The following is a 72,089-nucleotide window of genomic DNA, read 5'->3' as shown; positions in this document are numbered from 1 at the left end:
TATTTCGACATAAGACAGGCTTAGAAATCTTGGTCGAGACTTTATTAAGGCTACCACAGAAAATGACAAGGAGTTGTTGGAGTTTTACTGTGAACGATTTATTTAGAAGAGGTCTACAGGGAGTCAGAGCTCCCTGCGGTCTAATTAACCTCGAGGTGTGCTGTCCTCACTATGACAACACACTGAACACTACAGCAACACCTTGCAGCATGAAGAAGAGTTTCCACTGAAATATTTTTTCTATATAAAAAGCAAATGTCAACAAAATAAAACATTACGCAGGCCCACAGACTCCTATATACAATCTGAACAAATAGTCAGGACCAGGGTGTACACAGGTTTGTATACTGTATAATTCCGAATGTATACATTTACATAAGAATTTAACAAAAAAAACCGTCATACCAGCCAATTCAAATCGTACAAAATCATACAAATCTCCAGCGCCACCCTCCTGTTCAAAAATGATCACCACCATGGCAGCAGCCAAGATGTACAACTGGTGGCTTCAAAAGGGCAGTCATCACATCAGTGGGTGATTTCAAGGTGACTTCATCCATTATTAATACAGTCTGTTGGGAGGACGTGAGAAAACCTAAGTTAGTGTAATGAAAGATGGGAAAGCACACAATGGCAGAAAGTTAAGCCTCAGACACGTGTGGAAGATGAGTGACAAGGTTTAACAGGAAACAATCAAATAAATGAACAAAAGGAACGAGACAAGTAATGCAGCACAGAGGACACCTGATCAGGTCACCCCAAGAGGTAAAAAAAAAACACAAACCTTTCAGGGGCTGAGGGAGTAAGGTGGCAAGAAATGTGACACCTTCCTTATTATATGTTCTACATTTTCTTTCGCTTCACACCTTCCACACCTGTCATTATTCCTTTTCCCCAGAATATACATTATGTCATTCAGTCCAGTATGGCCCACCATAAGTCTCATTATAACGATTTCCTCCTTCCTGTTCCTTTCTTTATAGTTCTTTCTATTTGTTATAACAGACTTTTGTATTTTATAGAAACCTCTTCCTTTCTGAACATACTCCTACTTTTTCTACCATATTTCCATTCCATTCTTTTGAATCTATGCTTTCCCTCTCCTTTACCGAGATATATTGGGATTGTAATATTCTTTTCCAGCGCCCCTTTTGCTAATTTGTCAGCAGTCTCACCCCCTCATGTGCTGGCACCCAACAGCATTGTACATCTATTCCACCTCTGTGCAGTCTGAACAAGCTGTGCTGAAGATCAATTAGTAAGTCTTTTCTGACTGTGTTTGTTGACTGTAGGCTTTCCAATACTGATAGTCAATCTGTGCACACCACCACCCGATCTGGTCTAACATCCTCCACCCACTGTAGACTGACAATGACTGCCACTATTTCTGCTGTATATACAGACAGTTGATCTGATAGTCTTTTTGAAATTTGTATCTGAAACTCTGGTATGTACACACCTATTCCCACACACCCCTTTGTGTTCTTAGAGTCGTCTGTAATAGTTACTCCTCAGGTATATGCTTGTTTTAACCCCCACTTCATTCATTCTCCATTCTCTTTTCCTTCTCAAGACACTCATGTCTTCCTTTACTTTAGGGTAAAGCCACGGAGGAACACTACTCACAGGAGTGGGCTGAGCAAACTCAATAGCATCCATTCTATACTTTTTAGCGAATTCAATCCCTGTCCACCCAAACCCTCGTCTCTGGAACCTGGAATATTCCCAACAGCTTTGTAGTGCCTTTGTAGCTGGATTTTCTTCCCCACTTCCTTTAAGCTTGACCCAATATGCCAATGCAAGTTTTTCTCTCCTTAGCTCCAGAGGTATCTGATCTGCATCTATTAAGAGTGCACTCACTGAGGTTGTCTTCATGGCTCCTGTGCATATGCGCAATGCTCTGTACTGTAATCTGTCCACTTTTTCTAATGTTGTTTTAGCTGCTGCTCCTTAAACTATACACCCATAATCTAAAGTTGATCTCATAAGTGCACTGTAGATGTCCGCTAAAGACTGTTTATCTGCCCCCCAGTCACATCCGGCCACAGCTCTTAGTAAATGTATAACTTTTTTACATTTTGTTTCCATGTGTTCAATGTGTATTTTCCATGTATATTTGCACCATCTCCATCGGCTGTCTGTACAATGTAAGCTCCTCTGTGTTTTCCTTACGTTTATTTGTGAACATCATGTAGCATGACTTGCTAGTTGACATTCATACGACCATTTTTCTACTTTAATTATGGCTTTCTTTATGATTTCTATCACATGTAACACATTTCTTCCCCTCATCCATATGGCCCCATCATCTGCATATAATGCAGATTTAATGCAACCGTCCAAATTTGTAAATATATCATTTCTCATAACATTGAACAACACTGGACTGATTGCACTCCCCTGTGGGATGTCATTTTCCACCCAAAAATATTTCAAAATATCTCTTCCAACCTTAACTCTTATTTTCCTATCAGTCAAAAAATCCATTATCCATCCATCCTCCCACGAACACCCATTTGCTATAGATTAATAAACAACCCCTCCCTCCACATTGAGTCATATGCCTTTTCAATGTCAGAAAGCACGATTGCCATTAACTCTTTCATTTTCAGTATCTTTTCAACCTCATTACTAACTCTGACTAGAGCACCCACTGTGGATCAACCTTTCCGAAATCCACACTGATAGTTGCTAACCATCCCTTTCTGTTCTAATATATATGTCAACCTGTTAACTATTATTTTCTCCATCCACTTTCACATGTGAGATGTCAGGGCTATGGGTCTACAATTATTAGGATTAGTCGGATCCTTCCCTGGCTTGTTGAATGGTAATATGATTGCTCTTTTCCAACAGCTTGGTATGACCCCCTCTCTCGAGATTTTAGTAAAGAGTTATAATATTTTGTTCAATGTTGCATCTGGGAGCTGCTGGAACATGGCATAACATAACTGATCCTCTCCTGTGGCTGTATATCCAGTACCTTTGAAAGCTATTTTAAATTCTTCCATTGTTAGCTCGGTATCTAGTGTTGATGTAAAGACTTTCCTCTTCTCCCTAACATCTACATTCTCTCTGAGAGCCCACTCCTTTTGCTGTCTATGAGGGATGTAGTGACTAGTCCTGTAGCCACTACTGGATGCTGATTGTTTTTGTTTTGACGTGTACTCGGGCAAGGCAATAAACCAACGAAAACTTCCTTGTGTTTGAAATGATAATCTTCCTTTAATTTCTTGATGAAGCCACATACGTATCGTTTGTCATATTAAAAATAAACCGAAAAAAATGCTCAAGCACAGTCGAAAACTGTTTGCTTCTCCCTATAATCAGCCTCACCTGTGCAACACTGATTAACCTGAAGTAACCTGCCTGACCCCCACCAACTTCCGGTTCAGGTCAGTACACAAAGGAAATACTGCCGTCTAGTGGCATGGCGGTATAATGTTTATGAATAAAACATGGCTCCTACACGCCAGCCCCTAATTGCATCTGGCAGAAGACAAAGCAATTAAAAAACATAAATGAAAGGAGCCGTACAAATATGAATCAACTTCAAAATATATGAACATGCATAAGAGCATAACCCAAGCTTTTACATAAACCACTGCACAGATAAATCAAACTGTGGCTTCACATAACATATTTTTGTTACAGGTCTTTCTATCACATTTGTTCTGGTTTGAAGATGAACCACACGTACCAAACCCTTCTTATCTGGAAAGGTTTTGAGTACTCTTCCAAGCACCCAAGACCCACTTGGTGCTGTGGAGTTCATCACCATGACATCTCCAGGCATTAAACTCCTTTTTTTCTTTGTCCATTTTTGACGCTCTTGCAGTAATGGTAAATACTCTCGGATCCACCGTTTCCAAAAGAGGTCGGAGATGTATTGAACCTGTTTCCACCTTCTCCTGGCGTACAGATCTGTCTTGTCAAAAAGTCCTGGTGGAAGAAGTGGTTTACCTTTCATCAGTAGTAAGTGGTTTGGTGTTCTCTGACAGTTTTGTGATGGGGCGATCATTGAGCATTGCCTCTGCTTCGCATAGCACAGTAAGAAATCCTTCATCATCTAATGTTTGTTGACGAAGCGCAGAACTCAGAACCTTTCTGATCATTCGTATGAGACGCTCCCAGGTGCCACCGTGATGTGATCCAGACGGTGGGTTAAAACTCCACTTGATTCCTCTCTGTGATAAAGCCTTTTCAATTTGGTTGTGATTTAAAGCAGCCAAGGCTTCTCGTAGCTCTCTCTCTGCTCCCACAAAATTGGTGCCATTATCCGATATCATGTGTGAAACTTGTCCTCTTCGAGAGATGAATTTTCTCAATGCGTTGATACGTGAGTCAGTATCTAGAGAGTAAGCCACTTCCAGGTGCACGGCCCTACTTGTCATACAAATGAACACAACTCCATTCCTTTTTACAGTGTTACGAGCTCTTTTCACATCCACTGGCCCAAAATAATCTACGCCGACGTTGGTGAATGGCGGTAGATCAGGAACCACTCTCTCCTCGGGTAAGTCAGCCATTTTTTGTTCACCCATCTTTCCTCCATAAAGCCTGCAGAACAGGCATCTTGCTATGACCTTCCTTGCTGCAGAAACACCACTCGTGATCCAGAACTCTCTCCTTGCAGTGGAAAGGACGTGATTTCTGCCTCCATGACCAAGCTGTAAATGGAAATGACGGAGAATAACGGGGGGGAATGTGCTGATCCTTTGATAGGATGAGGGGATGTCCTCAGGGATAGCTGCCTTGCTCAGCCGTCCCCCAACACGCAGAAGCCCATTTTCTAAGATAGGACAGCAACAACCTGTACCATAGCCGTTCTCACTAGCATCAGAGAAATGATGCAATTGAGCGCAAACTACCCTCCCAAATCCTTCGGCCTTGACACACCTGTAGACCTGAAATCTGCCACCTTTTCCAGATCTGTCAGCCACTTGTTCCACCTTTCTTGGAAAGCTGAAGGTATGGGATCGTCCCAATCACATTTCATCCTGCATAGGTCTTGTAACAGCAGTTTGGCAGGGAGTATGAGAGGTGCTAGGAATCCTAATGGATCATAGATGGAGCTGATCATGGACAACATACCTCGTTTGGTGGAAGGCTTCTCCTTGACTTTCAGCTTAAATTTGAAACTGTCTGTTTCAATACAACACTGCAAACCTAGAGCCCTGTCCACGGGCAGCTTATCTCTGTCTAGGGCCAGCTCACACAGGGTTTTGGATCTGAGCTCCTCTGGGATGCATTGAAGCACTTCTCGGCTGTTGCTGATCCACTGAGTTAGAGTGAACCCTCCTTTGCTACATGGCTATGAGGTCCTTGGCCATGGTGACAGCATCCTCTTCAGAGGGCAGACTCTTCAGGAGATCATCCATATAGAAATTCCTGTTGACTGTCTCGACCCCAGCTGGTGAAAAGCTGGCCTGGTTGTCTTCAGCAATCCTCCTAAGAGCAAAACAGGCGCAACTGGGAGAGGAAACCGTTCCAAATAAATGGACAGTCATACGGTATTCTACGAGATCTTGCTCCAGGTTACCTTGAGGCCACCACACAAAACGCAGGAAGTCCACATGTTCCTTTGCCACCTTTACTTGGTGGAACATGGCCTTTATGTCCATTAGTGCCACACGATCCTGCCGAAACCTCATCAGGACCCCTACCAAAGAGCTGGTCAGGTTTGGGCCTTGCAAAAGCTGACTGTTGAGCGAGACCCCTTTATATTCTGCTCCACAATCAAACACGACCCGTAGCTTATGTTTTCGTGGATGGTATACGCCGTGATGCGGTATATACCACACTTTACCCTTTGTCGCCTCCAGCTGGTGATGCGGCACTTGTTCAGCGTAACCATTGTTTATGACCTCAGTAATAAAGTTGGTATACTCCTCATGAAAGCTTGCATTTCTCTGAAGCTTTCTCCTCAGGCCGCGGACATGCTGCAAAGCAATGGTGAGGTTGTTTGGCATTGAGACGTCTTTCCTTCTGAAAGGTAGTTGGAATCTGTAGTGTCCGTCCTCAAGTCGAGCAGAGCCCTCCATTATTTCTACGAACTTCTTTTCCTCTCTTGACATTTCCTCTTGTTCTGTAAAGGACCTTTCAATGAAGTCGTATTTGTATTGGCTAGTCAAAAGTTCCTCTATTCTGTCAACTACAGTTCTGTTGGCATGAACTGAAGGGTAACCACTCTCACTATCACCATATCCATGTACTGAACCATTTATTACCCAGCCCAGTAAGGTTCTGACTGTTAACCACCTCCCACGGTTCCATCAGCTTGGATGCATTGGTGCCAATTAACAGATCTACATCAGAATTTATCTGAGGGATTTTAAAATCTTTCAGATAGGGCCATTTGGTCAGCTCCTCTTCAATGATGATGTTGTCTGTGGAGACAGGCAACTCCTTTTGAGTAAACACACTGGGAAACTGATAGAAATGTTTGCCAGATAAGTCTGAAAGCTCCAGGCTACACAACTTGTATTGGACCAAATGTAAAATCTAAAAGTAAATAAAAGGTAATAATGATCGTAGAGTTGAAGTTCATTGATAAAAAAAACAGTGTTCTGACACGTGTCTATCAGAACTTCTGTTGAATCGGACCACATGGTCCAGCCTTCACTCCACACGAGCATCAATGAACCTCGGCTGCCCATGACCCTGTCACCAGTTCACCTGTTTTTCTTCCTTGGACCACTTTTGGTCGGTACTGACCGCTGCAGACCGGGAACACCCCACAAGAGCTGCAGTTCTGGAGATGCTCTGACCCAGTCATCCAGCCATCACAACTTGGCTCTTATCAAAGTCGCTCACATTCTTACACTTGACCAATTTTTTTCCTGCTTTCAACACACCAATTTCGAGGACAAAATGTTCCCTTGCTGCCTAACATATCCCACCCACTGACAGGGGCCATTGTAACGAGATCATCAATGTTATTCACTTCACCTGTCAGTGGTCATAATGTTATGGCTGATTGGTGTATACGCTGTAGCGTGGCATCAGGATAGGCCTGATCCAGGCCTGACCTGGTCATTTGACCCCAGCAGGAAGAGAGCTAGACCACGAGCTCTGCTATTAATCAAGAGGACACTAATGGACTCAGAGGGGGGGTTTACAACCCTCTCCCTCATTTGTTTCAGTATTCCACAGAGTCAGGATGTAAACCTTGGGACACCTTCCAATAAACTGCAATGATTGTCGTTGTTTAAAAATGTGCATTTAGAATTGTATGTTGAGAATCAGTAACTAAATGCTTTGATCCAAGGACTGTGGACAACAGGGACGAGTCACACTTCGGATGCCAGACTGAAAGACTTTGTGGGTCACATATCTGCTTTCCCCCCTCTCCCTCACACAGAGAGGAGAAGGGAGGGGTGAAACAGAGCTAACTTAGGACAGAGAAAAGGTTGATTCATCACTGTGGCTCTTTTATTTGGTTTAATAGTCTGTAAACACACATATACATTCACATATACATGTGTGTTCACCATGATATGTTTATTACTGAATTAACTTACTTTCATGAACTGTTTGAACTCTTACTCTCTTCCCCTTTTCCACTCTTTAACCCTTTGCGTTCCTGCATCCTCTTTGACCTGACAGCTGACGAGCGCTACACCCTGCCTCCGGACTTTTAACCCTTTCTTTATCTTTTAAGTTTTGCCCCGCGTGAAGGCCCGGAGCCTGCGTGCGCCTTGCCGCGCTGAAGACCTCGCCAGTAGACATTGCTCCAAGTAAACTTTAAGCTGTTCTAGCCCTGTGTTCCAAGAACTGAAGACCACAGCTCTCTTTTTGCTCCAATCCTTGCGCTCTGACAAGCCTCGAACCCAGAGCCCAAAAGACGCACGCAGCCTCCATCCAGTACCAGTCACAACACGGAGTGACCTGCACATTGTCATCTAGAGAGACCGAACCGGCCGTGCGGCTGCACTGTGCTCCCTTAATAGGTTTCATTTGAAGCCAAGTTTTCCATCATATTCATCCTATTATTAATCATTTTCATGCTCATCACCATATTTCTTTATCTCATGTGTATTTAGTAGTTGAGTTAATTCTTAATTTAGAACTGATTACGTGCTTTGCATGTGTAAAGTACTAAGCCTCTGTACACCGCGAAACAAACTCAATTCTAGACTGTAGCAACCTTCAGATTATGAGATTGAATAAAATAACTAGGTAACTAATTATAAGCTTTCCCTGTTTTATTAAAATAGGGTGGTGCCACAATAAATACCTACAGTAGGTTAAATCTTTTAATTACAGTTAAACTTTAATTTCCAATAGTCAAAATAGAGTGCAGGCATTCTACGACTAATTAATAATTAAATAATTAATCAACCGAATTATACTACAATGAAATGACCCTTGGCTGCGTGATCTTGGAACTTTAGTCACGTATCAACTCTGCAGCAGCAACGAGATCGAGCTGAAAATATTTCTGACATCTGAACACTAACAACTCAACATGTGTGAAACATTGTCCATCAGCTTTGACTACATTTGAGCCCCATGTATAATTGATGCAAACACAGTTTACACCAGAGGAGGAGCCCTCAGACCACCAATGGTTTCAACATCAGGTTACTATTATAGCAGAAAGAAAAACTTTACACTTCTTCTGTTTCTGTTTTTATGTTGGAGCAGATCTTCTGGTGTCAAACAAGAGAAGAACTTGCTGCTTCAGTCTGGTGTGTGAGTGTGTGTTATTTGCCTTCTGAGTTGATGTTGATGGACTTAAGTTCAAGTTAGTGAATTTAAAACAGTGAAAGAAGAAACAAGTGGTATCTTAGTCAAATAGTTGTCACCCTCCTGTGAGGAGGAGTCAATGCAAACTGTGATGTCTTCCTCCTCTACTTATGTGACTGCAGAGAGGAGGACAGAGAACAGTGGACACACAGTTTAACATGATGGACTACAGGACAGGACTGCTGCTGTTAACTGTCTGCTGGGCAGGTGAAGATCATCACTATATTCATGTTACATAGCGTATATATCTGTCAGCAGCTGATTTCACTTGATGTTTTTATCCTCTCTCCAGGTGTTGATGCTCAGACTCTGACACAATCTGAACCAGTGGTTAAACGTCCTGGAGAATCCCACAGACTGACCTGTACAGGCTCTGGATTCACATTCGGCAGCTCCAGGATGGCCTGGGTCAGACAGGTTCCTGGAAAAGGACTGGAGTGGATCGCCTGGATCCAAACTGATAGTAGCAGCAAATACTACTCTCAGTCAGTTCAAGGCCGGTTCACCATCTCCAGAGACAACAGCAGACAGCAGGTGTATCTGCAGATGAACAGTCTGAAGACTGAAGACACTGCTGTGTATTACTGTGCCAGAGACCCACAGTGAGAGACAATAACAGGAGAGTCATACAAAAACCACTTCCTCTATTTACAACCATCACTGGTAACATTCACTTGTCTCAGCATCACTTTATTAAAAAGTCCTCTACAAACAATATTAGTCCAAATGTAAAATATAAAAAATTAACAAAAATGTAACAATGATTGCAGAGTTGAAGTAGATTGACAAAGGAAAAACAGATTGGATCATCAAACTGATGTAAAAGACTGACGGATAAAAACATTGATCTACATACACGGATCAGCCGTAATATTATGACCACCTGCCTGATATTGTGTAGGTCCCCCTTTTGCCACCACAGCCCTGACCCATCAAGGCATGGACTCCATGACACGTCTAAAGATGAGCTGAGGTATCTGGCACCAAGACGTTAGCAGCAGATCTTTTAAGTCCTCCACAGATCGGACTTGTTTGTCCTGCACATCCCACAGATGCTCGATTAAATTGAGATCTGGGTAATTTGGAGGCCAAGTCAACACCTTGAACTCGTTGTCTTGTTCCTCAAACCATACCTGAACCATGTTTGCAGTGTGGCAAGGCCCATTATACTACTGAAAGAGGCCTCTGCCATTAGGGAATACAGTTTCCATGAAGGGGTGGACTTGGTCTGAACAATGTTAAGGTAGGTGGTACGTGTCAAAGTAACATCCACATGAATGGCAGGACCCAAGGTTTCCCAGCAAAACATTACCCAAAGTATCACACTGCCTCCGCCGGCTCGCCTTCTTCCCATAGTGCATCCTAATGCCACGTCTTCCCCAGGTAAGCGACGCACAGGAACCTGGCCATCCACATGATGTAAAAGAAAACGTGATTCATCAGACCAGTCCGCCTTCTTCCATTGCTCCGTGGTCCAGTTCTGATGCTGGTGTGCCCATTGTAGGAGCTTTTGGCAGTGGACAGGAGTCGGCATGGGCACCCTGACCGGTCTGCGGCTAAGCAGCCCCATCCATGAAATACTGTGATGCTCTGTGTGTTCTGACATCTTTCTATCAGAACCAGCATCAACTTATTCAGCCCTTTGAGCTACAGGAGCTCTTCTGTTGGATCGGACCACACGGGCCAGCCTTATCTCCCCATGAGCATCAATGAGCCATGACCCTGTCAGCAGTACACCTGTTTTCCTTCCTTCACCACTTTTGGTTGGTACTGACCGCTGCAGACCGGGAACACCCCACAAGAGCTGCAGTTCTGGAGATGCTCTGACCCAGTCATCCAGCCATCACATTTTGGTCCTTGTCAAACTCGCTCACATTCTTACACTTGACCATGTTTTTCTGTTTCCATTACATCAACTTTGAGGACAAAATGTTCTCTGGCTGCCTAACATATCCCACCCACTGACAGGAGCCATTGTAACGAGGTAATTAATGTTATTCACTTCACCTGTCAGTGGTCATAATGTTTTGGCTGATTGGTGAATATTAAATGACCCTTGGCTGCTTGATCTCGAGGAACTTTAGTTACAGATCAAGTCTGTTCCAGCTGTACGTTCTGGTGAGGAGGAGTCAATGCAAAACTCAGATGTATCATATGTAAAGCAGAGGTGATTTACAGTCATGCTTTCATTTAGTCAGAGCAACACTGATGCTTCATATGTTTGACTCTATGCAAACTCAGTGAGCTTCCTTGTTACTCGGCTATAAAAGCTTCACATCAGGCTGTCAGTGGAGTTCACAGCACGTCACTTTAACATAAAGCATGTTTTCTGTAGCTCTGCTGCTGCTGTTGGCAGCTGGATGTGAGTCTCTCTGGATTTGTCAAAGTCAACAGTTCTTCTTTTGCACTTTAACTTGATCATTTCTTACAAAACATGTTCTTTATTTTAACAGGTGTGAAGTGTGAACAGTTGACACAGCCAGCCTCTGTGACTGTGCAGCCAGGTCAACGTCTGACCATCACCTGTCAGGTCTCTTATTCTGTTGGCAGCTACTGGACAGCCTGGATCAGACAGCCTGCAGGGAAAGCACTGGAGTGGATTGGAATAAAATACACTGGTGATTCTTACTACAAAGATTCACTGAAGAACAAGTTCAGTATCGACTTAGACTCTTTCAGCAACACAGCGACTCTAAACGGACAGAATGTGCAGCCTGAAGACACTGCTGTGTATTACTGTGCCAGAGAGCCACAGTGAGAGACAATAACAGGAGAGTCGTACAAAAACTACTTCCTCTGTTTACAACCATCACTGGGAACATTCAGTTCTCTCAGCATCACTTCATAAAAACTGAGTGTTATTATCTGTCAGTGATTAAAATGATGGTTATTGAATGTTTTTTCTTTTCTTTTATTTGTTGGAAGGTTTAATTCAGGTCCAACTTCACAAAAACAGTGAAATAATTTCAGTTTTTACTTGTAAGAAATGTTCACAGACACTTATGAAAGATTATGTCCTGTTTCAATGCTGATTAAATTCATTTTAATTAATGTGGTTGAACTGTGTCCATGTGTATTCAACATGTTAAAGCATGTTTATTATTACTGCAATATCTACAGTGGAGTGGGCATTTGTGATGGAAATTCTGAGGCTTCCGTTAAAATAAGCAAAATGAAACATAATTCTACACAAAGAAAGTCAAAAACAAACAGTAACCACCTCTTTACAGCGGTTTGAAGAGACATCCAAACATCTAAACACATTTTAAAGAGTGGGAAACTGAGTTTAATTTGATGTTCAGAGAAGAAGAAAGCTGTTAATCTTCAGTTTTCACATGAACTCTTTTAACATCAGTGTTTTTTGTGTTGATTTACTCATGGCTTTGCCCGACCATACTGCTGTTAAAACAGAGGAAAATATGATCAAATATGACTGGTCAATACAAAGAGATGTTCTCTCTGTGAGGAGGAGTCAATGCAAACTGTGATGTCTTCCTCCTCTACTTATGTGACTGCAGAGAGGAGGACAGAGAACAGTGGACACACAGTTTAACATGATGGACTACAGGACAGGACTGCTGCTGTTAACTGTCTGCTGGGCAGGTGAAGATCATCACTATATTCATGTTACATAGCGTATATATCTGTCAGCAGCTGATTTCACTTGATGTTTTTATCCTCTCTCCAGGTGTTGATGCTCAGACTCTGACACAATCTGGACCAGTGGTTAAACGTCCTGGAGAATCCCACAGACTGACCTGTACAGGCTCTGGATTCACATTCAGTGGCTCCTGGATGAACTGGGTCAGACAGGCTCCTGGAAAAGGACTGGAGTGGGTCGCTGCTATAGACACTGGTGGCAGCAGCAAACACTACTCTCAGTCAGTTCAAGGCCAGTTCACCGTCTCCAGAGACAACAGCAGACAGCAGCTGTATCTGCAGATGAACAGTCTGAAGACTGAAGACACTGCTGTGTATTACTGTGCCAGACACCCACAGTGAGAGACAATAACAGGAGAGTCGTACAAAAACTACTTCCTCTATTTATCACCAGCAGCAACATCATTACAATAATATCTATATATTTTTTTTACATTTGAAGGACATTAATATTAATCCAAATCAATCTCTAAATCTAATCTTGTTTTATTAACATGTTACATGATATTTTAATTGCAGGACTTCAGAGAGTTTTTCAGTGATCATCATCATTAAAGTGCTCAAACATACTTCCTGTTTCTCACTAAAGTTACTTTCTCTGTAGTTTCCTCGTGAGTGTGAAATCTAATCAAACCAGCATTACTGTGACTCACATTCATTCAATTATCTGGCAGTGATAGAAATTCCACTGATTGACTCAATGTTGGGATCTTTTTTCATCTCATTCAGCTGAATCTGAAATTCACATTCAACCTGAAAATCAACATTAATATAGAAAGTTGTTTTTTCTCTCATGAAGAAGAGAGCCAGAGAGTCACAATAACACAAACCATCAGCAGAGCTGAACAAAAACCCCTCAGTGCCTGAACACTTGTAACATGAAGCCACCAGAGGAGGAGCCCTCAGACCACTAATGATTATAACAACAGTCTCAGTGGGACAAACAGGCTTTAAATAGTGTATGTAACATTTATATAAAGAAGTAATGAAAACATGTGAATGGTTATGTCAGATAGAAAAATAAATGTGTTAGTGTATGAATACTTAAAACATGTTTAAATGTAAGAGACTTGTATGAAACTAAACTGACCAGCATCACTTTCATAAATGGAGGATGTATTTGTTATGACTGAGTCATATTATGAGTCCAGCTGTTGTATTGAGAGTAATGGTGTGGCTCTGCCTCCTTGCCTGGGGTGGGTGCTATTGTCTCTCGTTTTGTGTGTGTTTTCTCTCTCGGTGCTGTGTTGCAGGTGGCTGTTTGTGATTGGGGGAAAACTTGTGGCGCCTGTTTTAAAATCGAGCTGCAGAAGTAGACTTTGCCCCGCCTCCTTTCTTCACTCCCAACCCGAACGTAGTGTTGCAGCGTCTTTGAGACAAGTGGATGATCGCTTGAGCGAAATTCTGTAAATATTGTAAATAGAGTAAATATATATTTAAAGTCTGAAAAGCAGGGCCGCTGATTTAGCTCAGCTGGTAGAGCAGGCGTCCCATGTACAGAGGCTACAGCCCTTATTGCACTGATCGCAGGTTAGACTCCCGATCTGCCGATCATTTGGTGCGTGTCATCCCCCACCCTCTCCTCCCAATATTTCCTGTCTATCTTCAGCTGTCCAATCTAATAAAAAAAAGCCCAAAAAATAAATAAAAATCTGAAAAGCAGTCCTGGTAATAGTAGGGCAGAGGAGAAGTTACTTTTCACCCTTCTTTTGCTCCTGTTTTCTGTTAGGGAGTTAGGTAAGAACTTTGCATTTTCTTTATTGAGGTGAGAAAAATTGGTTTTGGGTAAGAGGTTCTGTTGGTTGTTTTGGCCTTGCTCTCCCTGAAGATTGTTTATGCTTTGTGTTGGATTAAATAAATCAGAGATTGTGGACTGCATATTGGTTTGACTGGTCTTCCTTGGGAGTGAGGAAAAGGAGGGGGTCACCTGTGTGCTTCAGTTTCCCCTGGGCCGGGCGTGACAGCACTTTTAATGCATGTGGATGTATTATGAAATAATTGAGCATGAACCTGTTACTTCAAACATCATTTCTCCTGTTTGATGAATGTTTTCAGTATTTATCAACAAGTATTTCCAAAATCTGTGAGAATGTGCAGCCTGAAGACACTGCTGTGTATTACTGTGTGCGTGTCAGCTCCACTGTGATACAAACCACCAACACACCTGCACAAAAACTCAGAGACTCAGCTACCTCACTAAATGTTAACTTTATAAAGACAATACTCTCTGATTAGTAGATAAGATAAATGTTTATGTAACTCACAGAATCAGAGAGTTCAATATTTCAAAGTATCAAAGCAGATCTAGTTTCACCTTTACTGCAGCCGACATCAGTACAGAAGAATCAGAGAGAAGCTTCATCTTGTGATACCTAGAAACAGTTTGTTTCTGTTTTTATGGGATGGGGCAGAAATTACCATCTGATAATGTAACTACATAAACATTATAGCTCCCCGTCTCACACAAACAGGAAACTATTTTCCCTTTTGGAAATCGTCAAGATAAAAACAGGCTCTAAACTGCTGAACCATGAGTTAAAGATCGTCAGTGAGGAGAGAAAGGTGTATTCTCCTTCTCAGCTGGTTCAGATATGAGTTGCCAGGACTCTGATATTTTACAGTTTGCTCTGCTGCTGTAGAGATACTCTACTTATGGAAATGTATCTGTGTCACATGTTCCCTTTCAAACCTGCAGAGGGAGGTCCATGCAAACTCTTCCTCTCTTATAAACACACCATCAGTAACCTGTGGCAGAACACCGGGACACTTTAGTTTATTCTGTAACACTGAGATCAGAGAGAACTAAACTACAGGATGGAAAAAACGATTATCTGGAGTTTAGTTTTTGTAGTTTCTATTCATGGTGAGAAAATCAATTCTGCTTCACTTTTTAATGTCCAACCTGTTCTTTACACGTTTGTTTGATAATGATCACTATTCATTTTTCTACAGGAGTTTGGAGTGAGATCAAACTGGAGCAGTCTCCCTCTGAGGTGAAAAGACCTGCAGAGACAGTGAAGATGTCATGTATCACATCAGGCTTTGACATGACGGGCAGCTATATGCACTGGATACGACAGAGGCCAGGGAGAGCTCTGGAGTGGATTGGTATGATGAATTCAGGCTATAACTCTGCTCGCTATGCCAGCTCCTTTCAAAGCCGTTTCATCATGACTGAAGATGTGCCCAGCAGCACTCAGTACCTCCAGGGGTCCGTTTCACAAAGCAGGTTCAACAAACTCTGAGTCTAACCCTGAACTCTGAGTCGATCTACTCTGAGATAGGAAACTCAGAGGTTTCGGTTCCAGAACAGCTGATCAGAGTTAGTTTGATCAACTCTGAGTTGGTTCAGCCAGAGTTAAGTGCGTGCACGCTGACTATCAAAAGCCAGCATTAATGGAGTCCCGATACCACGATTCACCATGGCAACGGTACACAAAAAGAGGTCCTCCTACGTCACACCAGTGGAGCTCGAAATCCTCACGCGGACGTTCAGCGAATACGAGCATGTTTTTAGAAAAATAAAGTAACACGGCTGCAGCTGCAAAAGAGAGAGAAGCGGCGTGGGAAGAAACTGCTGCTCGAGTAAATTTGCAAGTTTGAACTGGTCTGTTTATTTAATACTTAATCACGACCGGAAGCTAAAATTTATATTAATTTAGGAGCAATCCAGAGAAAAACATACATGGAAGCAGTTAAAAATAAAATACCAGAACATCATTCAAAGGTGCGGCTCAGGCAGAACAGGCTCATGGCTGAACCTCACTTCAGTCAGATTTTAAATATTAAACAGATTAAATATCATTCAGTGGCTGTTTTAATGTGCATCAGCTTTATCCCTAACATGATGCTGACTTCACATACATTATAATTTATGTTGATTAAACTGAATTGTGTTAGTTTAAAAACAAATCCAATAACTTATTAAACGTCTTATTTGAGCGCTCTCGGCAGTAGTGGTGGAAAAATCTAAAAGTTATGACTGACACAGATTTGTCTTTTGATTTTTTTTATCATAATTATAAAAGACCTTTTTAAAGGGGTCAGAGCAGCACAGAGACGGAACGTTTCTTTTTTTTAAATTTGTAACCGCTCAAACACGCGTGAGACGGGCTGAATAAATGAGGAAGTCGAATGAGGGTTTTTTGTATTCTAGAGGGAGGAGACGGAACGAAACTCTGAGTTTCCTGAAGAAAACCTGCTCCCGACCAGGTTTGGTTCATAGAGGCTGTTACTACGGTAACTGACCGAGAGCTTAAGTTACCTCTCTCTGTGAAACAGGCTAGAGTTACCCCTCTTTCTCTGGTTTGAGTTACCTCCCTTTGTGAAACGAAAAACTCAGAGTTTCCCTCATTTCAGGGTTAACAGACTCAGAGTTTTCAATAAACCTGCTTTGTGAAACGGACCCCAGGTCAACAGCCTGACAGCAGAAGATTCTGCTGTTTACTTCTGTGCTCGACAAGACACAGTGAGTGAAGACAGTGGAGCAGCTGCACAAAAACCTCCACAGGGAAACAGCCATGTGATCTCAATGACATCTGGGTTTACATACCATAATCTTTTTTACCAAGTCATTTGATTTGGTGTAGATTACAAATCAAGACTCAGTCCTAATCACTTGTAACTGGAGAAACTCACACATTCACCTGTACAGGCTCTGGACTCAAATTCAGCAGCTGCAGGATGTCCTGGATCAGACAGGCTGCATGGAAAGGACTGGAGTGAGTTACCAAGATGAATAATGGTGATGGTCAATGCTACTCTCAGAGGGTTCAAGTTCACCATCTTCAGAGACGACAGCAGACAGCCTTACTCATCCCGGACAGAGACATATAATGAGATCGATGTAAAAAGTACATCCAATCCATCTCAAAGGATTCAGGGCTGTTTTAATCCTTTCAGGTGACAATATGTGTGAATGTGTTTGTCTCGTGTTTCAACTTGCTTGTTGAGAATGCAATGAGAAAAGTCCAGTCACCATGAAAAAGACAAAGTGGTTTGGAAGCTTGAAAGAATCCTGGTACCGCTCTACAAACAAAGTTGTGTCTCACGTCAGGCTATAAAACTCATTAGTGCAACGTGTCATTAATGAATGAAAGGGGTTATATGTTGCTTCTACTGTCTGTCTGTCTGTCTGCTGAAATCTGGCACCAAAGACTCGATCCATTCAGTTTGATTTATCGTGCACGTCTTGTCCAACCAGCCCTGAAACCTCCAATAAAAAACAACATGGAAATATGAGGCTAAATCTTCATGCTTCTATTTTCAGCTCTGTGAGGCGGAGTCAATGCAAATCTACATCTCTTCCATCGTTATTAATCTCACTGCAAACTGAGGACAAACCAATCCACCAACCAGACATACAAACACATTTTCACAATGACTTTGGATGTTTTTAGTTTCCATTAGTGCTTATCTTCATTGTTATAGCAGTGCTGATTCTAATAACATTTTCTATTGTCCATGAATGTTAAATTAACATGAAGTAATAATGTTTGTCATTTGAAAATCAACATAATGTTTCAGTATCATATTTCTTTCAATGCAAAACATTCAGACATTAATATTCTGTAAATGTTGGGACATTTAAATGTAAATGAAAATATCACATGTGAAGCAAAGGTGATTTCCAGGCATGTTTCCACTCGACTGCCCCTCCCTGCTTCACACACATAACATTCATAAAAACGTTTAAATCAAGAATGTCATGAATTAAAATAAAACTATTTAAATAAAGTTATTTAGAGGAACACCAATACACGTATGCATGAAGTAATAATTCTGTAGTGCATTTGAATTTGTGTTTGCAGCTGAGGGGAAATGTAAACTGCAGAAACGAGATAGGCCTGAAAGTATGGCTGACATCTTAACATTAATAAGTCAACATCTGGGTAACATTGTCCATCGACTTTGGCTACAATACAGCCCCAAGCATCACTGATGTAAACACACAGTTTACAATGTGAACAACAGGAGGAGCCCTCAGACCAACAATGATGTCAACATCAGTTCACTGTTACAGCAGCAAGAAAAACTTGAGACTTCATGAAAGAACTCTTCTGTTTCCATCAATAGAACTGATCATTATCAGAATCATGTGAGCATTGGAAACTGAACCAGAAGTCACTTTTATTATTCAGACTACAACAAATGAAGCTTTCAATACCAATCTAAACTCTGGGCAGATACCCAGAAACAAAGGAGACAAAACCTCCCACACATGTCGACAGTGAGATCTATAATGAAAGAACATCACGGGCAGTTAACACCTGATAGAGGTTTATATGGGAGCAGATCTTCTGGTGTCAATCAAGAGAAGAACTTACTGCTTCAGTCTGATGAACTGAAAATAACAGAGATAAAAGTCAAATGATATTCCTCCCTGAGGAGGAGTCAATGCAAACTGTGATGTCTTCCTCCTCTACTTATGTGACTGCAGAGAGGAGGACAGAGAACAGTGGACACACAGTTTAACATGATGGACTACAGGACAGGACTGCTGCTGTTAACTGTCTGCTGGGCAGGTGAAGATCATCACTATATTCATGTTACATAGCGTATATATCTGTCAGCAGCTGATTTCACTTGATGTTTTTATCCTCTCTCCAGGTGTTGATGGTCAGACTCTGACACAATCTGAACCAGTGGTTAAACGTCCTGGAGAATCCCACAGACTGACCTGTACAGCCTCTGGATTCACATTCAGCAGCCACTATATGAACTGGATCAGACAGGCTCCTGGAAAAGGACTGGAGTGGATCACTCAAATTCAAGTCACCAGCAAATACTACTCTCAGTCAGTTCAAGGCCGGTTCACCATCTCCAGAGACGACAGCAGACAGCAGGTGTATCTGCAGATGAACAGTCTGAAGACTGAAGACACTGCTGTGTATTACTGTGCCTGAGAGACACAATAACACAAACCATCAGCAGAGCTGAACAAAAACCCCTCAGTGCCTGAACACTTGTAACATGAAGCCACCAGAGGAGGAGCCCTCAGACCACTAATGATTATAACAACAGTTCACTGTTAAGAACAGAACAGACATATTTAGAAACAGGAAAAGTCAAAGATTATAATGTATAAAAAGATATTTAATATACAGTGAAGTGTCAACATGTGAAATAGTGACATTATTTCTCTTCACAACTCTGTCTCAAAAAGGTTTCCATGAAACAAATGAAACATTGAAGATGGAATTTCTGTCTTTGACTAAATAACATGGGGTTAAATGGCATCTATGTTCTGAGGGCTTACACACGTTTCCTCACTTTGTTGTTAAAGCTTCATTAATATCCACAAATGTTTTCTACACATTTATTCCTGCTGTTTTTTTCCTAATGATGTTCTGAGAAATAAAACTGATGAGAACTCAGTGAGAAAATAAACGACAGAAAGAAAAACTCTGAAGGTTTGATTTGTTGGAAAAACTCACTTTGGCAAAACTTTAAAGTGGCTATATGTAAGATTTTATTTATATTCATCAATCAAATATCTTTTTTTTTAAATTGCCAATGTGTGAAGGGATAGTAGAGGAAGTGAGATACGGCCCGTGGGCCAACAGCGGCCTGTGGTCCATTTCTAATTTGCAGCAATTCCTAAACACAGAATGGAATATGGCCCGCATGAGAAAATAAAGCTTGTGCTTGACTGTATTGTACGTCTTAGTTTTGACACTAGGCGGCGCTGCTGTCTTGAACAAGGCAGCTTCTCCGTCCTCACAAAACAGGTGCAATCACTCAGAGAAGATTTTGCCACGGGTGATTAAACATGAAAACCAAAGAAACACAAATTAGCAAGTGAGTGCAGAAAGTTTCAGACACGGTGGGAAAATGAATATTTCTTCATGGAAGTCAAGGGGAAGTGTGTCTGTTGGATTTGCATTGAAACTGCTGCAGTGATGAAAGACTACAATGTTCAACGACACGATGAAACCAAGCATCAGTCCGACACGTCCTACACTGGTGCCGAGCCAGAACAGAAAGTTAAGCAAATGGCAGCTAGCCTGTTAGCTCAACAACAGTATTTTTTCCATCCTAACAAAACACAAGAAGATGCCACAGTCACCAGGTACGAGGTAGCTCAACTCATTGCCCGACACGGGAAACCTTCCTCAGAGGGTGACTTCATGAAACAGTGCCTCACTAAAGTGGCAGGAATAATGTGACCAGAGAAAATGCAGGAATTCAACGTCAGCACGTCCAGAAACACAGTCGCCCAGCGAATCCAAGACTTGTCAGCTGACTTAAAGCATCAAGTGTCAGATGAAGCTTGAGCTTTTGATTTCTACTTGATTGCATGTGATGAGAGCACAGAGGCCACTTTGTTGATTTCTTGTTTGCAGGAATTGACGAGAACGTTTGACAATAACTCTGTGCCAAGAAGGTCCAGCTTGGCGACGTGATGAACACTTCTGAAAACATATTTCGAGCTCGAGGGCTCTATCACAGAGAATTTCAGGCTCTCCTGAAATCGATGCTGAATACGGGGACCTAATCTTCCAATGTCCAAAGAGCAGTTTGTGCCACAGCTTTACACACACATGAAAGCCTTCTGTGTGAAGCTCCGTCTCTTTGAGACACAATGAGGCAACTTCAATGCTGCACACTTCCCCACGCTGTGTGAAATTAAATCTGCTTTTCCAAAGGCCAACTTCTCTGCTAAGAAAGGGAAATATGTGTCTGGGATCATTTTTCTGCTATTGACAAAGACATCCAGCTGTTCTCTACCTCCTTCTTGATGGATGCAGAAGAAGTGGATGAGAGTCTGCAATTAGAACTGATGGAAATGCAGTGTGAAGACTCTGAAGAATCAACATCAGCTTCTCTTTGTACCCGACTTCTACTGGAGCTTAGAAGAGGCCAAGTTTCCTCTGATGAGGCGCCAAAAAGAATGATCAGTCTTTTTGTCTCTTCATACAAATGTGAGCAAACTTTAATACACGAGAGGTGAGGTAAATTAAAGTGGCCCAGTTTCTCTCTGTGAGGAGGAGTCAATGCAAACTGTGATGTCTTCCTCCTCTACTTATGTGACTGCAGAGAGGAGGACAGAGAACAGTGGACACACAGTTTAACATGATGGACTACAGGACAGGACTGCTGCTGTTAACTGTCTGCTGGGCAGGTGAAGATCATCACTATATTCATGTTACATAGCGTATATATCTGTCAGCAGCTGATTTCACTTGATGTTTTTATCCTCTCTCCAGGTGTTGATGCTCAGACTCTGACACAATCTGAACCAGTGGTTAAACGTCCTGAAGAATCCCACAGACTGACCTGTACAGGCTCTGGATTCACATTCACTGATTACCACATGCACTGGGTCAGACAGGCTCCTGGAAAAGGACTGGAGTGGATTGCTTTCATCAGCACTGGTGGCAGCAGCATCTACTACTCTCAGTCAGTTCAAGGCCGGTTCACCGTCTCCAGAGACAACAGCAGACAGCAGCTGTATCTGCAGATGAACAGTCTGAAGACTGAAGACACTGCTGTGTATTACTGTGCCAGAGACACACAGTGACTGGAGGAGGCTGAGCAGCTGTACAAAATCCTTCAGGACTCATCTTTACTGCACTGATCGATCAACAATAACCATAGAATTCAAAGGCTGTCTTACAGTAATGATCACTTACTCATGTAACAGACAATAACAGAAAATCCATCTGCTAAAATAATTGTCTAGATATAAATTAAATAAATACTACATGTTTACATTATTGTTGCATTATTGTTTATATTATTTGGCATCTAAAATCAGTCTCAGTATGAGAGTGAAAATAATAATGCAGTTCTCTTTATAGAAACACTAGATGGCAGTCAGTGTCCAGTCTCTCTCTGCTCTGTTACTGTAATGAGACACTCATGTCTACGGTGGCCGGCAAGGGCAAACGTGCTGCAACAGCCCAAACAATTTTGTTTACAAGAAATGAGCTGCAAATTCAGAAACGATGTAAATTCAAAAACACAAGCAAAAGTCTAAAACAAATTAAAAGACGGGAACGCGCTGCAAATGAAAAAACTGCTGCAAAAAGCCAAAACAAATACATTAACATCAAACACGCTGCAAATACAGAAACGATGCAAAGTCAAAAACACACAAACCCAGAAAACACATGCAAAAGAAAAACGCTGCAAATACAGCCAACACAACGGAAGAGCTCCAGGCCTGTAGGGGGCGCTCTGTGTGACAGGTTAGTATTAACTGGAGAGAGAGGGAGACGAGACAGTGAATTTATTACCTCTCAGACTTTCTCATTTTAGACGCTGCTGGAGCGGAGTGTCTCTGTTGGTCATGTACTACTGACAACTTTAAAATATGAGCAAAGAAATCACACACTTTTGTTGAGACACGGCTCCCGATCAACTGATAGCTTAACTAAATTAACCGCTGCTAATTGTGGCTTCTGTTAGCCGTGCAGCTAGTGGTTCTTTATGATTACTCTGTCCGGTATCGGGCTCCGAGTACAGTTAAGTGTCCGTGTTAACTCAACTAGCAAAAGGTAGTTTGGGTGTTTGGGGTTATCTCGTCCGCAGCAGAAGTCACGGCCGGGCCGCTACCATATGGCCAGAGACCAACACTGCTCAGTTTGAGAACAGGGAAGACAGTAGCGTGGTGGTTTTCTTGCAGAGTTCGGCACCAGTGAGATTTCCCATCTGAACCCCCACTTAGGCTGTCTTCTGTGTCACGAAGCTGCCTTCTTGTTTGCTTTTGTTTTGGACTTTTGCTTGTGTTTTTGAATTTACATCGTTTCTGAATTTGCAGCTCGTTTCTTCTAATTGAAATTGTTTGGGCTGTTGCAGCGCGTTTGCCCTTGCCGGCCACCGTACATATCTGCTTATCTCATTGTTCTTAAATAACCGACACACAAACCCTGGACTGAAACAGACTTTCATCCTCCTCTGTGAACCCGCTCCACCACAACACAAACACAACATTGAAGTTGCTGGCTCAACAGTTAATGCAGGTTCATGTGTGGACATCGTTGTTGATCACCATCTCAACAAGCTGCTGCTGACAGCTGGATCCTGTGAGCAGCTTTAAACTAATAAACACATTAGAAACAGGGAATAATCAGATGAATGATGGAGATCATGTTGGTTTGTGTTTCCACAGGTGTGAACAGTATCGACCTCATCCAGCCAGACTCAATGGTTGTGCAGCCTGGACAGTCTTTGACCATCACCTGTCAGGTCTCTGGTTATTCTTTGAATAATGCTCTGAAGAACAAGTTCAGCTACCACACACACACTTCAACGAGCTCGGTTACACTAAGTGCACTGTTACGTGTGAGAGAAGGGCAGGGCCAGTCTAGGTGTTTTTCCTTCCTGCTCTCCTCTCTTTTTTTTCTCTCTCCACTTTCCCCCAGGTGATAACCACCTGATTGAGCTTCACCTGTGCAGGCTGCTCATTGGCTCCCTCACACCACAGCTAGCCATCAGTATCGTGGGCTAACGAGATAAGGAGAAAGCAAGCGCAGTTCACTCTTTTCGATTGTTGTCTGTGCTGCCTGCTGGAGCTGCAGCAGCTCTATTAAAGAAACTGATGTTGAAAAGGTGTGTGGTGGGAGGTTTGTGACATAGGTGAGTTTGGGGTACTGTGTACATTTTGCACACACAGTTTGTTTGTTTGTCTAGAAACACTCGGTTTATTGGTTGGTGCCACCTCTGTATTTGTTCTGGTGGAGCTCTTTTTTAGAGAACATAGTTAGGTCTTTTTGTTTGTTTGAGTTAGACTTTTTAGTCCGGCCTAGTTTTGTTATATTGATTTCTGTTTATTTGGCACGACCATTTTTTCTGTCATTTTACAACTCGATCATGTGAATATGTAGCACCTCTACTTCACACACATGAAACACACACAGAATATCATGAATTAAAATGAAAAAATACAGATACTATTTAGATAAACACCAATACACGTGTGCATGAAGACATAGTTCTGCAGTGTTTTTTTATTATTTGCAGCTGAGGGGAAAAGTAAACTGCAGAAACAATATGAGCCTGAAAGTATGGCTGACATCTTAACATTAATAAGTCAACATCTGGGTAACATTGTCCATCGACTTTGGCTACAATACAGCCCCAAGCATCACTGATGTAAACACACAGTTTACAATGTGAACAACAGGAGGAGCCCTCAGACCAACAATGATGTCAACATCAGTTCACTGTTACAGCAGAAAGAAAAACTTGAGACTTCATGAAAGAACTCTTCTGTTTCCATCAATAGAACTGATCATTATCAGAATCATGTGAGCATTGGAAACTGAACCAGAAGTCACCTTTATTATTCAAACTACAACAAATGAAGCTTTCAATACCAATCTAAACTCTGGGCAGATACCCAGAAACAAAGGAGACAAAACCTCCCACACATGTCGACAGTGAGATCTATAATGAAAGAACATCACGGGCAGTTAACACCTGATAGAGGTTTATATGGGAGCAGATCTTCTGGTGTCAAACAAGAGAAGAACTTACTGCTTCAGTCTGATGAACTGAAAATAACAGATGAAAGTCAAATGATATTCCTCTCTGAGGAGGAGTCAATGCAAACTGTGATGTCTTCCTCCTCTACTTATGTGACTGCAGAGAGGAGGACAGAGAACAGTGGACACACAGTTTAACATGATGGACTACAGGACAGGACTGCTGCTGTTAACTGTCTGCTGGGCAGGTGAAGATCATCACTATATTCATGTTACATAGCGTATATATCTGTCAGCAGCTGATTTCACTTGATGTTTTTATCCTCTCTCCAGGTGTTGATGGTCAGACTCTGACACAATCTGGACCAGTGGTTAAAGGTCCTGGAGAATCCCACAGTCTGACCTGTACAGGCTCCGGATTCACATTCAGCAGCTACAATATGGTCTGGGTCAGACAGGCTCCTGGAAAAGGACTGGAGTGGGTCGCTTTCATCTACAGTGATAGTAGCGGCAAATTCTACTCTCAGTCAGTTCAAGGCCGGTTCACCGTCTCCAGAGACAACAGCAGACAGCAGGTGTATCTGCAGATGAACAGTCTGAAGACTGAAGACACTGCTGTGTATTACTGTGCCAGAGACCCACAGTGAGAGACAATAACAGGAGAGTCGTACAAAAACTACTTCCTCTATTTGCCAGCACCACATGGGACACTTGGAACACATTTTTGCAATACTGATTGTGATTAACTGTCATGTTCATTCTAACGGTGCCCCAATTGGTCGGCCACCGATCGTGATCAGCCGATATACATACTAACTGCTTTGATCAGTGGCCTGTATTAAAGGCCGATCATAAGAGCTGATCAGATGATGCAAAAAAACAATTTCTCTAAGCGACACTAAAATGGCGTCACCGGTCTGGCGGTTTTACTTGGTATCTGAAGAAGATAATAAATTAGTCATTTGCAAGGTGTGTTCCAAGTTAGTACCTCGTGGGGGAACGCAAACGATAACATTCAACACCACAAATCTCAGACGTTTGAGGTTGAGTCACGTCAAAGAATATGACGAGTATTCAAAGTGAGCTTGTAGCACTAAGGAGAGAGAGCAGCTGGCATCAGCAACACTGCCACGACTCACTCAAACATCTGCAGCAGAGACATTTCAATGACAGCAACCAGAGAGCAAGGTCAGAAAGAAATCCACCAAAATAATGGTATTGATCACCAGCCGCTGTCAGTTGTGAAAGACGAGGGGCTCAGATGACTCATGTCATACATGGATCTACGTTACTCTCTGCCGGGGCGTAAATATTTCACAGATGTACGCCAGCCGCAGTTATACCAAACAATCTATACGCTTATCGACAGCCTTATGAAGAACAAGATCACTTTGATGAGTTTCACAAGTGACATCTGGAGTTCGAGTGTGTGTCTCATGTCCATGTTGAGCCTAACTGGGCAGTTTATTGATCAAAATAAAGAAAAACCTAATCAGGTGCTGAGGCTTACCAGATGGACGAGGGACTAGTGAAGGGGGGAGGGATCCACCAAAACAAACCAAACAAATCACCCAGGCACAAGTGACACACACACGATGGTGAAGTAACTAAATCCCAGGGGAGCACAGCACACAAAGGGGGGGGATACCGCCACCTGGATCACCAGTACCACCACCGGCCCTCAGCAACTGAAAAGGAATAACACATTTAGTGAAGTTGAAACAATAAAACAAACAAACAATATAACAAAACTATACTAACTTATCGGTAGGTTACAAATTAGACAAACTATACAAATTAACTTCCCAAATGAAACAAAACAAACAACTTAAGTTCACACAAAAAGGAAACTACCTACACACCCAAAGGAAAACCCACAAACTACCCAAATTCAAATAAAGGAACTAAGGAACAGGTAATCTGACTAAATCAAAATAATCAAACAACAGGAGTACACTTATAGAAATTAATCTAATCAAAAAGGGACATAAATCCCCACCACTCGATCACACCATTAAAATGTCCATTAAATGCCAATAAGCGGTGTGGCTGGCATCCGTCTCCCTCTGAAGGAGGAGGTGAAGCAGCCAACTCTAGCAGGTGGCCAGACGAGCAGCATGCAGGGCAAGAGACGGACAACCAAACAACTTCCAAACAGTCAGTCGGATCCTCGAACACAAAGCAGCAGTGTTTCCTCGTCAGCTGATGGTGACGTGACGTATAGCGGCGAAATATTTACAGCCACTCAGTTCAACTTCACCTGTCAGAAATATTAATAGTTACCATCTAGCTGACAATGATGCGGTTGCGACCTACAGTGATGGATCTACATACCTCTCAGCAGCAGCAGACCCACACACACACGAGAGGAGGGCAGAAGAGAGAGACCCAGGCAGCTACCGGCATCTCACTTGCGACCACACTAGCATTAGCCAGCTATGAGCATGCACAATAACGCAGAGAGAGATGAGAACACTCACCACAGCAACCCGGAGAGAGACATGCACGCGCCAGGGGCACACCAGTCGCTCTGACGCAGCCGGAAGTGACAGACAGGAGCGCAAAAGAAAGAGGCAGGGGGGAAGTCGCTGCTTAAATGCTTCCCTCTAGTTCAATGATTGGCCACCAGTGGCGCTCCGTTAATTGAAGCCGCACACTGCATAGAGAAATAAATATATTTCTATGCTGCTACATAAACAAAGTAGTTCTTTATCCTCAAGAGTTCTGCAGGTCACACACCACAGTTGCATTCAGTGACATGTTACGAGCAACGGGGATACCGAAGGAAAAAGTGCACGTTATTCTAAGAGATCATGCCAAGAACATGGAAAAGGCCATGAGGGATACGGATTTACCCAGCCTGCCGTACATGGAGCGTACACTCCAGCTTCCCGTTGCCGAAGGAGTTTCGTCACAATGAAGCATCACATGTGAAGCATTTAATAGCCTCTGAAAGACGCATTGTTGGCCAACACTCCCAGCTTGCCTACTGGCGACTTCAAAGTATCCAGAAACAACTGGGTCAGCCTATCAAAAGACTTGAGCAAGACGTACCCACCCGATGGAACAGTTCGTTATTAATGCTACAGAGTCTACTTGAACAGAAACGTGCACTGTGCGCTTATGGAGCTGACTACAACAGAGTTGTTACTGTTGATCTCAAATCTACTCACGGCTGAAAGGACATTAAATTAAGCTCTCATCAATTTCAAACAATCGTCATTGCATCATTTTTGTTTATCCTTGTTTACAGCCTCTGGATTCACACTCAGCAGCTACTGGATGCACTGGGTCAGACAGGCTCCTGGAAAAGGACTGGAGTGGGTCGCTGCTGATGCTGGCGGCAGCACCAAATCCTACTCTCAGTCAGTTCAAGGCCGGTTCACCGTCTCCAGAGACGACAGCAGACAGCAGCTGTATCTGCAGATGAACAGTCTGAAGACTGAAGACACTGCTGTGTATTACTGTGCCAGAGAGCCACAATAACACAAAGCATCAGCAGAGCTGAACAAAAACCCCTCAGTGCCTGAACACTTGTAACATGAAGCCACCAGAGGAGGAGCCCTCAGACCACTAATGATTATAACAACAGTCTCAGTGGGACAAACAGGCTTTAAATAATATACAATCATATTCGGAAATAATTTTAAAAATGTAATGGTCATATCAGATATTTCCAAAAAGTCTGAATCTTTTCATCAGTGATCATGAATGAAAAATGTACAAATAGAATATAAAATAAAAGTTGTATTCAAATGTGTTAGTGTATGAATTATTAAAACATGTTTAAATGTAAGAGACTCAGATTAAATTAAATTGACCTGCTTCAGTTTAATAAATGGAGGATGTATTTTAAATGGATGTGTTATGAAATGATTGAGCATGAACCTGTTACTTCAAACATCCAGCATAGATGGACAATCAGCTACATGAAATGTTGAATTGAACTCTAACAGTGCTGAGTTCAGGAGCCACTCCCTCTTGATGCAAATGTTCAGTGTGTGCAGAGTACTTGTGTCCTGCTGACTGCTCTCGTCCTCTGTGTGGAGCTTCAGAGGTCACATCTCCAGCCTCAGGATGATGAACACACTCACTCTTCTGCTGGTTGCTCTCTCTCTGCCCTGTGAGTTCTCCTGCTTCTTGCTCTTTAATATTTTATCAGACAACATCGCCTGATGGTCAGTCAGTGATTCCAGCTCCCCGTCTCACTTTCTCCTGTGGTTCCTGTCTGCTTTCCTCTCATCAGGTTGTACAGGTCAGAGTATGGAGTCCATTCCTTCCAGTTCAGTGGTGAAAATGCCCGGGGAGACTCTCAGTCTCTCCTGCAGGGGATCTGGCTTCACTTTTAACTGCTGTGTTATGAGCTGGATAAGACGACCTGCAGGAAAAGCCCTGGAATGGATAGGGAGCAGTTTCTCTGATGCCAGCAGGAACACTTATGCCAGCAGTGTGCGAGGACGTGCAGAAGTCAGCAGAGATGACAGCAGCAGCATAGCGTATCTGAGACTGTCCAACTTAAAGCCAGAGGACTCTGCTGTGTATTACTGTGCCAGAAGAGCCACAGTGAGAGACAATAACAGGAGAGTCGTACAAAAACTACTTCCTCTATTTACAACCATCACTGGGGACAGTTGGAACATATGTTTGTAATACTGATGTGCCATAATGTAAATTCTTATTATAGATTCAATGTTGAAGTCTTGTTTAATCTCATTCGTCTGAATGTTAAAGTCGTTTCCATCAAGAATTCATCATCATTCATTTGTCATTGCACAACAGAGTTCCACAATGATTCAATGTTTTAGCCCATTCCTGCAACACACAGAACAAAAGGACACATTGTTTAAAGTAGAATAGAAAAAGATACATTGTCATATTTGAGTTATTTAGATACTAATACACTGGTTCATTAGCACAATTAAAATTATAATTCTGTTGCACTCTTTTTGGATTTGTTGTTTGGGGGAATGTAAACGGCAGCAACAAGATAGTGCTGATAACTTTATGCTGAAATCTGAACTTTAAAAACTTGACATCTGGGAAATATTATTAACTTTTACAATATTTGAGCACCAAGTATCATCGATAAAAACAGTTTCTCCCCTTGTGAACACTAACATGAAGCCACCACAGGAGGAGCCCTCAGACCACCAAAGATTTCAACATCAGTTCACTGTTACAGCAACAACAGAAACAGTCTTTAGAACATTGGAAATAATAGACAATGTTCCAATCACTGATAAAATAGTGTATTTTGTCACAGTAACAAACTCCACGATACATTATTAAATATTAAAGCATTCAACAACTTATACAAATGAGGTTGATTACTTTGCTCAGTGTTCCTCGTCTCTGAAAGTCAGTTCCTTTTTGAGAACATACTAAAAAATATCAAACTGATAAGTTATCAGAATCATACGTGCATTAGAGACTGAACCGGTCTTTAGCCAAAGTCATGGTGGTGTTTATTATTTAGGACATAAAACATGTGATTTAAACATCAATCTCATGACGTTTGATATGACTGAAGTTTCACCAACTCTTTCTGTGAGACGGAGAGAAAACATTTTAATAAACTTTACTGTCCCATGGATGTAAATAAGCCTCCTTGTGTGTTGCCTTATAAGGACATAAAGTGTCTTCTCCTCTTGCTGGTTTCTAGTTTCTATTCATGGCTGCTCCTTTAGTTTCCAGTAGTCCTCTTCTTCATTGTTACAGCAACGCTGATTTTAATAAATATTATCAATGAATGCTTCTGGTTGTTTGCAATTTGAAAATAAATTACATGATGCTTAAAAATCAAATGTCTCTCAGTCGAAACATTCAGACATTTATATTCTGTAAATGTTGGGACATTTTAAATGTTGAGTGTTCTGAAATGAAAATATCACATGTGAAGCAAAGGTGATTTCCAGGCATGTTTCTACTCGACTGCCCCTCCCTGCTTCACACACATAACATTCATGAAGACGTTTAAATCAAGAATTCATGAATTTAAAAAAAATAAGTTGAGATAAACACCAATACACGTATGCATGAAGTGATATTATATAATATAATTTCCATCAATAGAACTGATCATTATCAGAATCATGTGGGCATTGGAAACTGAACCAGAAGTCACCTTTATTATTCAAATGGTAAATGGACTGTACTTATAGAGCGCTTTTCTCACTCAGAGCTGCTTTTTACACTACATATCACATTCATCCATTCACACACTGATGGCAGAGGCTGCTACTAAAGTGCCCAACTGTCAATCAGATATCACATTCATACCCTTTGGCTATGCCACTGGGTGCAATTTGGGTTTCAGTGTCTTGCCCAAAGACACTTTGACATGTAGCCTGAGGGAGCTGGGGATCGAACCTCCGACCTTCCGATTGAAAGACGACCGACTCTACCACTGAGCCACAGCCGCCACAAACTACAAACCTACAACAAATGAAGCTTTCAATACCAATCTAAACTCTGGGCAGATACCCAGAAACAAAGGAGACAAAACCTCCCACACATGTCGACAGTGAGATCTATAATGAAAGAACATCACGGGCAGTTAACACCTGATAGAGGTTTATATGGGAGCAGATCTTCTGGTGTCAAACAAGAGAAGAACTTACTGCTTCAGTCTGATGAACTGAAAATAACAGATGAAAGTCAAATGATATTCCTCCCTGAGGAGGAGTCAATGCAAACTGTGATGTCTTCCTCCTCTACTTATGTGACTGCAGAGAGGAGGACAGAGAACAGTGGACACACAGTTTAACATGATGGATTACAGGACAGGACTGCATGCATTTATTACTTCCCGTTTGGACTACTGCATCTCTATATGTGGGGGTCAGTCAGTCCTCCCTCTCACGTCTGCAGTATGTGCAAAATGCTGCTGCCAGATTTTTAAAAGGTACACGAAAGCGCGATTATATTTCCCCAGTACTCGCCTCTCTCCACTGGCTTCCTGTTAGTTTTCAGACTACATTTTAAAATTGTATTTCTTGTTTTTAAGTCGCTACATGGACTGGCTCCCTCTTACCTAGCAGACCCTTTAACCCTCTCTACCCCACCACGAGCACTCAGATCCTCTGAGCAGTCCCTGCTGGTCATCCCTCGGGCAAAGCGAAAACTACGGGGTGATCGCGCCTTTTCAGTTTTTGGCCCCAACCTGTGGAACTCATTGCCTCCTCTTATCCAAAGTGCAGAGTCAATAAATGTATTCAAAGCTCAGCTCAAAGCCCACCTCTTTTCCTTGGCCTTTGAAAATACTTTAAGTGAATGAAGATGTTTTGAAATTATATTGTATGAGTAGTTTGTATGTATGGGTGTATATAGGTGTGTGTGTGTATGCATGTGTAATTGTATATTGTTGTGTGTTATATTCATAATCTGTTATATCTCTTGCACTGTTTTATCTGCCACTGTCTGTAAAGCACTTTGGTCAGCTTATGTTGTTTTAAATGTGCTATACAAATACATTTGACTTGACTTGACAGACACCTTTACACAGAGAGGATAAATAATTCTGTAGTGCATTTCTTAAAATGTCTTCTAGGGGAATGTAAACGGCAGCAACGAGATCGAGCTGAAAATATTTCTGACATCTGAACATTAACAACTCAACATGTGTGAAACATTGTCCATCAGCTTTGACTTCATTTGAGCCCCATGTATAATTGATGCAAACACAGTTTACACCAGAGGAGGAGCCCTCAGACCACCAATGGTTTCAACATCAGTTTATAGTAGAAGAGAGAAAAAGACAGATTGAGAGAAATAAAGTAGAAGCAACAAGGTTTATCATTATACACAATAATAATATTAATAATAATAATTTGATTTAAAGACAACATTTCAGGGTTGTTAGTCAAAAACACTTTACAAAATGTAAAAATTAAACTACTAAAATAAAAATACTAAATACAAAGTGGAGGATTTTCCAAAAAATGTGTCTCTGACTGACTCAATATTTATGTGAGTTAACGAGATCATTATATCAGCTCAGAACTACTTCTAAAAAATCGCCTTCTTCTACCAAGACATGAAACACAAATAATTCCGTCTTCAAGTCACTTTTACATCAATCATTTCCGTCACTCAATCATGACGGCTGATGTCAAAACACCTGCATGATTGTTTCACAACTAACATGTCTGATTGTGTGCGAGGATGAATCAGTGATAAAAAATGTTCTAGTTGATCTCTTTCTTCTTTTTATTGTCAATAGAACCACTAACTCTAGCAGCATTGTAAAACTGATGAACTGAAAATAACAAAGATAAAAGTCAAATGATATTCCTCCCTGAGGAGGAGTCAATGCAAACTGTGATGTCTTCCTCCTCTACTTATGTGACTGCAGAGAGGAGGACAGAGAACAGTGGACACACAGTTTAACATGATGGACTACAGGACAGGACTGCTGCTGTTAACTGTCTGCTGGGCAGGTGAAGATCATCACTATATTCATGTTACATAGCGTATATATCTGTCAGCAGCTGATTTCACTTGATGTTTTTATCCTCTCTCCAGGTGTTGATGGTCAGACTCTGACACAATCTGAACCAGTGGTTAAACGTCCTGGAGAATCCCACAGTCTGACCTGTACAGGCTCTGGATTCACACTCAGCAGCTGGGCTATGGCCTGGGTCAGACAGGCTCCTGGAAAAGGACTGGAGTGGATCACTTACATCTACTATGATGGTAGCGGCAAATACTACTCTCAGTCAGTTCAAGGCCGGTTCACCGTCTCCAGAGACAACAGCAGACAGCAGCTGTATCTGCAGATGAACAGTCTGAAGACTGAAGACACTGCTGTGTATTACTGTGCCAGAGACCCACAATAACACAAACCATCAGCAGAGCTGAACAAAAACCCCTCAGTGCCTGAACACTTGTAACATGAAGCCACCAGAGGAGGAGCCCTCAGACCACTAATGATTATAACAACAGTCTCAGTGGGACAAACAGGCTTTAAGTTTATTTAGGTGTTAAATACTGCAAAATAGATCATAGAGGTAGTATCAGACCCTCCCATCAGCATCAATGTTTTTGCATGTATAAAGTGTATGTAATAAATTTAAGACTCATAACACACATTACTTTAAAATAAATGGTGCATGTATTAAAATTGTGCTTCTTCAACATCAGTCATTTAGCTGAATCGTTGGTCTTTAAAAAGTCCTGAGCTCAAAGAAATCTCTCAACATCTTCAAAGTCTTTATACTTTGTTGTTTCATCATTTGAACGTTTGCAAAATAATTGAGGAGTTACAGTGAAATTATTGTTGCTGTTGAATAATGTCATATTAAACGTACCAGCATTAACATTTTCAGGTGATATTCTTTCCTCGACCTCAGTGAGATGTGAACTGAAACTACAAGTTAACGTGCCTTCATGATTCAAGAAAAATAAAAACAAAAATATAGATTAAGTTCATGTGAATATTAAAGAGTGTGTTTGTCTCACTTGTCTGACTTGTAACATGTGTGGAAACATAAAAAATGTCAAATAAAGTAATTTTCTTTATTACAAATACATTTTCTTTCATGTGTAAAATAAATGTTAATAACACAAGAACACAAAGGGATTTCTACTTGTGCTCCAACAGTTCATTCTGCTTTTATAGTCTGTCAGAGTCCTTCTCTATGCAAAGTGAGCTTCCTCACAGTCTGCTATAAAGACTTGATATCAGGCTGAGAGTCAGAGAAGAAGAGAAGCTCCCATCAGATCACCTTCAACACCAACCATGTTCTCTGTAGCTCTGCTGCTGCTGGATCCTGTGAGTCTCACTGAGGCAGAGACACTGACTGTGTGATCACAGCACACTGACTGTTACTACACTGATTCAATATCCAACATGTTTTCCTCCACAGGTGTGAAGTGTCAACAGTTGACACAGCCAGCCTCTGTGACTGTGCAGCCAGGTCAACGTCTGACCATCACCTGTCAGGTCTCTTATTCTGTTAGCAGCTATGCTACAGCCTGGATCAGACAGCCTGCAGGAAAGGACTGGAGTGGATTCTAACTGGACGTGTGGGATACACAACAGACTACAAAGATTCCCTGAAGAACAAGTTCAGCATCGACTGAGACTCTTCCAGAAATATAACGACTCTAAACGGACAGAATGTGCAGCCTGAAGACACTGCTGTGTATTACTGTGCCAGAGAGACACAGTGAGAGACAATAACAGGAGAGTCGTACAAAAACTACTTCCTCTGTTTACAACCATCACTGGGAACATTCAGTTCTCTCAGCATCACTCTATAAAACCTGACTGTGATTATCTGTCAGTGATTAAAATTCCAAGTAGTGATTGACTGAATATTGGAGTCATATACCACGATCACAGTGAATAGCCCATAAGTCCATACGTTCCTCATCATGGAAACATCACCCCCTTTTAGAATAACATAGTTTCCTGTTTTCTCTCCATTGTAAGCATTATTAACAGGTGATGTAAGAAGTCTATCTCAGTTTCTGACTATGCTGATTGAATTATTAATTATCATTATTAATTGTAATACTGTCATGAAACAAGTCTTACTGCAGCAAAAAAATCAGTGGCAATGAAGTTCTAATTTTCAAGCTTCCTTTAATAATTGGTCTATTTTCATGTCAGAAATTCATGTTGTCTCTGATTCAATCATCAGAAAAATACACTGATACACATTCAAACACATTAAAAACAACAGACGAATATTACGAGTGACTCCTGTTCAAATCAAAGCGGCTGGAAATATTAGATTCTAGATTCAATTCTACAGCCTGTTATTAAACACGTAGTGAAAAATGGAATTGTTTTATATTCAGGAATAAAAGGAAGCTTTCTTTTATGTTCCAGAAACTGGAAACTGTAAATGATCATTTTCTACATGAAGTGTTCTTGCTTTGCCCGACCATACTGCAGTTAGAACAAAGGAAACATGATGATCAAATATGACTGGTCAATACGAAGAGATGTTCTCTCTGTGAGGAGGAGTCAATGCAAACTGTGATGTCTTCCTCCTCTACTTATGTGACTGCAGAGAGGAGGACAGAGAACAGTGGACACACAGTTTAACATGATGGACTACAGGACAGGACTGCTGCTGTTAACTGTCTGCTGGGCAGGTGAAGATCATCACTATATTCATGTTACATAGCGTATATATCTGTCAGCAGCTGATTTCACTTGATGTTTTTATCCTCTCTCCAGGTGTTGATGCTCAGACTCTGACAGAATCTGAACCAGTGGTTAAACGTCCTGGAGAATCCCACAGTCTGACCTGTACAGGCTCTGGATTCTCATTCAGCAGCTATCAGATGGTCTGGGTCAGACAGGCTCCTGGAAAAGGACTGGAGTGGATCGCCTGGATACACACTGGTGGTAGCAGCAAATTCTACTCTCAGTCAGTTCAAGGCCGGTTCACCGTCTCCAGAGACAACAGCAGACAGCAGGTGTATCTGCAGATGAACAGTCTGAAGACTGAAGACACTGCTGTGTATTACTGTGCCAGAGACCCACAATAACACAAACCATCAGCAGAGCTGAACAAAAACCCCTCAGTGCCTGAACACTTGTAACATGAAGCCACCAGAGGAGGAGCCCTCAGACCACTAATGATTATAACAACAGTTCACTGTTAAGAACAGAACAGACATATTTAGAAACAGGAAAAGTCAAAGATTATAATGTATAAAAAGATATTTAATATACAGTGAAGTGTCAACATGTGAAATAGTGACATTATTTCTCTTCACAACTCTGTCTCAAAAAGGTTTCCATGAAACAAATGAAACATTAAAGATGGAATTTCTGTCTTTGACTAAATAACATGGGGTTAAATGGCATCTATGTTCTGAGGGCTTACACACGTTTCCTCACTTTGTTGTTAAAGCTTCATTAATATCCACAAATGTTTTCTACACATTTATTCCTGCTGTTTTTTTCCTAATGATGTTCTGAGAAATAAAACTGATGAGAACTCAGTGAGAAAATAAACAACAGAAAGAAAAACTCTGAAGGTTTGATTTGTTGGAAAAACTCACTTTGGCAAAACTTTCAAACTGATTAATTGTTGTCAAAGTCGTCACATCATGCAGCCTGAGCTCCAGAACGTGAAGTTTAGTTTAGTTCATTTCGGTCATTATCTGACTTCTAATAGTACAATGCACTGGTAGATAAATAATAAATAGACAAAACAAAAACTGAATGAGTCGATGCTCCTGGCATTGACAACATATGGTAAACAATCAAAACAGGACTGAAAAGGTGTAGGTTGAAGCCTTAGCTTATGACACCTACCCTTTTAACATTCATTATTTTTCTTGTCAGCTTCCATTAAATTCTACCAAGTAATAAAAAAAAAGTAACAAGCTAAATATAGAGCTAAGTTATGTAATCCTATTGTCTACCCAAGATCCCAAACACATTTTATGTTCACTCTGATACTCTAACTTCATTTTGATATTTGTTGATCATCTTGCTTTTAAATATTTTTTTAATATTACACACTTTCATTTCCATTTCTACGCCATTCCACACATTTACTCCATATACTGAAACACATCTTTGTTTTACATTTGTTCTGTTCTTGTTGTTGTGAACATACAGGTCCCTCTCAGTTCAAACTGACATTCTCTTGTTTGGAACAGCCTCCGGATACAGTCTGGTGACGTGTTATTGAATGCTTTGTACATGAGTGATGCTATTGTAAAGTCTACAAGCTCACTGAATTTAAGTGCCTGTGAATTAATAATTTATTTGTTGGTTCTCGATAATCAGCTCTGTTTATAATTCTGATCACTCTCTTCTGCAGCAAGAACATCGGTTTTCCCCCAAACCTCCACACAATATGTAACGTATGGAAGTATGAAAGAACGACACAATATATGTAATGAATTTACGTTGAGAACATCTTTTGTCTTATGTAATATTGCAATGGACTTTGATATTTTGGTTTTAATATGACTTTAGAGCAACCAATTAAAAATGCTTTAGTCAACATATCACACAAATTAAACTGAAACATGAGAGGAACGACTCATCACACTGAACATTCATTCTCCTGTTTCATTAAACAGTAACTGAGATCCAAGTTAAACCCAGGTTCTCTCTGTGAGGAGGAGTCAATGCAAACTGTGATGTCTTCCTCCTCTACTTATGTGACTGCAGAGAGGAGGACAGAGAACAGTGGACACACAGTTTAACATGATGGACTACAGGACAGGACTGCTGCTGTTAACTGTCTGCTGGGCAGGTGAAGATCATCACTATATTCATGTTACATAGCGTATATATCTGTCAGCAGCTGATTTCACTTGATGTTTTTATCCTCTCTCCAGGTGTTGATGCTCAGAATCTGACACAATCTGAACCAGTGGTTAAACGTCCTGGAGAATCCCACAGACTGACCTGTGCAGCCTATGGATTAGACTTCAGCATCTACAGGATGAACTGGGTCAGACAGGCTCCTGGAAAAGGACTGGAGTGGGTCGCTGATATAAGCAGTGATGGTAGCACCAAACACTACTCTCAGTCAGTTCAAGGCCGGTTCACCATCTCCAGAGAGGACAGCAGACAGCAGCTGTATCTGCAGATGAACAGTCTGAAGACTGAAGACACTGCTGTGTATTACTGTGCCAGAGAGCCACAGTGAGAGACAATAACAGGAGAGTCGTACAAAAACTACTTCCTCTATTTGCCAGCACCACATGGGACACTTGGAACACATTTTTGCAATACTGATTGTGATTAACTGTCATGTTCATTCTAACGGTGCCCCAATTGGTCGGCCACCGATCGTGATCAGCCGATATACATACTAACTGGTTTGATCAGTGGCCTGTATTAAAGGCCGATCATAAGAGCTGATCAGATGATGCAAAAAAACAATTTCTCTAAGCGACACTAAAATGGCGTCACTGGTCTGGCGGTTTTACTTGGTGTCTGAAGAAGATAATAAATTAGTCATTTGCAAGGTGTGTTCCAAGTTAGTACCTCGTGGGGGAACGCAAACGATAACATTCAACACCACAAATCTCAGACGTTTGAGGTTGAGTCACGTCAAAGAATATGACGAGTATTCAAAGTGAGCTTGTAGCACTAAGGAGAGAGAGCAGCTGGCATCAGCAACACTGCCACGACTCACTCAAACATCTGCAGCAGAGACATTTCAATGACAGCAACCAGAGAGCAAGGTCAGAAAGAAATCCACCAAAATAATGGTATTGATCACCAGCAGCTGTCAGTTGTGAAAGACGAGGGGCTCAGATGACTCATGTCATACATGGATCTACGTTACTCTCTGCCGGGGCGTAAATATTTCACAGATGTACGCCAGCCGCAGTTATACCAAACAATCTATACGCTTATCGACAGCCTTATGAAGAACAAGATCACTTTGATAAGTTTCACAAGTGACATCTGGAGTTCGAGTGTGTGTCTCATGTCCATGTTGAGCCTAACTGGGCAGTTTATTGATCAAAACTTCAAACTAAACAAAGTTGTTCTTTATCCTCAAGAGTTCTGCAGGTCACACACCACAGTTGCATTCAGTGACATGTTACGAGCAACAGGGATACCGAAGGAAAAAGTGCACGTTATTCTAAGAGATAATGCCAAGAACATGGAAAAGGCCATGAGGGATACGGATTTACCCAGCCTGCCGTACATGGAGCGTACACTCCAGCTTCCCGTTGCCGAAGGAGTTTCGTCACAATGAAGCATCACATTTGAAGCATTTAATAGCCTCTGAAAGACGCATCGTTGGCCATTTCGAACACTCCAAGTATCCAGAAACAACTGGGTCAGCCTATCAACAGGCTTTGAAGAGCTCACACAACAGATCAGCTCATTAACGGCATCTGCTGCAGATGTGATAACATTCATCAGAGCTTTAACTCGTCTTGAGAAAAACTGCAGATTCTGACCATGAAGTAAAAACATCGAGAGCCACATTGTTGGAAGCAGTCCAGAGGAGATTTAGGGACATTGAATCTGAGCGCCTGTATACCATCGCTACAGTCCTAGATCCGAGGTGAGAAAACCTCATGAGCGCATGTGCGTTTGTGTGTGTCCAGTGCTTATGTCGCGCTTAGGAAAGAAAGCAAGCAAAATGAGTAGGCTATTGAAAATGTTTAGATTCAGAAGCAATGTAAATTAAAACGTATTCATTGCTTTGATAAAAATATGACAAATCAAAACGAGACTTATGAACAATCTTCAAAATTCATAAAATTATTGTTTACATTCATTTTTTTAAATAAAAAGGTCTAAAGAGATATTTTCCCGACACACTAAAGCCAAAGATACGTGGGCTGTTTTCTGAAGTCCTAGCTGCCCAAACGGAGCAACAGAATAGTCAGGCGAGTTCAGAAGCAAGTGGCTCCAAGCCCCCAGAGAAAGTACCACGAGCTAGGTCCTAGCATGCTATGTATGCTGAATTGTCGGATGAAGATGGGGAACATGGTGGCGGCGGCATCGTCAGCCCAACATCATCACAGATGAACCTCTGCCTATTGGAACAAGTTATCCCACGAAGCCGGCAGCCACTTGTTTTTTGGCAGGACAATAAAAGTCGCTTCCCTGCTCTTGCACAAGCAGCACGAGCCTACCTCGGTGCACCATGCACAAGTGTAGATAGCAAAAGACTTTTCAGCACAGCAGGGGATAGTGTTGATGACAAGAGGAAGAAGCGGTCTGCCAAAAATGCAGAGATGCTTATATTTATAAAGAAAAATGTGCCATTGATGCCAAATAAATAAGCTTAGAGAGACACTGATCTCCACCCCCCACCACCACCACCTTTCACCCTCTAAACATGCACCAAACTGCCTCAGCTTTACAGAACAAAAGAACAGGACTGTATTATTTACTTGTGATGCCAAAGTCATCATAATGTTGGAAACATTTTTGAAACTTTATAATCAAATGTTTTAGAGTTGAAGTTATATATCCATAAGATTTATAAATGAAATGTTTTAAAAGTTAAAGGTCTTATAGTCTAATGTCTTAAAATTAACTTTCCTATAGTCTAATGCCTTTATAGTTAAAATGTCTTAAAGTTAACTTTTCTATAGTCTAAAGCCTTAAAGTTTTACACTCAAATGTCTTAAAGTTAAAGTTTTACAGTCAAATGTCTTAAAGTTAAAGTTTTAAAGTCAAATGTTTTAAACTAAGTTTTTATAATCTAAAGTGTTAAAACTTTAAAAATAGAATCCTAAGCTGAGAAACTCGCTGGGCTCAGTGTAAAAGCCAGGTGCAGGGTGGGCAGCTGGCCAAGAAAAACAGGTGTCCCCCCGAGCCCCCCCCTTATCTGTTGTACAGTGCATGAACGTGCCTAATTTATTTATTTATTTATTTATTTATTTATTTATTCCTTCCTTTCATGAAAAATGCACAACATACCACAAAACCGGTACACAAATCCACAATACACATTTCAAATAAAAAATCCATGCCCTTCATGTCTGAAAAGGAAAGGAAAGGAAAGGAGCAGAAAGAAGAATATAATTCTTGTTATTTATCTGCCCCTTATTAGAACACAATACATCTTAGATGGTCTGTCATTTCCAATAACCTACACCATTATCTACACCCTTGGTTACAACATCATTAAACAAAATAACCTATAAAGTAAAAAAATTACAGGCACAAAAGAAATAAAGTTAAGTTTCATTTGCATATTGTCTAATTTGTAAATTTTTTTAAACTGAAAGATATTTATACAACCTTATAAATCCTATTGAGAATTCCAAAGTTTCACACCAACAACAGAAACACACATTTGTTTTAAAGTGGTCCGAGCAACTTGATGCTTAAAATCAAATCTCCTTCTGTGATGATCATCATCTGAGGCAAACACAAACAGTTTTTGCATGTTCTCTGGCAATACTCTGTTTTTAGCCTTGAACACAACTAATAATGTCTGCTATTCTATTATTTCTTTGAATTTCAATCATCTTGACTCAATAAATAATCTATTAGTGTGCTCTCTATATTCAACTTAATGCATAATTCTAAGTGCTCTTTTCTGTAATAAAAACAATGGCGTTATATTGCTTATATACGTGTTACCACACACTTCTACACAGTAAATAAAGTAAGGCAGTATAAGTGAACAGTACAACATTGTCATTGTGTTACAATCTGAAACATGCTTAGCTTTGTTCAAAATAAAAATATTCTTAGACACTTTTTTTTTAACATATGATATATGGGATTTCCATGTCAGTTTTTCATCCACTATAACTCCCAAAAATCTAAACTCAGGTACTTTCTCAATGTTAACTCCATCAATAGATAATAAGACTTCATCCTTTCTTTTATTAGCAAAAATCATGAACTTAGTTTTTTTTTATTTAACAAGAACTTATTTTCATCAAACCAAGATTTTAGTTTAACCATTTCATTTTCAATATTTTCAGATAACATTTTTAAATTATCTCCTGAACAGAAGAAATTTGTGTCATCTGCAAATAAAACAAAATGCAATAACTTTGAAACTTCACAAATGTCATTAATATATAAAATAAAAAGTTTCGGCCCCAAAACCGAACCTTGTGGAACCCCACATTTTATTTTCATACAGTTTGACGTTTTACCAGCAAATTGCACATATTGTTGTCTGTTGTTTAAATAACTAGTTAACCAGTTTAGAGCAACCCCTCTCACACCATATGTATTTAACTTAGAGATTAAAATTGAATGATCTATTGTGTCGAATGCTTTCTTTAAATCAATGAATACCCCTATTGTAAATTTATGTCTATCAATTGCTGTTGTGATTTCTTCTAATATTTTCATTATTGCTAGACCTGTAGACCGGTTTTTCCGAAAACTATATTGACTCTCACTCAATAAATTATTGTTTTCCATAAAACTATCAAATTTTTGAACAAACAATTTTCCTAGTACTTTTGAAAATTGTGATAGCCTTGATACTGGTCTATAATTGTCAAAACTGTGTTTATCTCCTGCTTTAAAAAGTGGAATGACCCTAGCTATTTTCATCCTATCTGGAAAAACACCAGTTCTAAATGAAAGATTACAAACATAACTTAATGGTTTAATTATACAATCAATAGTCTTTTTTACTATGTTCATGTCAATTCCATCACTATCAGTTGATGTCTTGTTTTTTGTTTTAGCTACCACAGATAGTATTTCACTTTCACTCACCTCTCCTAGAAACATTGACTGCAGCACCTTATTTTCCCCTTTCCAACTACTTCCTGTTTGTCCATGTTTTTTTGTAATGTCATTAGCCAAGCTAGGCCCAATGCTTACAAAAAAGAATTAAATTCATTAGCCACTTCATTCATGTTTTTAATCACCTTATTGTCTTTTACAAAATGACTGGGTAGATCTGTTGATCTAATTTTGTTCCCTATTACATTATTTAGAATGTTCCATGTACCCTTAATGTTATTTTTATTTACATGTAAAATCTTATTATAATATTCCTTTTTCGCTTTTCTCAATATGTTGGTTAACTTATTTTTGTACAATTTGTATCGTTTTCCAGCAGTCTCTGTTCTAGATTTCCCTAGAAGTCCCTATACAGTTTGTTTTTCTTTTTACATGCATTTTGTAAACCTTTTGTTATCCAGGGTTTTTTATTATATCTATGTTTATGCTTACATAAAACTGTTGGACACTGTTTGTCATAGAGAGCCAAATAACAATTTAAGAATGAATTTATGAATGAATTAAGAGTATATAAGACCCGAGCGGCTGAGCCGTGGGCAGTCTCATCCGGATGGACTCAGGTTTTTTTCGTTGTATTTATATGAGAATAGGAGTGCTTCTAAGAGCAGGACCAATATGTTGGGCATGTTACCTGCCTGTTTAAATAAACAGTTGGCAGTACACGGTTCTCTCTCATCTCTTAATTTTAAGACATTATATACAATTTTGTCAAATAAATGAATAGATCATGTTAAAACAATAAATAGAGCTACACAATCCATCCAGGGCTTCAAAAAGACCCTGTGATCGGCATCGGCAGATCCTGCATCCGGTGATTGGCCTGAAAACTCAGGATCGGAGCACCCCTCTTAAATCCATACTATAGATTCAATGTTGAAGTCTTGTTTAATCTCATTCGTCTGAATGTTAAAGTCGTTTCCATCAAGAATTCAACATCATTCATTTGTCATTGCACAACAGAGTTCCACAATGATTACATGTTTTAGCCCATTCCTGCAACACACAGAACAAAAGGACATTTTGTAAAGTAGAATAGAAAAAGAAAAAAGAAATTGTTATATCTGAGTTATTTAGATACTAATACACTGTTTCATCTGCACACTTAAAGTTATAATTATGTTGCATTCTTTTTGGATTTGTTGTTTGGGGGAATGTAAACGGCAGCAACAAGATAGTGCTGATAACTTTATGCTGAAATCTGAACTTTAAAAACTTGACATCTGGGAAATATTATTAACTTTTATTATTATTTATTATTATTTAACAATATTTGAGCACCAAGTATCATCGATAAAAACAGTTTCTCCCCTTGTGAACACTAACATGAAGCCACCACAGGAGGAGCCCTCAGACCACCAAAGATTTCAACATCAGTTCACTGTTACAGCAGCAAGAAAAACTTGAGACTTCATGAAAGAACTCTTATGTTTCCATCAATAGAACTGATCATTATCAGAATCATGTGAGCATTGGAAACTGAACCAGAAGTCACCTTTATTATTCAAACTACAACAAATGAAGCTTTCAATACCAATCTAAACTCTGGGCAGATACCCAGAAACAAAGGAGACAAAACCTCCCACACATGTCGACAGTGAGATCTATAATGAAAGAACATCACGGGCAGTTAACACCTGATAGAGGTTTATATGGGAGCAGATCTTCTGGTGTCAAACAAGAGAAGAACTTACTGCTTCAGTCTGATGAACTGAAAATAACAGAGATAAAAGTCAAATGATATTCCTCCCTGAGGAGGAGTCAATGCAAACTGTGATGTCTTCCTCCTCTACTTATGTGACTGCAGAGAGGAGGACAGAGAACAGTGGACACACAGTTTAACATGATGGACTACAGGACAGGACTGCTGCTGTTAACTGTCTGCTGGGCAGGTGAAGATCATCACTATATTCATGTTACATAGCGTATATATCTGTCAGCAGCTGATTTCACTTGATGTTTTTATCCTCTCTCCAGGTGTTGATGCTCAGACTCTGACAGAATCTGGACCAGTGGTTAAACGTCCTGGAGAATCCCACAGACTGACCTGTACAGCCTCTGGATTCACATTCAGTGACTACAATATGCATTGGGTCAGACAGGCTCCTGAAAAAGGACTGGAGTGGGTCGCTTACATCTACGCTGATGGTAGCAGCAAATTCTACCCTCAGTCAGTTCAAGGCCGGTTCACCATCTCCAGAGACAACAGCAGACAGCAGGTGTATCTGCAGATGAACAGTCTGAAGACTGAAGACACTGCTGTGTATTACTGTGCCAGAGACACACAGTGAGAGACAATAACAGGAGAGTCGTACAAAAACTACTTCCTCTATTTACAACCATCAACTTTCAGTTGTCTCAGCATGTCTTCAGCAAAAAGGCCTCTACAACTTATATTAGACTAAATGTAAAATATAACAAATAAAAATGTAATAATGATCGCAGAGTTGAAGTTCATTGATAAAAAAAACAGCTGATCGGTCTGCGGCTAAGCAGCCCCATACACAACAATGTGATGCTCTGTGTGTTCTGACACCTGTCTATCAGAACCAGCATCAACTCTTTCAGCTCTTTCAGCTACAGTAGCTCTTCTGTTGGATCGGACCACATGGTCCAGCCTTCACTCCACACGAGCATCAATGAACCTCGGCTGCCCACGACCCTGTCACCAGTTCACCTGTTTTCCTTCCTTGACCACTTTTGGTCGGTACTGACCGCTGCAGACCGGGAACACCCCACAAGAGCTGCAGTTCTGGAGATGCTCTGACCCAGTCATCCAGCCATCACAATTTGGCTCTTATCAAAGTCGCTCACATTCTTAAACTTGCCATTGTAACGAGATCATCAATGTTATTCACTTCACCTGTCAGTGGTCATAATGTTATGGCTGATTGGTGAATATTAAATGACCCTTGGCTGCTTGATCTCGAGGAACTTTAGTTACAGATCAAGTCTGTTCCAGCTGTACGTTCTGGTGAGGAGGAGTCAATGCAAAACTCAGATGTATCATATGTAAAGCAGAGGTGATTTACAGTCATGCTTTCATATAGTCAGAGCAACACTGATGCTTCATATGTTTGATTCTATGCAAACTCAGTGAGCTTCCTTGTTACTCGGCTATAAAAGCTTCACATCAGGCTGTCAGTGGAGTTCACAGCACGTCACTTTAACATAAAGCATGTTTTCTGTAGCTCTGCTGCTGCTGTTGGCAGCTGGATGTGAGTCTCTCTGGATTTGTCAAAGTCAACAGTTCTTCTTTTGCACTTTAACTTGATCATTTCTTACAAAACATGTTCTTTATTTTAACAGGTGTGAAGTGTGAACAGTTGACACAGCCAGCCTCTGTGACTGTGCAGCCAGGTCAACGTCTGACCATCACCTGTCAGGTCTCTTATTCTCTTAGCGGCTACTGGACAGCCTGGATCAGACAGCCTGCAGGGAAAGCACTGGAGTGGATTGGAATGAAATACACTGGAAACACTCACTACAAAGATTCACTGAAGAACAAGTTCAGTATCGACTTAGACTCTTCCAGCAACACAGTGACTCTAAACGGACAGAATGTGCAGCCTGAAGACACTGCTGTGTATTACTGTGCCAGAGAGCCACAGTGAGAGACAATAACAGGAGAGTCGTACAAAAACTACTTCCTCTGTTTACAACCATCACTGGGGACAGTTGGAACATATGTTTGTAATACTGATGTGCCATAATGTAAATTCTTATTATAGATTCAATGTTGAAGTCTTGTTTAATCTCATTCGTCTGAATGTTAAAGTCGTTTCCATCAAGAATTCAACATCATTCATTTGTCATTGCACAACAGAGTTCCACAATGATTCAATGTTTTAGCCCATTCCTGCAACACACAGAACAAAAGGACACATTGTTTAAAGTAGAATAGAAAAAGATACATTGTCATATTTGAGTTATTTAGATACTAATACACTGGTTCATTAGCACAATTAAAATTATAATTCTGTTGCACTCTTTTTGGATTTGTTGTTTGGGGGAATGTAAACGGCAGCAACAAGATAGTGCTGATAACTTTATGCTGAAATCTGAACTTTAAAAACTTGACATCTGGGAAATATTATTAACTTTTACAATATTTGAGCACCAAGTATCATCGATAAAAACAGTTTCTCCCCTTGTGAACACTAACATGAAGCCACCACAGGAGGAGCCCTCAGACCACCAAAGATTTCAACATCAGTTCACTGTTACAGCAACAACAGAAACAGTCTTTAGAACATTGGAAATAATAGACAATGTTCCAATCACTGATAAAATAGTTTATGTTGTCACAGTAACAAACTCCACGATACATTATTAAATATTAAAGCATTCAACAACTTATACAAATGAGGTTGATTACTTTGCTCAGTGTTCCTCGTCTCTGAAAGTCAGTTCCTTTTTGAGAACATACTAAAAAATATCAAACTGATAAGTTATCAGAATCATACGTGCATTAGAGACTGAACCGGTCTTTAGCCAAAGTCATGGTGGTGTTTATTATTTAGGACATAAAACATGTGATTTAAACATCAATCTCATTACGTTTGATATGACTGAAGTTTCACCAACTCTTTCTGTGAGACGGAGAGAAAACATTTTAATAAACTTTACTGTCCCATGGATGTAAATAAGCCTCCTTGTGTGTTGCCTTATAAGGACATAAAGTGTCTTCTCCTCTTGCTGGTTTCTAGTTTCTATTCATGGCTGCTCCTTTAGTTTCCGTTAGTGCTCATCTTCATTGTTACAGCAACGCTGATTTTAATAAACACATTTTATATTGTCCGTGAATGTTAAATTTGACATTAAGAATCATATTAATGATGCTTTTGGTTGTTTGCAATTTGAACATAAATAAAATAATGTTTCAATATCAAATTTACTGGCTATAAAAGCTTCACATCAGGCTGTCAGTGGAGTTCACAGCACGTTTTACATAAAGCATGTTTTCTGTAGCTCTGCTGCTGCTGAGGAGCCCGGACCTTCTAAACCTTCCAACAAGGACTCTGCAGCCAATACAGTACCAACTCTAACATTAAACTACATAAACATTCTATAATAACTGCACTGATACAATTTTGTCGTGTTACAAAGTGTTCTTCAAACTCTAGAGGGCAGTCTAGGACTGACTGAGTTTGATACAGGTTACTTGATTTGTCTTATGTGACATGAACACAACGACTGATGATGGTTCATTTGTCCAAATCAAGCCCATGTTCCTATGTCACCTGGTCTGATGATGTAAACTACTAATCCATCAAAACACTGACCTACAAATACTAAATGTCTCTTTGGCTGCTTGATTTTGAGTTTTATCAGAACTTTACATCAAACTCTGTGAAAAATTAAAGGAACAGATCAACTCTGATCCAGGTTTATCCTCCCTGTGAGGAGGAGTCAATGCAAACTGTGATGTCTTCCTCCTCTACTTATGTGACTGCAGAGAGGAGGACAGAGAACAGTGGACACACAGTTTAACATGATGGACTACAGGACAGGACTGCTGCTGTTAACTGTCTGCTGGGCAGGTGAAGATCATCACTATATTCATGTTACATAGCGTATATATCTGTCAGCAGCTGATTTCACTTGATGTTTTTATCCTCTCTCCAGGTGTTGATGGTCAGACTCTGACAGAATCTGAACCAGTGGTTAAACGTCCTGGAGAATCCCACAGACTGACCTGTACAGGCTCTGGATTCACATTCAGCAGCCACAGCATGCACTGGGTCAGACAGGCTCCTGGAAAAGGACTGGAGTGGATCGCCTGGATTGAAACTGATAGTAGCGAAAAATACTACTCTCAGTCAGTTCGAGGCCGGTTCACCATCTCCAGAGACGACAGCAGACAGCAACTGTATCTGCAGATGAACAGTCTGAAGACTGAAGACACTGCTGTGTATTACTGTGCCAGAGAGCCACAATAACACAAACCATCAGCAGAGCTGAACAAAAACCCCTCAGTGCCTGAACACTTGTAACATGAAGCCACCAGAGGAGGAGCCCTCAGACCACTAATGATTATAACAACAGTCTCAGTGGGACAAACAGGCTTTAAACAACCCTGATCGCTGTACGAGAAGCACTGAAGCATGTCGGGCTTTAAAAACATTTCCCCTTCAACAATGAAGAATTAACACTGACGCACATTTGATCAATGAAAGTGTGTTTGTCAGCATGTTGGGACAGTTCATCATGACTCACAGCAACGGCTGCATTTATGTAAATACATCATCAATACGACTGAACAGAGAACTGTACTTTAAAAAGCTCTATCACATTATATTCTGTTTTTCTACATAAACCTACAAATACATCTCCACATAAACTTTTACAAGTTTAAACACATTTTCACTGTATGACTCAAATCAGAGCGGCCCTACAAGTTTGACATATTAACCATCTAGATGGTGACATTTCATAAAAACAGAACAAATAAAAAATGACGTTTATGTTCATTTAAGAAGAAAACAGAAACTCCAACTGATTCAAATTAAACTGAGATTATTCGAAAATATGCAAATATATGTAACTTGTACTTAAGGGCGTGTTTGTGTCAGAGAGAGGACAGAAGATCTCTACCTCACTAAATGTTAACTTTATAAAGACAATACTCTCTGATTAGTAGATAAGATAAATGTTTATGTAACTCACAGAATCAGAGAGTTCAATATTTCAAAGAATCAAAGCAGATCTAGTTTCACCTTTACTGCAGCCGACATCAGTACAGAAGAATCAGAGAGAAGCTTCATCTTGTGATACCTAGAAACAGTTTGTTTCTGTTTTTATGGGATGGGGCAGAAATTACCATCTGATAATGTAACTACATAAACATTATAGCTCCCCGTCTCACACTTTTGTAAATCGTCAAGATAAAAACAGGCTCTAAACTGCTGAACCATGAGTTAAAGATCGTCAGTGAGGAGAGAAAGGTGTATTCTCCTTCTCAGCTGGTTCAGTTACTGTATGAATATATAAGTATTTAAGTCGCGGCTCTGTGCTGCAGCGGTTTTTATTCCCTGAGATCAGAAATCGACCAATTTTTGAAAGAGAAGGACCGACCTCTTCATGAACCGAGTGACCCTCTCTGGTTGGCAGACCTGGCGTTTTTAGTTCATCCGACTGGTCATCTTGACACACTGAACAGGAGCCCACAAGGCAAAGACCAGTTTGTTCCACAGCTTTACACACAAATCATCACTGCTCCCACTGAGTGCAACGCTCTTCACATCTTCCATGCTGTTTTGAAAATGAGCTGCCAGAAAAGAACGAAGGACACAAGCTACAATTTTAGGCCATTTTATTAAAGTCATGGACCACCGAACCCGCCCTCTTTTCTGTCACCTTCCTGAGACATTCATATTCCAACCCTTTGTGCTCAGGAACAAATGAAAACCATTCATGGAAAGCTGTGATGGAGGCTGTTTGTTTCTCTAAGCATATTCAATTACCAAGCATATCTTACCTTCATTGGATTGGTTTCACTAACTTTAATGCACGAGAGGTGAGGTATGTTAAAGTGGGCCAGTTTCTCTCTGTGAGGAGGAGTCAATGCAAACTGTGATGTCTTCCTCCTCTACTTATGTGACTGCAGAGAGGAGGACAGAGAACAGTGGACACACAGTTTAACATGATGGACTACAGGACAGGACTGCTGCTGATAACTGTCTGCTGGGCAGGTGAAGATCATCACTATATTCATGTTACATAGCGTATATATCTGTCAGCAGCTGATTTCACTTGATGTTTTTATCCTCTCTCCAGGTGTTGATGCTCAGACTCTGACAGAATCTGGACCAGTGGTTAAACGTCCTGGAGAATCCCACAGACTGACCTGTACAGGCTCTGGATTCACATTCAGCAGCTATCAGATGAACTGGGTCAGACAGGCTCCTGGAAAAGGACTGGAATGGATCGCTGCTGATGATGGTGGTAGCAGCAAATACTACTCTCAGTCAGTTCAAGGCCGGTTCACCGTCTCCAGAGACAACAGCAGACAGCAGCTGTATCTGCAGATGAATTGTCTGAAGACTGAAGACACTGCTGTGTATTACTGTGCCAGAAGAGACACAATAACACAAACCATCAGCAGAGCTGAACAAAAACCCCTCAGTGCCTGAACACTTGTAACATGAAGCCACCAGAGGAGGAGCCCTCAGACCACTAATGATTATAACAACAGTCTCAGTGGGACAAACAGGCTTTAAGTGTATTTAGGTGTTAAACACTGCAAAATAGTTCATAGTGGTAGTATCAGACCCTCCCATCAAAATCAGAGTCTCTGCATGTATAAAATGTAACTCATAAAATTTGCACAAATTACCATAAAAATGGTGCATGTAGTTGAAAATTGTGCTTCTGAAACATCCTTTAGCTGAATCCTTGTTCTTGTAAAACGTCTTCACTTAACCTCAGTGAGATGTGAACCAAAACTACAAGTTAACGTGTCTTCATGATTCAATAAAAATAAAAACAAAAATAAAGATTAAGTTCATGTGAATAAACTTAATCTTTATTTCGTCACCTGTCACCTGTCAACACTTGACTCTGATTGGTTGCAGGGTGTCACTTCTTTTCTCACTTTGGATTGTTCTGGCCTCTAAGTCGTCCATAAGTTCCTCATAATGGAAACATCATCAGAGAATGTCCCTTTCTTAGTTTTTTAAGAGAACAGTGTTTATTCTTTTCTCTCGATTATAAGCATTATTAACAGGCAATATAAAAAGTCTATCTCTGTTTCTAACTATGCTGATTAAATCATTTGTATTTCTGTCATGAAACAGTATAATAAACAAGTCTTACTGCAGCAAAGAAATCAGTAGCAATGAAGTTCTTATTCTCAGGCTTCTTTTAATAATTGGTCTATTTTCATGTCAGAAATTCATGTTGTCTCTGATTCAATCATCAGAAAAATACACTGATAGACATTTGAACACAGAGAACATGAAAAACAGCAGACAAGTTACAGCCGCAAGCGGCGATGAACGGGCCCTCGCACCCATGGCCACGTTGGGGAGTGTCGCGGCTACAGGGTGTGAGGCAGCCTCGGGGCGTGCTGCAGCACCAGGGTGTGCATGAGCCACAGCATGTGCTGCAGCCAGGAGCTGTTAACCAGTAGGTGGTGCTATCAGCATGACCCAAATTCCTATGTAGATCTGTTCAGGCCGAGACTTTAATCAAGCAAATGAAATTTGAAGCTGATTGAAAAATGTATATGAGAGTTACTACTGCCTCTTTCCACTAGGTGGTGCCAAGAGTGAGTGAAAATGTATATGCAGATCTGTTCAGGGCAGTACCCTCATGAAAAATTTGTGAGGAGATTGGACAATGCATATGAGGGTTGATACAGGCTGTCACCAGTGTGTGGCACTATAGCTATCATGAAAAAATGACTCTGTTCAGGGCGGGACTCAAGCATATGAAATTTGGTGCAGAGATGATGAAGTACAGCCACGTTATCAAAGCCTTGATATTAGGCGACGCATCATGGCGAAGGTTATCTTCGCCACGGCACCAGGGTCACGACGTCTGTTGAAACCTCACCGTGTTCTTCACAAATCTTGATCAAGGTCTTAAGGCTTTCCTGGCCAAAGTTTGTTGTTGATGTGTCTTACCACCTTGGAGGAGAAGCTTGGAGAGTAAAACATGTCATTTCCTGTTTCCAGTAGGGGGCTCTAGGCCCGATGGGAAATGTTTTCATGTAGTTGTGTTCAGGCAGGGGCTGTTATCATACATTTAAAATATGAAGAACATTGAACATTGTGTATGGGAGTTACAATGATTTTCTGTTTTTGGCCTTCGACCCCCCCGCCAAGGCCCCGCCCTTTGATGAAAACTCAAGCTTGTAATAACTTTGAATGTCCAGTGTGTTGTCAATACACTGACTGAGTTTGAAAAGGATCAGATGAAGTCCCTACGAGGAATTCGTTAACGTATGACCACTGTAAATCACCAAAAACAAGCCTTATTTTGAAATTCAAAGCAAAATGGATGACTTCCTGTTGGGTTTGAGGTATGGGTGCAAAAGGCTGTTTTGTGCATCCTGACCTGCTATATATACCTACCAAAATCCATATGTGTACGTCAGAGTAACCTTTATGGGGACCCCTTTTTGAAATTTTCTGGGGGCGCTATGGAGCCATTTTGCCACGCCCATGTGCGTAAAACACAAAATATCAAACATTTCGTCAGACCAGGGGTCCGTTTCACAAAGCAGGTTTATTGAAAACTCTGAGTCTGTTAACCCTGAAATGAGGGAAACTCTGAGTTTTCCGTTTCACAAAGGGAGGTAACTCAAACCAGAGAAAGAGGGGTAACTCTAGCCTGTTTCACAGAGAGAGGTAACTTAAGCTCTCGGTCAGTAACCGTAGTAACAGTCTCTATGAACCTAACCTGGTCGGGAGCAGGTTTTTCTCAATGAACCTCGAGTTTCTCTCTGTCTCCGCCCTCTTTCAGCCACACACGGTATTTGATTTACTCATTCATTGAGTCAGCAGGCGAGTTTTGGCGTAGCAAAGTTCTGCCGTCTGTTATTTAAAAAAATCAGTCAGTAGGCTTATATTAGGCCATAGGCACAGTAGGTGGCGACTTTTTCCACTAACATGGCATGTCCGTTTGACAACGATCCCGTGGATGAAGGTGCAGCATTACTGCGCAGAGAATTAAATATTCGTCGGGAGATGGTTATCAGACCGCGCATAGATGTTCTCGCATTTCCAGACAATTATCTTTTTGAGCGGTACCGTTTCACGTCACAGTCCATCATCTACATACACAACCTAATCCGTCCTTACATTTGCAACATTACCAACCGTAGCCATGCTCTCACATCCCAACAGATATTGTGTGTTGCGCTGCGTTTCTTCGCAAATGGGAGTTTTTTGTATAATGTTGGAGATGCAGAGCACCTGAGTAAGGCAACTGTATGCAGGGCGGTCAGAAAAGTGTGCCTCGCCCTGAAACGGCTATTATCCATCTTCGTTGTTTTCCCTGGACATAAACCTGTCAGAGCCATCAAGGAGGAGTTTCACAGGATTGCAGGTGAATGATGTAGAGATCCGTTCAATGAATTTTAAATTATATTCTGTTAATGACATTGTGCTGCAACCTCATACTGGGATTAGTCATTTTAATTTCTTTTAGGATTTCCCAGTGTGATTGGCTGCATAGATGGCACACACATCCCCATCACGGCTCGGTCACATAATGAAGCAGATTATGTGAATAGGAAGTCAATTCACAGTATAAATGTGCAGGTACATGAAGATTGACTACTGTTTCAAAATGTTAAAGAGTGCATCATAGTTCAACATCTGTCATTCTCTGCACTGTCAAGATCATATGTGATGCTGCATACATCATTTCCAATGTGGTGGCCAAGTGGCCTGGGTCTGTTCATGACTCAAGGATTTATCGCGAGTCTAACCTGAGCAACAGACTGCAACGTGGTAAGCAGCCTAAAGATTTGCACAATATAATTCACTTGTCTCCCTCATTTAATATACTCTAATGTATCCACTATACATTACAGGAGAGTTTGATGGCCTTCTGCTGGGTGACAGGGGTTACCCATGCCAACCTAGGCTGCTGACCCCTTACCCTGACCCTGAACCAGGCCCCCAACAGAACTTCAACCGGGCTCACTGCAGGACGAGAGCCCGGGTGGAGATATCCATAGGCCTGCTGAAAGCCCGTTTCCAGTGCCTACGTCACCTTAGGGTGACCCCTGAGAGGGCCTGTGATATTATTGTGGCATGTGTTGTTCTTCATAATATTGCCACTATTAGAGGAGAGCAACACCCTGCCCTACAAATCGAAGACCTTGATGATGACCCCATCCACCTGCCAGCTATGCAGGACGGCAGAGCAGTCAGAGACACCATATGCCATAACCACTTCAGAGACTAATCATCACCATCATCACCACCACCACAGCAGTCAAATAAAGACATAATACAAATTTCATTTAGTCTTCTTTATTTCCTACAAATAGAAGGGCTAGTTTAGTTAATGTTCCAATAGTTAACATAATTAACATAATTCAGCTGTGACCATGCACCTACCTCTAACTTGTGCTCCAGTATTTCAATTTCTAGGTCTGCCCTCCTAATCTGGCGGTCCGAGTATTGCATTTCTTTGTCGGTTTTTTGAATTTTTTTCAGCAGGTGAATTTTGTAAATGTCTTTTACTGGTAACTGGGAAAACATAAAGACATTAAATTATACAGTTACACATGAATTCCACAGAATGAACCTCTGGTGTTTACTGAACATCCATCTCACTGTGTCAATCTGTGCAGTGGAAGTTGAGGGACCCTCCTGCTGCTGCCCAGCCATGCCCTGTTAAAAAGGATGAGAATGTGTTAATACTTCAGTGTAGGCTAAATGTCACACTCTATATTCCACCAGAATGTTAAGAAATGTGAATGAGAAGAGAACTATCAGTAACATATCAAGATGTTACCTCTATAGGCCTTTCTGGATCCCCCTCTGTAAAGGCAGCAGACACAGTTTCCTCATACTCTTCTTCCTGGATGAGTGATATGTTTCAGTATACTTAAACTACCATTTGGCAAAATATTTGGAGTATTGCCTACTTACAGTTACAAGGTATGTTGTGGCGTGAGGGGGCTCCACCAGGCAGATAGCACCATCAGAATCTGTTTGGACAAAAGGGAAAAAAAAGACATGAAAGGGAAATACATATTTGTATGAATAGGCTTAAAAAAGGTATATAGGCCTAGGCATATTACATTTTATAAAGGCACTTGTGTCTTGAGGGGTGGGCTCAGAGGATGAGCTCCCTCCAGGGATTCCCTCAGCCACTGGCCTTCCTAAATTCTGGCTAAGGGCCAGCTTCTCTGCCTCTGTTAGAGGTGGCGGTGCTGGGCCACCACCCGTTTTACGGGCATCTGCCTTCTTTCTGTTGGCTGAGTAGAAGTCTGTGTTAGTTTAAATAGGCTTAATTATTTAACAGAACATGATATAGATAAGAAGACATTTATGTTTGTGAAAACAGCATTATGTTGGGGATAAAACAACTGCACAGTCAAACAGCCACTTAATATTTACTTTACAATGTAAAACATGATCAAAATGAGGTACCCCCATGAGGTTATGCCGAGGTCTTACCTGTTTGAACAATGTTTTTATATTTCATCTTAAGCTGCTGCCAAGTGCGCTTCTCCCCCGCGGGATTGCACCTAAATGAAATAAATTAATAGGCTACCACTGAAGCAGTTTTCCCCTGTAATATTATTGTGATTGCAAAGGACTACATTTAAACTTACGCATTGACCCGAGCAGCGATGTTCTCCCACGCCATCTCCCTCTCTTTTGCAGCTGCAGCGGTGTTGCACTTCCTTCTAAAAACATGTTCAAACTCGCCGTATGAGCGCATTAAAATGTCCAGTTTAAGTGGGGTGAAAAACGCAGCCCTCCCCTTCCCCATTGCCATGGTGACTCGTCGAATCGGGGCTCCACTGATGCTGTCTTTTTATAGTTGTGGTGCACGCGCTTAACTCCAGGTGAAACTACTCTGAGTTGATCAAACTAACTCAAATCAGCTGTTCTGGAACCGGAAAACTCAGAGTAGATCAACTCAGAGTTCAGGGTTAGACTCAGAGATGGTGAACCTGCTTTGTGAAACGGACCCCAGATGCACAATCCAAATGTGGTGAGTTTTTCGGCATGTTTAAGCTGCGAAATTTGCGCTTCATTTGGGATAAAAAGAAAGGGTCTTTGCACCCATCGGTGCTCGGGCACCAATAATACGAGTGACTCTGGTTCAATTAAAAATGTCAGTAAATATTAGATTCTAGATTAAATTCTGAAAGCTATGTTATTCAACACAGTGAAATTTGAGGCGTTTCATATTCAGGAATAAAAGAAGGAAGATTTATTTTATGTTCCAGAGAATGAAGAAACTGTAAATGATCATTTTCTACATGAAGTTTTCTTGCTTTGCCCGACCACACTGCAGTTAGAACAGAGGAAACATGATGATCAAATATGACTAAATATGTCGAGGCCACACAAAGAAAATCTCCCACCTGCCCCCAAAACACTCCTTTTCTCTCTGTGAGGAGGAGTCAATGCAAACTGTGATGTCTTCCTCCTCTACTTATGTGACTGCAGAGAGGAGGACAGAGAACAGTGGACACACAGTTTAACATGATGGACTACAGGACAGGACTGCTGCTGTTAACTGTCTGCTGGGCAGGTGAAGACCATCACTATATTCATGTTACATAGCGTATATATCTGTCAGCAGCTGATTTCACTTGATGTTTTCATCCTCTCTCCAGGTGTTGATGGTCAGACTCTGACAGAATCTGAACCAGTGGTTAAACGTCCTGGAGAATCCCACAGACTGACCTGTACAGGCTCTGGGTTCACATTCAGTGGCTCCCACATGGCCTGGGTCAGACAGGCTCCTGGAAAAGGACTGGAGTGGATCGCCTGGATTCAAACCAGTAGTAGCAGCAAACGCTACTCTCAGTCAGTTCAAGGCCGGTTCACCATCTCCAGAGACGACAGCAGACAGCAGCTGTATCTGCAGATGAACAGTCTGAAGACTGAAGACACTGCTGTGTATTACTGTGCCAGAGACCCACAGTGAGAGACAATAACAGGAGAGTCGTACAAAAACTACTTCCTCTATTTGCCAGCACCACATGGGACACTTGGAACACATTTTTGCAATACTGATTGTGATTAACTGTCATGTTCATTCTAACGGTGCCCCAATTGGTCGGCCACCGATCGTGATCAGCCGATATACATACTAACTGGTTTGATCAGTGGTTTCACAAGTGACATGTGGAGTTCGAGTGTGTGTCTCATGTCCATGTTGAGCCTAACTGGGCAGTTTATTGATCAAAACTTCAAACTAAACAAAGTTGTTCTTTATCCTCAAGAGTTCTGCAGGTCACACACCACAGTTGCATTCAGTGACATGTTACGAGCAACGGGGATACCGAAGGAAAAAGTGCACGTTATTCTAAGAGATAATGCCAAGAACATGGAAAACGCCATGAGGGATACGGATTTACCCAGCCTGCCGTACATGGAGCGTACACTCCAGCTTCCTGTTGCCGAAGGAGTTTCGTCACAATGAAGCATCACATTTGAAGCATTTAATAGCCTCTGAAAGACGCATCGTTGGCCAACACTCCCAGCTTGCCTACTGGCGACTTCAAAGTATCCAGAAACAACTGAGTCAGTCTATCAAAAGACTTGAGCAAGACGTACCCACCCGATGGAACATTTCGTTATTTATGCTACAGAGTCTACTTGAACAGAAACGTGCACTGTGCGCTTATGGAGCTGACTACAACAGAGTTGTTGAGACTGTTGATCTCAAATCTACTCACGGCTGAAAGGACATTAAATTAAGCTCTCATCAAGTTCAAACAATCGTCATTGCATCATTTTTGTTTATCCTTGTTTACAGCCTCTGGATTCACACTCAGCAGCTACTGGATGCACTGGGTCAGACAGGCTCCTGGAAAAGGACTGGAGTGGGTCGCTGCTGATGCTGGCGGCAGCACCAAATCCTACTCTCAGTCAGTTCAAGGCTGGTTCACCGTCTCCAGAGACAACAGCAGACAGCAGGTGTATCTGCAGATGAACAGTCTGAAGACTGAAGACACTGCTGTGTATTACTGTGCCAGAGACCCACAATAACACAAACCATCAGCAGAGCTGAACAAAAACCCCTCAGTGCCTGAACACTTGTAACATGAAGCCACCAGAGGAGGAGCCCTCAGACCACTAATGATTATAACAACAGTTCACTGTTAAGAACAGAACAGACATATTTAGAAACAGGAAAAGGCAAAGATTATAATGTATAAAAAGATATTTAAAGTGAAGTGTCAACATGTGAAATAGTGACATTATTTCTCTTCACAACTCTGTCTCAAAAAGGTTTCCATGAAACAAATGAAACATTAAAGATGGAATTTCTGTCTTTGACTAAATAACATGGGGTTAAATGGCATCTATGTTCTGAGGGCTTACACACGTTTCCTCACTTTGTTGTTAAAGCTTCATTAATATCCACAAATGTTTTCTACACATTTATTCCTGCTGTTTTTTTCCTAATGATGTTCTGAAATATCTGATGAGAAAATAAACAACAGAAAGAAAAACTCTGAAGGTTTGATTTGTTGGAAAAACTCACTTTGGCAAAACTTTAAAGTGGCTATATGTAAGATTTTATTTATATCCATCAATCAAATATCTTTTTTTTTTAATTGCCAATGTGTGAAGGGATAGTAGAGGAAGTGAGATGTGGCCCGTAGGCCAACAGCGGCCTGTGGTCCATTTCTAATTTGCAGCAATTCCTAAACACAGAATGGAATATGGCCCGCATGAGAAAATAAAGCTTGTGCTTGACTGTATTGTACGTCTTAGTTTTGACACTAGGCGGCGCTGCTGTCTTGAACAAGGCAGCTTCTCTGTCCTCACAAAACAGGTGCAATCACTCAGAGAAGATTTTGCCACGGGTGATTAAACATGAAAACCAAAGAAACACAAATTAGCAAGTGAGTGCAGAAAGTTTCAGACACGGTGGGAAAATGAATATTTCTTCATGGAAGTCAAGGGGAAGTGTGTCTGTTGGATTTGCATTGAAACTGCTGCAGTGATGAAAGACTACAATGTTCAACGACACGATGAAACCAAGCATCAGTCCGACACGTCCTACACTGGTGCCGAGCCACAACAGAAAGTTAAGCAAATGGCAGCTAGCCTGTTAGCTCAACAACAGTATTTTTTCCATCCTAACAAAACACAAGAAGATGCCACAGTCACCAGATACGAGGTAGCTCAACTCATTGCCCGACACGGGAAACCTTCCTCAGAGGGTGACTTCATAAAACAGTGCCTCACTAAAGTGGCAGGAATAATGTGACCAGAGAAAATGCAGGAATTCAACGTCAGCACGTCCAGAAACACAGTCGCCCAGCGAATCCAAGACTTGTCAGCTGACTTAAAGCATCAAGTGTCAGATGAAGCTCGTGCTTTTGATTTCTACTTGATTGCATGTGATGAGAGCACAGAGGCCACTTTGTTCATTTTTTGTTTGCAGGAATCGACGAGAACGTTTGACAATAACTCTGTGCCAAGAAGGTCCAGCTTGGCGACGTGATGATCACTTCTGAAAACATATTTCGAGCTCGAGGGCTCTATCACAGAGAATTTCAGGCTCTCCTGAAATCGATGCTGAATACGGGGACCTACTCTTCCACTCTGACGTGCGCTGGCTAAGTCGTGGCTCCGTGCTGCAGCAGTTTTTATTCCCTGAGATCAGAAATCGACCAGTTTTTGAAAGAGAAGGACCGACCTCTTCATGAAGTGAGTGACCCTCTATGGTTGGCAGACCTGGCGTTTTTAGTTCATCTGACTGGTCATCTTGACACACTGAACAAGAGCCCACAAGGCAAAGACCAGTTTGTTCCACAGCTTTACACACACATGAAAGCCTTCTGTGTGAAGCTCCGTCTCTTTGAGACACAATGAGGCAACTTCAATGCTGCACACTTCCCCACGCTGTGTGAAATTAAATCTGCTTTTCCAAAGGCCAACTTCTCTGCTAAGAAAGGGAAATATGTGTCTGGGATCACATCTCTTTGGACAGAATTCAATCTGCACTTCCAAGATTTTTCTGCTATTGACAAAGACATCCAGCTGTTCTCTACATCCTTCTTGAGGGATGCTTCTACTGGAGCTTGGAAAAAATGGCGCCGCGGATGGCTGCCTCGATGTGTTGGTGCCATGTTTTGTCTTGTTTTGTTTGTAAATACCATTTTTTGCCAAAACACACGCAGCTCTTACACCAGAGAAGAGCTCATGGACATAAGGACTACAACACCATCGGACTTATTTCCCTCTTTGCTTATAGAATCCTAGGAATACTTGGACATTCTGGTTAAAGGTGCCCTCACCTTTGCCAATGCAGTGAAATGCAGGAGGAGAGGGAAACGGGCCGGCACGCTCGTGCATCTACGCATCTACATGAGTTTGCATCTACGCATCTACATGAGTTTGCTTTGAGGACATCAAAAAAGTGGACCAGTGAAGCTGTGGAGGATCTTCAGGTGTGCTTAAACTGCACGGATTGGGACGCTTTCAGGACTGCTACCAACAGTCTGGATGAGTGTACAGAGGCTGTGACGTCATACATCAGCTTCTGTAAGGACTGCTGTGTAACATCACGCACCACGGTGAGTTACAACAACGACAAGCCCTGGTTAACAGCCAAACTCAGACGGCTGAGGCAGTTAAAGGGGGAGGCATTAAGGAGTGGGAACAGAGACGGCTACAAACAGGCTAAATACACCTTCAGCCGGGCGGTGAGAGAAGCTAAGCGTCTGTACTCTGATAAACTACAACAGCAGTTTTCAGGCGGAGATGCTGGCTCAGTCTGGAAGGGTCTCGGACAGCTCGGGCAGCTCACCAGGGCAGGCTGCAGCGTATCATCCGCTCTGCAGAGAGGGTGATTGGCTGCAATCTGCCATCTCTCGAGGACCTGTACACCTCCAGGACCCCCTCTGGCAAGAGGCTGCGGTCCATCAGGACGAAAACCTCCCGTCACAGGAACAGTTTCTTCTCCTCTGCTGCCAGCCTCGTCAACAAGGCCCCGACCCCACCCCACCCCCCCACGTGACATGGACTCTCATGCAGCCTCTCAGTCACTCAACATTCCACGATTGTTTAAGACTCTAATTCAGACTATGCGTTACATTAACGCACACTGGACTTTTATATTGTCTATACGCTGCACTATTTTTATTCTTATCTTTAACTTTATACCGCAAGCTTTTGCACTCACTTATATCCTGCACATATGTACAGTTTTTAATTTTTAATTCACACCTGTTGTACATATTTTGTGTTATACGTGTTGTTTTTTACATTTTTATGCTTATTGCCTATTTTTTATCTTATTCTATTGAAGTCTTTTACGTATTTTATTCTAGTTCTGTCTTAATGGTTCTGCACCAAAACGACCAAAACTAATTCCTTGTATGTGTGAACCTACTTGGCAATAAACCTGATTCTGAAAAGGCCAAGTTTCCTCTGATGAGGCGCCAAAAAGAATGATCAGTCTTTTTGTCTCTTCATACAAATGTGAGCAAACTTTAATACACGAGAGGTGAGGTAAATTAAAGTGGGCCAGTTTCTCTCGTGCTGCAGCAGCAGGGTGTGCATGAGCCACAGCATGTGCTGCAGCCAGGGGCTGTTAACCAGTAGGTGGTGCTATCAGCATGACCCAAATTCCTTTGTAGATCTGTTCAGGCCGAGACTTTAATCAAGCAAATGAAATTTGAAGCTGATTGAAAATTGTATATGTGAGTTACTACTGCCTCTTTCCACTAGGTGGCGCCAAGAGTATGAGTGAAAATTTATATGCAGATCTGTTCAGGGCAGTACCCTAATGAAAAATTTGTGAGGAGATTGGACAATGCATATGAGGGTTGATACAGGCTGTCACCAGTGCGTGGCACTATAGCTATCATGAAAAAATGACTCTGTTCAGGGCGGGACTCAAGCATATGAAATTTGGTGCAGAGATGATGAAGTACAGCCACGTTATCAAAGCCTTGATGTTAGGCGAGGCATCATGGCGAAGGTTATCTTCGCCACGGCACCAGGGTCACGACGTCTGTTGAAACCTCACCGTGTTTTTTCACAAACCTTGATCAAGGTCTTAAGGCTTTCCTGGCCAAAGTTTGATGTTGATGTGTCTTACCAACTTGGAGGAGAAGCTTGGAGAGTAAAACATGTAATTTCCTGTTGCCAGTAGGGGGCGCTAGGACTGATGGGAAATGTTTTCATGTAGTTGTGTTCAGGCAGGGACTGTTATCATACATGTAAAAGATGAAGAACATTGAACATTGTGTATGGGAGTTACAATGATTTTCTGTTTTTGGCCTTTGACCCCCCGCCAAGGCCCCGCCCTTTGATGAAAACTCAAGCTTGTAATAACTTTGAATGTCCAGTGTGTTGTCAATATACTGACTGAGTTTGAAAAGGATCGGATGAAGTACCTACGAGGAATTCGTTAAAGTATGACCACTGTAAATCACCAAAAACAAGAGGCTATTTTGTGCATCTTGACCTGCTATATATACCTACGACAATTCACACGTGTAGGTCAAAGTAACCTATATGGGGACCCCTTTTTGAAATTTTCTAGGGGGCGCTATGGAGCCATTTTGCCACGCCAATGTGCGTAACCCACAAAATAGCAAACTTTTCGTCAGACCTGATGCACAATCCAAATGTGGTGAGTTTTTCGGCATGTTTAAGCTGTGAAATTTGCGCTTCATTTGGGGTAAAAAGAAAGGGTCTTTGCACCCATCGGTGCTTGGGCACCAATAATACGAGTGACTCTGGTTCAATTAAAAATGTCAGTAAATATTAGATTCTAGATTAAATTCTGAAAGCTATGTTATTCAACACAGTGAAATTTGAGGTGTTTCATATTCAGGAATAAAAGAAGGAAGATTTCTTTTATGTTCCAAAGAATGAGGAAACTGTACATGATCATTTTCTACATTAAGATTTCTTGCTTTGCCCGACCACACTGCAGTTAGAACAGAGGAAACATGATGATCAAATATGACTAAATATGTCGAGGCCACACAAAGAAAATCTCCCACCTGCCCCCAAAACACTCCTTTTCTCTCTGTGAGGAGGAGTCAATGCAAACTGTGATGTCTTCCTCCTCTACTTATGTGACTGCAGAGAGGAGGACAGAGAACAGTGGACACACAGTTTAACATGATGGACTACAGGACAGGACTGCTGCTGTTAACTGTCTGCTGGGCAGGTGAAGATCATCACTATATTCATGTTACATAGCGTATATATCTGTCAGCAGCTGATTTCACTTGATGTTTTTATCCTCTCTCCAGGTGTTGATGGTCAGACTCTGAGACAATCTGAACCAGTGGTTAAAGGGTTTGGAGAATCCCACAGACTGATCTGTGCAGCCTATGGATTAGACTTCAGCAGCCACTGGATGAACTGGGTCAGACAGGCTCCTGGAAAAGGACTGGAGTGGATCGCTGCTGATACTGATGGTAGCGACAAACACTACTCTCAGTCAGTTCGAGGCCGGTTCACCGTCTCCAGAGACAACAACAAACGGCAGCTGTATCTGCACATGAACAGTCTGAAGACTGAAGACACTGCTGTGTATTACTGTGCCAGAAGAGACACAGTGAGAGACAATAACAGGAGAGTCGTACAAAAACTACTTCCTCTATTTATCACCAGCAGCAACATCATTACAATAATAACTATATATTTTTTTACATTTGAAGGACATTAATATTAATCTAAATCAATCTCTAAATCTAATCTTGTTTTATTAACATGTTACATGATATTTTAATTGCAGGACTTCAGAGAGTTTTTCAGTGATCATCATCATTAAAGTGCTCAAACATACTTCCTGTTTCTCACTAAAGTTACTTTCTCTGTAGTTTCCTCGTGAGTGTGAAATCTAATCAAACCAGCATTACTGTGACTCACATTCATTCAATTATCTGGCAGTGATAGAAATTCCACTGATTGACTCAATGTTGGGATCTTTTTTCATCTCATTCAGCTGAATCTGAAATTCAAATTCAACCTGAAAATCAACATTAATATAGAAAGTTGTTTTTCCTCTCATGAAGAAGAGAGCCAGAGAGTCACAATAACACAAACCATCAGCAGAGCTGAACAAAAACCCCTCAGTGCCTGAACACTTGTAACATGAAGCCACCAGAGGAGGAGCCCTCAGACCACTAATGATTATAACAACAGTTCACTGTTAAGAACAGAACAGACATATTTAGAAACAGGAAAAGTCAAAGATTATAATGTATAAAAAGATATTTAATATACAGTGAAGTGTCAACATGTGAAATAGTGACATTATTTCTCTTCACAACTCTGTCTCAAAAAGGTTTCCATGAAACAAATGAAACATTAAAGATGGAATTTCTTTCTTTGACTAAATAACAGAAAATAAACAACAGAAAGAAAAACTCAAAAACTATACACTCAACCGCAGATAGATGACAACAGCAAAATGGATGAATTTCTGAGATCAGTGGATCTGCCAGTCCTCTCTGAAACTCAAAATAACACATTAATATCAGCGATAACAACGGAAGAAGTCAAAGCCGCCATTACAAGACTGAAAACAAATAAATCCCCAGGCCCTGATGGATACACAGCACAATGGTACAAAACCCTAAGAGATGTTTTGACACCTATTTTAGTGAAAGCATTTAACTGGGTTTTGCAGACAAAGGAGACCCCAATTTCCTGGAGGGAAGCGATAATATCTGTTATTCCAAAACCAGGAAAGGATAAATCAGAATGCACTAATTACAGGCCAATTAGCGTACTAAACTTAGATTACAAGTTGTTCACTTCTATTCTTGCTAAAAGAATCGACAAGATTCTGCCACAGATCATACATTTGGATCAAACAGGGCTCATTCAAAATAGACAAACTCAAGACAATATAAGACGAACATTACAGATTATCCGACATATTACCCAAAACAATCTCCAGGCTATGATAGTGAGCTTAGATGCAGAAAAAGCCTTTGACTCTGTGAGATGGACCTTCCTATTCAAGGTCATGGAAAAATTTGGCTTTGATGAGACAATTATACAAACAATAGAAACACTATACAAAAACCCATCAGCACGACTGAAGATTAATGGAGAACTCTCAGAATCATTTATACTTGAACGATCAACGAGACAAGGATGCCCACTGAGTCCTCTTCTCTTTGCTATTTTTATTGAGCCTCTGGCTCAAGGAATAAGACAAAACGAAGCAATAAGGGGGATAAAAATGGGAGATGATCAGAAATTGGCGTTATTTGCAGATGACGTATTAATATATCTAAGTAATCCAACACTATCCTTGCCAGCACTAATGACATGTTTAAATGAATATGGCTCTTTCTCAGGCTATAAATTAAATGTTCAAAAAACACAAATTCTTAGTTTTGATTACAATCCTCCCACTGATCTCCATCAGGAATATCAGCTAAACTGGGATGAAAAATCTATAAAATATTTAGGAATTCATATCCCTAAAAATCTGTCAAGAATAGCGGAAATAAATTATAAACCTCTTAATAAGGAAATTAAGGAAGATATTCATAGATGGAGCTTGATACCCTATCTAAGTCTCAGCTCACGTATTGAATCCATCAAGATGAACATCCTGCCAAGGGTTTTATACCTTTTTCAGTCATTACCCTTAGAAGCACCAGAAAAACAATTCCAAGAATGGGACAGACTAATCTCTAGATACATATGGGCGGGGGAAAAACCCAGGATACGATACAAGATACTCCAGCTGTCAAAAGAAAAAGGAGGACTAGCTCTTCCTCTTCTAAAAGACTATTACAAGGCAGCCCAACTTAGGCCTTTAATAGGCTGGTGTACTCCTAGTTACAAGGCCAGATGGAAAAATATTGAACAAACAATGGGAAAAGAATTTCCAGTCACTGCATTGATTGGGGATCCATCACTACATAAACACCTTACAGATCAAGATAATCCATGGATCACTAATTCATTACAGCTTTGGAGTGATGTACTAAAACAGTCCAATTTAAAAAAGACATTTGAAATCTTGAAATGGTTTGCATATGACCCACAATTTATACCTAGCCAACACGACCAAAGATTCAAAGAATGGACCTCCTTAGGGCTTACAACATACTATTCACTAATAAGTAAAGGTACGGTAAGGAGTTTCCAAGATCTCAAGGATAAATTTGGTCTGCAGAACCAGGACCACTTCAGATATCTACAAATAAGAGATTATATTGGGAAAAAAATTATAAAAAATTATGAACCCGAAAACGATATTCTACAGGTATTTGTAAAAGCCCACCAAGATGAACCTTATAAGAAGATCATTTCAAAATTATACACAGGTCTTCAATCTCTTAACAAAGAAAATACATCTAATGTAAAATCAAGATGGGAAACTGAGGGCAACATCATAATCACACAGGTGAATTGGAGCGAAATTTTTAAACAACAATGGAAAACAACAAATTCTCCACTTTGGAGAGAATTTACGTGGAAAAATGTAATCCGCTATTTCTGCACTCCATATCAAAAAAAATCATATTCCAATCAGACAGAATGTTGGAGATGCCGCGGAAGCAAAGAGGCGAATCATTACCATATATTTTGGAGTTGCCCTGCTGTGACCCCATTCTGGTTGCGCATACATCAAATCCTAGAGACTGTGTTTTCAACAAAAATAACTTTATGTTTCAATTTGTTATATCTGGTTGATCTAGAGGAACTGGAGTGGAGGAACAAAGATAAATATTTGCTGAGAATATTACTGGTGGCTTGTAAGAAATCTATAACCAAGAAATGGCTGAAGAGGGAGGCACCTAGTGTAGATGAAGGGATTGATACTGTGCACAGCATCTTTGTGATGGAAAGAATTACTTCTAATCTAAGAACACAAAAGGAGGTATTTATTGAAAATTGGCAAAAATGGATTACATATGTCTCTGCCGTCAGACCGGACTTCAGATAATCTTTGATTGGACTATTATTAATACTTTTATTTACTTTCCTTTTTACCTTTTTTTTATTTGTATTGCTTATTTTCATAACTGGAGATGTCTATCAGTCTCTTTATGCACGTCTTCACTTTCCCCCTGATATTTTTGCACTTGTCTATAGGTCTTCATGTTCATTGTTTGATTGTTTGTTTGTTTATATACAAATCAAAATTCAATAAAAAGTAAATGAAAAAAAAAAAAAGAAAGAAAAACTCTGGAGGTTTCATTTGTTGGGAAAACTCACATTGGCAAAACTTAAAATCTGATTAATTGTTGTCAAAGTCGTCACATCATGCAGCCTGAGCTCCAGAACGTAGAGCAGGGGTGTCCAAACTACGGCCCGTGGGCCAACAGCGGCCTGTGGTCCATTTCTAATTTGCAGCAATTCCTAAACACAGAATGGAATATGGCCCGCATGAGAAAATAAAGCTTGTGCTTGACTGTATTGTACGTCTTAGTTTTGACACTAGGCGGCGCTGCTGTCTTGAACAAGGCAGCTTCTCCGTCCTCACAAAACAGGTGCAATCACTCAGAGAAGATTTTGCCACGGGTGATTAAACATGAAAACCAAAGAAACACAAATTAGCAAGTGAGTGCAGAAAGTTTCAGACACGGTGGGAAAATGAATATTTCTTCATGGAAGTCAAGGGGAAGTGTGTCTGTTGGATTTGCATTGAAACTGCTGCAGTGATGAAAGACTACAATGTTCAACGACACGATGAAACCAAGCATCAGTCCGACACGTCCTACACTGGTGCCGAGCCACAACAGAAAGTTAAGCAAATGGCAGCTAGCCTGTTAGCTCAACAACAGTATTTTTTCCATCCTAACAAAACACAAGAAGATGCCACAGTCACCAGATACGAGGTAGCTCAACTCATTGCCCGACACGGGAAACCTTCCTCAGAGGGTGACTTCATGAAACAGTGCCTCACTAAAGTGGCAGGAATAATGTAACCAGAGAAAATGCAGGAATTCAACGTCAGCACGTCCAGAAACACAGTCGCCCAGCGAATCCAAGACTTGTCAGCTGACTTAAAGCATCAAGTGTCAGATGAAGCTCGTGCTTTTGATTTCTACTTGATTGCATGTGATGAGAGCACAGAGGCCACTTTGTTCATTTTTTGTTTGCAGGAATTGACGAGAACGTTTGACAATAACTCTGTGCCAAGAAGGTCCAGCTTGGCGACGTGATGAACACTGTTGTGAAAACTGTCAACATATTTCGAGCTCGAGGGCTCTATCACAGAGAATTTCAGGCTCTCCTGAAATCGATGCTGAATACGGGGACCTAATCTTCCAATGTCCAAAGAGCAGTTTGTGCCACAGCTTTACACACACATGAAAGCCTTCTGTGTGAAGCTCCGTCTCTTTGAGACACAATGAGGCAATTTCAATGCTGCACACTTCCCCACGCTGTGTGAAGTTAAATCTGCTTTTCCAAAGGCCAACTTCTCTGCTAAGAAAGGGAAATATGTGTCTGGGATCATTTTTCTGCTATTGACAAAGACATCCAGCTGTTCTCTACCTCCTTCTTGATGGATGCAGAAGAAGTGGATGAGAGTCTGCAATTAGAACTGATGGAAATGCAGTGTGAAGACTCTGAAGAATCAACATCAGCTTCTCTTTGTACCCGACTTCTACTGGATCTTGGAAGAGGCCAAGTTTCCTCTGATGAGGCGCCAAAAACAATGATCAGTCTTTTTGTCTCTTCATACACATGTGAGCAAACTTTAATACACGAGAGGTGAGGTAAATTAAAGTGGCCCAGTTTCTCTCTGTGAGGAGGAGTCAATGCAAACTGTGATGTCTTCCTCCTCTACTTATGTGACTGCAGAGAGGAGGACAGAGAACAGTGGACACACAGTTTAACATGATGGACTACAGGACAGGACTGCTGCTGTTAACTGTCTGCTGGGCAGGTGAAGATCATCACTATATTCATGTTACATAGCGTATATATCTGTCAGCAGCTGATTTCACTTGATGTTTTTATCCTCTCTCCAGGTGTTGATGCTCAGACTCTGACAGAATCTGAACCAGTGGTTAAACGTCCTGGAGAATCCCACAGACTGACCTGTTACGCCTCTGGATTCACATTCAGCAGCCACTGGATGCACTGGATCAGACAGGCTCCTGGAAAAGGACTGGAGTGGGTCGCTGCTATAACTGATGGTGGTAGCAGCAGCAAATACTACTCTCAGTCATTTCAAGGCCGGTTCACCGTCTCCAGAGACGACAGCAGACAGCAGGTGTATCTGCAGATGAACAGTCTGAAGACTGAAGACACTGCTGTGTATTACTGTGCCAGAAGAGACACAGTGAGAGACAATAACAGGAGAGTCGTACAAAAACTACTTCCTCTATTTATCACCAGCAGCAACATCATTACAATAATAACTATATATTTTTTTTTACATTTGAAGGACATTAATATTAATCCAAATCAATCTCTAAATCTAATCTTGTTTTATTAACATGTTACATGATATTTTAATTGCAGGACTTCAGAGAGTTTTTCAGTGATCATCATCATTAAAGTGCTCAAACATACTTCCTGTTTCTCACTAAAGTTACTTTCTCTGTAGTTTCCTCGTGAGTGTGAAATCTAATCAAACCAGCATTACTGTGACTCACATTCATTCAATTATCTGGCAGTGATAGAAATTCCACTGATTGACTCAATGTTGGGATCTTTTTTCATCTCATTCAGCTGAATCTGAAATTCACATTCAACCTGAAAATCAACATTAATATAGAAAGTTGTTTTTTCTCTTATGAAGAAAAATAATGTGTGTGTGTTTTTACTGTGAAGCAATGTTTACAGATGATGGACAAAGACTGTTTCTGTTTGACACTATGTTGATTAAATTCTCTGTATTTGAGGTGAAACTGTGTCCACATATCTTCAAACAGTCCTTTACTGTCCTTTGAACAACAATCACAGTGAGGCAGTCATGGCAATAAATCTAAATATTCAGGCTCCATTCATCAATTAGTTTATCACATAACAGAAATGTATTGTGTCCCTATGGCGTCAAAAACGAGGAAACAACACATTATTCTATAATTCTTCATAGACACTCAAAACAGTCATGTGATGAGTAGGAGAAACTTCTGTCCAGTTTAGTAAATATGAGGACTTAACCCTGAAATCTATGTGGTTAAAAACATTGAAAAACCTTCGACTGTCTCTGATTGCACTGAAACGTTTGTTCATTTTATAGAGTCACAAAGAAAGGAAGGGTTTCTGTTCATGTGTCAGAGAATGAGAAAACTGTAGATCTGCATTTATTACATGAAGTCTGTGGTTGTTATATTTTCTATTCAATTCTGAATAAAGTTATAAGAAGAAGAAACTGGATCAATAATGACAAAAAATGTGACAGAGAGAGAGAGAGAGAGAGAGAGAGAGAGAGAGACAGAGAGAGAGAGAGACAGAGAGAGAGAGAGAGAGAGAAAGAGAGAAAGAGAAAGAGAGAGACAGAGACACACCATCATCCTCTCAGAAAAGAAATTCATGCAAACTGTGATGTCTTCCTCCTCTACTTATGTGACTGCAGAGAGGAGGACAGAGAACAGTGGACACACAGTTTAACATGATGGACTACAGGACAGGACTGCTGCTGTTAACTGTCTGCTGGGCAGGTGAAGATCATCACTATATTCATGTTACATAGCGTATATATCTGTCAGCAGCTGATTTCACTTGATGTTTTTATCCTCTCTCCAGGTGTTGATGCTCAGACTCTGACAGAATCTGAACCAGTGGTTAAACGTCCTGGAGAATCCCACAGACTGACCTGTACAGCCTCTGGATTCACATTCAGCAGCCACAGCATGGCCTGGGTCAGACAGGCTCCTGGAAAAGGACTGGAGTGGATCGCTTTCATCAGTGATGGTGGTAGCGACAAATACTACTCTCAGTCAGTTCAAGGCCGGTTCACCGTCTCCAGAGACAACAGCAGACAGCAGCTGTATCTGCAGATGAACAGTCTGAAGACTGAAGACACTGCTGTGTATTACTGTGCCAGAGAGCCACAATAACACAAACCATCAGCAGAGCTGAACAAAAACCCCTCAGTGCCTGAACACTTGTAACATGAAGCCACCAGAGGAGGAGCCCTCAGACCACTAATGATTATAACAACAGTCTCAGTGGGACAAACAGGCTTTAAGTGTATTTAGGTGTTAAACACTGCAAAATAGTTTATAGTGGTAGTATCAGACCCTCCCATCAAAATCAGAGTTTCTGCATGTATAAAGTGTAAGTCAAAAATTTTGCACAAATTACCATAAAAATGGTGCATGTAGTTGAAAATTGTCCTTCTGAAACATCCTTTCGCTGAATCCTTGTTCTTGTAAAACGTCTTCACTTAACCTCAGTGAGATGTGAACCAAAACTACAAGTTAACGTGTCTTCATG

At 41.0% G+C, this 72,089-nt stretch overlaps 1 protein-coding gene and 1 gene segment (V, D, J or C); both read left to right on the top strand.

Annotated features, from left to right (window-relative positions):
- Positions 1–21,304: 21,304 nt before the first annotated feature.
- LOC138603253 (Ig heavy chain V region MC101-like) lies at positions 21,305–35,015 on the top strand. The segment is given in 4 exon segments: positions 21,305–21,319; positions 23,420–23,441; positions 23,528–23,642; positions 34,937–35,015. Coding segments are annotated over 4 exon segments (231 nt in total).
- Positions 35,016–53,642: 18,627 nt separating this feature from the next.
- Positions 53,643–54,948, top strand: LOC138603252 (putative nuclease HARBI1). The gene is made up of 4 exons (XM_069674944.1): positions 53,643–54,081; positions 54,184–54,296; positions 54,377–54,488; positions 54,572–54,948. Exons 1-4 carry the CDS (start codon positions 53,643–53,645, stop codon positions 54,946–54,948), a joined length of 1,041 nt encoding a protein of 346 aa, XP_069531045.1.
- The last annotated feature ends 17,141 nt before the right edge of the window (positions 54,949–72,089 follow it).

This window comes from Semicossyphus pulcher, unplaced genomic scaffold, assembly GCF_022749685.1.
Source record: "Semicossyphus pulcher isolate SPU_LCO1_2020_fin unplaced genomic scaffold, fSemPul1.0.p SCAF_23, whole genome shotgun sequence".
In the NCBI taxonomy this organism is placed as follows: Eukaryota; Metazoa; Chordata; class Actinopteri; order Labriformes; family Labridae; genus Semicossyphus; species Semicossyphus pulcher.
Note: the sequence above shows the minus strand (reverse complement) of the source record. Positions and strands in the feature narration are given on the sequence as shown.

Coding starts and splice junctions, on each gene's coding strand:
- LOC138603252 (XM_069674944.1), top strand. CDS start 53,643: ATGGCATGTCCGTTTGACAACGATCCCGTGGATGAAGGTGCAGCATTA. Junction 54,082..54,183: donor GGAGTTTCACAGGATTGCAG/GTGAATGATGTA, acceptor AATTTCTTTTAG/GATTTCCCAGTGTGATTGGC. Junction 54,489..54,571: donor GAGCAACAGACTGCAACGTG/GTAAGCAGCCTA, acceptor TATACATTACAG/GAGAGTTTGATGGCCTTCTG.